The sequence below is a fragment of the Lolium rigidum genome, chromosome 1, assembly GCF_022539505.1.
Source record: "Lolium rigidum isolate FL_2022 chromosome 1, APGP_CSIRO_Lrig_0.1, whole genome shotgun sequence".
Taxonomy (NCBI): Eukaryota; Viridiplantae; Streptophyta; class Magnoliopsida; order Poales; family Poaceae; genus Lolium; species Lolium rigidum.
Genome location: NC_061508.1, coordinates 68,553,369 through 68,609,267, shown reverse-complemented (window position 1 = coordinate 68,609,267; position 55,899 = coordinate 68,553,369). Strand labels below are relative to the sequence as shown.

The 55,899-nt window shown below is 46.1% G+C and overlaps 5 protein-coding genes and 2 pseudogenes across 7 annotated transcripts; 4 read left to right on the top strand and 3 right to left on the bottom strand.

The window, feature by feature from the left end:
• Positions 1–977: 977 nt before the first annotated feature.
• Positions 978–2,387, bottom strand: LOC124646785 (annotated as a pseudogene).
• Positions 2,388–14,279: 11,892 nt separating this feature from the next.
• On the top strand, positions 14,280–17,910 carry LOC124646774 (annotated as a pseudogene).
• Positions 17,911–20,513: 2,603 nt separating this feature from the next.
• Positions 20,514–24,467, top strand: LOC124691873 (carbon catabolite repressor protein 4 homolog 3-like). The gene is made up of 13 exons (XM_047225475.1): positions 20,514–20,751; positions 21,138–21,301; positions 21,379–21,444; positions 21,517–21,569; positions 21,661–21,742; positions 22,360–22,440; positions 22,665–22,757; positions 23,010–23,042; positions 23,143–23,222; positions 23,310–23,406; positions 23,484–23,569; positions 23,640–23,724; positions 23,923–24,467. Exons 1-13 carry the CDS (start codon positions 20,514–20,516, stop codon positions 24,115–24,117), a joined length of 1,353 nt encoding a protein of 450 aa, XP_047081431.1. The 3' UTR covers positions 24,118–24,467.
• Positions 24,468–24,962: 495 nt separating this feature from the next.
• On the top strand, positions 24,963–26,031 carry LOC124690943 (protein CURVATURE THYLAKOID 1A, chloroplastic-like). Its single transcript, XM_047224546.1, has 5 exons — positions 24,963–25,171; positions 25,248–25,339; positions 25,430–25,537; positions 25,624–25,695; positions 25,796–26,031. Exons 1-5 carry the CDS (start codon positions 25,045–25,047, stop codon positions 25,859–25,861), a joined length of 465 nt encoding a protein of 154 aa, XP_047080502.1. The 5' UTR covers positions 24,963–25,044; the 3' UTR covers positions 25,862–26,031.
• A 1,756-nt stretch (positions 26,032–27,787) lies between these two features.
• On the bottom strand, positions 27,788–32,118 carry LOC124675204 (glutamate receptor 3.5-like). Its single transcript, XM_047211276.1, has 5 exons — positions 31,869–32,118; positions 28,504–29,849; positions 28,153–28,430; positions 27,978–28,009; positions 27,788–27,870 (listed from the first exon to the last, which is right to left on the bottom strand). Exons 1-5 carry the CDS (start codon positions 32,116–32,118, stop codon positions 27,788–27,790), a joined length of 1,989 nt encoding a protein of 662 aa, XP_047067232.1.
• A 5,093-nt stretch (positions 32,119–37,211) lies between these two features.
• On the top strand, positions 37,212–43,485 carry LOC124688460 (acylphosphatase-like). Of its 3 annotated transcripts, XM_047222444.1 has the most exons (3): positions 37,212–37,731; positions 39,952–39,955; positions 43,160–43,485. In XM_047222444.1, the coding sequence occupies exon 1, from the start codon at positions 37,303–37,305 to the stop codon at positions 37,708–37,710; it is 408 nt and encodes a 135-aa protein (XP_047078400.1). In that variant the 5' UTR covers positions 37,212–37,302; the 3' UTR covers positions 37,711–37,731; positions 39,952–39,955; positions 43,160–43,485. The 3 variants fall into 3 exon arrangements, with proteins under 3 accessions (XP_047078400.1, XP_047078996.1, XP_047079603.1); XM_047223040.1 differs by lacking the exon at positions 39,952–39,955 and having other exon boundaries at positions 43,172–43,485; XM_047223647.1 differs by lacking the exons at positions 39,952–39,955; positions 43,160–43,485 and adding an exon at positions 43,130–43,147.
• On the bottom strand, positions 41,062–44,996 carry LOC124687419 (protein NRT1/ PTR FAMILY 3.1-like). Its single transcript, XM_047221517.1, has 4 exons — positions 44,805–44,996; positions 44,501–44,718; positions 43,847–44,421; positions 41,062–42,235 (listed from the first exon to the last, which is right to left on the bottom strand). The coding sequence occupies exons 1-4, from the start codon at positions 44,875–44,877 to the stop codon at positions 41,317–41,319; spliced, it is 1,785 nt and encodes a 594-aa protein (XP_047077473.1). The 5' UTR covers positions 44,878–44,996; the 3' UTR covers positions 41,062–41,316.
• Positions 44,997–55,899: the final 10,903 nt, after the last annotated feature.

The window sequence follows — 55,899 nt, the reverse complement described above, 5'->3', positions numbered from 1 at the left end:
CTAAATTATGATGTGTCTGTACACTAAATAGTGTCTACATACATCCTTTTTTTACAAATCTATGACATCTATTTATGGTCAGAGGTAGTACATGAGATTGGAAGGAAAGTGTAACTGACAATGTGTTGTTGATGAATTACATGGCCAGAACTTCGACACATGTTACCAAATAAGAACATCTTTATCATTAAAGGGAAAATTAAAGAAAATAATATAACAGGTTTCTGTATGCCAGACTATAATATGCTGATATAGGCACCGACAAAGCACTGTATAAAGACAAATCAAATAGGTGTTTTACTTTCGATTGCTGCTTCCTACAAACTAGTACTAGTACAACAATACAAACTTAAAAAAATGAGGCCAACCAATCTATATGAGAACAAGAAGATCAACCAATCCCAAGTTTCCTATCCAATACAGAACACAGCTGTGTCATGTCCGTGCAATCCACTGGACCTTTTCTGCAAAATGCTTTGATCACAGTAGCATATACCCTGCTATCTAAAGGAATTCCCTTTGCTAATATATCATCAAACAATCTCAGTCTCTCCGATATGTCCACTCCTAGCCAACCAATATATCAGATGCGCTACGGGCTCTGCAGGGGCCCTCATCAATGTGGCTGGCGAAATTGGTGGCCTGGGACTTCCTCCCAGACCAACAGAGGCAATCAACAAGTATATTGTATGTGATCATATCTGGGACTATTCGCAAAAAAAAAAAAAAATATATCTGAGACAATCTTCACTGCTTTGATATCAAAGAACAAAAAGCCAAGATCATCCTCCTTTACGGCACCGTAGAACTCACGGAGCAGGATGTTACAGGTCACGGTGCCCGCCACAAACCCCATGCAGCTGAAAACGAACTTGACGAGCTGGAACTTGCCTGTTGGGCATAGGCATCAAATCAAAATGTTGTATGTCTGCACGTCGGGTGTTATGGGCTTCAGCTGTGTCACGCGAAGAGAAGGATCATCCAATCCCAAGCATCCTATCCAACACCGAAAACAGCTGTGTCATATCAGCGCATTCCACCGTACCCTTTCGGCAAAACGCCTTGATCACATTAGCGAAAACCCTGCCATCCAAAGCGACTCCTTTCGCTACTATGTCATCAAAAAGGCTCAAGGCCTCTGGAACATGCCCACTCCTGACCAGCCAATACGTCAGATGCGCTACAGGCTCCGCATGGTATCCTTCATCGATGTGCCTGGCCAAATTGGCGGCCTGGGACCTCCTCCCAGACCTACAGAGGCAATTGACCAGTGTATTGGAGTACGTGATTGTATCTGGCACAATCTTCGCTGATATCAGAGAACAAAAAACCAAGCTCGTCCTCCCTTCCAGCACCATAAAACTCATGGATGAGGATGTTACAGGTCACGGTGTCTGCCACAAACCCCTTGCAGCCGAAGACGAACTTGGCGAGGTTGAACTTGCCGGCCCGGCACAGGCCCGAGATCAGAATGTTGTATGTATGCGCGTCAGGTGCTATCGGCTTCTTGAGCAGGTCCGTGAATAGCTTGAGGACGCGCAGCCACTGCATCTCCTTGCCGAAATGGTCCATGGCCGTGTTGTAGGTCACGACATCGACCTCGAAGCCCAGCTCCTCGCACCGCTCCAGCACCTCGTTGCCCACGTCCATGTCTAGCTCCTGCGCGGCGTGATCCAGCAGTATGTTGAGACCGACCACGGTCAGCTGCAGCCCCTTGGCGACCATGATCTCGAGCTGCCGGAACGCGTCCTCGACGCGCCCGCACCGGCAGAGCCCGGTGATGTACGTCACCGCGTCCGGCACCCACCCGTCCCGGCCGCTCTCCTCGATGGCCCGCTCCACGGCGTGGAAGTCACCCGGCCTTGCACAGCCCGTGCACGTAGATGTTGTGGATGACGACGTCCGGTCCGGGTGGCACCCCGAGAGAGAGGCGCATGGAGGCGATGAGCGCGTCGGCGGATTGCATGTCGCCGTTGGCGCAGTGGGCCTGGAGGATGGGCGCGTAGACGTGCGTGGTGAGCGGGTAGCCGAGCGCGCGCATTTCGTCGAGCACCTGGAACGCGTCCGTGAGCCGCTCCGCGCGGCAGAAGGAGAAGACGAGGTCGGCGTAGTCGATGGGGGAGGGCGGGAGGCCGAGGCGGCCGCCGGCCAAGCGGAATAGGAACGGCGGGGACAGGGCGGTGGTGAAGCGCAGAGGAGAAAGCGAATTCGAACGGCGGCGGTTTGTAGCTGTGATGTTGCAGCCGAGCGATGGCGATGTGACGCCGCGGACGGCATAGGCGATGGTGAGACTGAGATCTGATGGTGCTGGTCAGGGTCAGCTCTCCCTTCCTTGTGCCTGCTCACCTCAGACTCAGAGAGTCCTCCCCTTCTTCGGCGTCCTCCATCTCAACCGTGTGGCGCCGGACGATCACGACCCATGCATGGTCGCTAGCTGCATGGCACGCGGTGAGGAGAGCACGGTGTAGGTCCAGCTATGGATGATTGGACAACCGTGGCACTGCCCTACTAACTTCCCTATGCATGGAGGCAGCCTGGGGGCAAAAAATATTTTGAAAAAGATGAAATAGCTAGTTCTCAGTCACAGCGGACTGAGAATGAATCTCGTGCCCAATAGAATCCTGCAATGTTGGATTTGGTTTGCTATAGTTGCAAGTTTTTTTTTGCGAAAATTCCACCGATCTATTAATAATCATCAATAGCAGTACAAACTGATCCAGAAGTAATAAAAATTACAAGTAGGTCTTTCGACCACCTAGCGACGACTACAAACACTGACGCGAGCCGAAGACGCGCCGATGTCCTCGCCCCTCCATCACCGGATCCGGGCAAAGCTTATCGTAGTAAAGCTTGTTGTAGTAGACAAACGGGAAGTCGTCGTGCTAAGGTCCCAAAGAACCGCCGCACCGAGGCAGCAACCGTCGCCCAAGATGACAACTTTAGATCGGAAGAGACTCGACTCGAAACCACACCAACGAACACGAAAACCGATCGGATCCCGCGAGATCCCCGGACACATGACTCCACGCGCCCTCTGCCGATGCTAGACGCACCACCAGAGCGAGGATAGAGCGGGGAGGACCTTATTCTCACATCAAGATGGAGCCGCCGCCTCACCATCTCGAAGAAGACACTGGAAATAACCTAACAAAGAACGAAAACCCTCCCGCTAGCGAGAGGCCGTGGTCCGCCACACCTCCAAGACCCTAAGGCCACTGGAGGTGGAGCGGACCAGCAGCGTCGCCGGCGAGGGGACGGAACCCTAGATGGGTTTTTGAGCCGCCTTGCGATCGCCTCGTGGAAGTCCTGAAACGTACCGTTTCGTAGAAAATGTCTCCCACTTTAGAGCATTACTATAGTTGCAAGTTATGTTGTAACTAATTTTTTTTTCAATTGCAAATTAGTTTGTCCAGTTGCAGTTGAGATCGAATGCAATTAGAAAAAAAAAACCTCTAAACCATTAGATTTTCTTCATCATTAACGCATTTGTTACTTTTCATTTTCTTCCCATGAACATAACCTCTAAGAGCATCTCCAGTCGCGTCCCCCAAACCGTCCCCCAAACCGCGCCGGATCGAGCGTTTGGGGGACGTGTTTCGTTCGTGCCGCGTTTGGGGGACGTCGCTCCCCATCGCGTCCCCAAATAAAATTTCGCAAATTTTAAACTTAACTAGATTCGATTAGATTCGTCCAAACTTTACATAGATTCGAACGAAATTTGACTAACTTTAAAACTAAACCTAATCTAGAACCACTTGCGGCGGCCGGAGGCGTCGTAGTACTGCTGGAAGTTGTACATCTCGTCGGTGACGACCTCCTGCTTGACGCGCTCGTCGACGGGCTCGTCGACGGGCTCGTCCTTCACCAAGCCGCTTGGTCCTGCCTCGCCGTCGTAGGTGAGGTCCACCAGCGGCTTGCCGGAGTCGCGGATGGACATGGCGATCGCCGCGTCCGAGTCGCCCCTCCGTGCGTCCTTGTTGTCCATGGACGCCAAGAACGCCGCCCGCAGCCTCGGGCAGTCCTCGGGGTCGTCGGCTGCCGGCGATGAGCCGCTGCTGCCGCTCGTACTCCGCCAGCCAGCCGCCGCTGCGACGCTTCTCCGGCTCCTCCTTCACCTCCGGCTCGGGATGAGGAGGGCGCCGCCGCGCCTCCATTGCTGCCGCCCGCTGCCGCTACCGCCACGCCTCGTGTTGACGGGCGTCGCCGGCTCCTCCTTGACCTCCCGTTTGGGGACGGTGTAGGGCGCCGACCGGTACGACGAGGACGGCGTCGATCGCGCCGGTCCCGAGGAAGAAGAGTGCGAGGAGGACGAGTACGTCGTCCTCCTCGGCTGCCATTGAGGAGACGGCGGCGGCGACGACGGCATCTCCATCCTTGGAGCGCCGTTGCGGAGGCCGCGGATGACGTTCTCGAGGGTGCGCCCGGAACGCCCTGCAGGCAGGCGCGGCCTTCCTCGTTCCGGCTGTTGGGGCCGCCGACGAGGTTGTCGGTGCTGTGCATCTCGATGTCGTACTTCGCCCGGAAGTACGTCGTCCACCGAGCATCGTTGTCGTTGACCGCCCATGTCGGATCCAACCGCTCCTCGGCGGTGAGTTGAGCCCGACGGGCCTTGATGGCGTCCCTCCATTGGTCCGTCTTCGGCTGCGGCGGCGGAACGCCAATGCCGTTCACGGCCATCTTCCAGCCCGCCGCCGCTAGCGGCCCGCATGTCCGGCGGGACCGGATACCGGGCGTGGTACGCGCGCCCACGCCTCCGCCACGGTGAGGCTGCCGCGTCCGAGCCGTTCGCCGCGGCGATCTTGCGGGAGGACGAGCTCGACATTTTTTGAGCGGCGAGGAGAAGATCGCGGGAGGGGGAGGCGGCGGCGACGAGAAGGATTATGAGCGGCGAGAACCGCAGGGCGTCTTAAAACAGCGGCGGCAGCGGGTGGTTGCACGCAACAACTCCGGCGCGGACGCCCACGCGGCCATGCACGACGAGACGCGTACCTGCGTCGCCTGGGAAAACAGGGACGCCATTAACGTCGCTTGACCAAAGGTAGGCGACGGGGTTTTAGCCTTCCGTGTCGCTGACGGGTCGGGCCCGCGTCGGTTGGCCTTGCTTTTCGTTGTGTCCGGCGTCCCGGAGCGTCCCCTGTGGGATGGGGACGGGCTCGGGGCGCCGGACACCGTATCGGGCCGCGCCGGACAAAAATGGGCTTTGGGGGACGCGGCTGGATCGCTTTTTTTATCCGGCGCGCCCCAAATCCCTTTGGGGACGCTTTGGGGGACGCGACTGGAGATGCTCTACGAAGGTGTACATATGTACATCATCTCGTTGCCCTGACCAGCTTGGCAAGGTCAGCACCACTGTCACTTTAGCACTAATGCAATAACAAATCATCGTCTCATTCAGTCGCCCGCGCGCATCGAGCGGGTCCTGCAACTGAAGCGCACAGATCACAGATCGGCCGCAGTAGAATTAAATCATGGGATCCCTTAAATCATCATCGAGCTAAACATGCGTGCCACGGCAGCGTGAAATGCCTGCATCGATCGAGTGCACGCATGCATGGCATGGCAGCGGCCCTGCAGCGCAGCGCAGCCTGCCGCGCTCTGCATCTCGCGGCAATGGCGTAAAAAACACGAAACAGCACAAGCGGCGCGCCGGGGAGGGAGTACTGCCGGCCAGGCCAGGCGCGCGCGGCGGAGAAGTAGCCTGCGCCAGTACCGCCGGCCGTCCAAGCTCTCTCTCTCTCTCTCTTCTTCCCGAGCTTGAGTCTTGTCGTCACCTCTGCAGTTATTGCCTCTGAGCTCTGAGCTCTGAGCGCGCCATCGCTTCACGTAGAAAAAGGGCACTCCAGCATGCCTGCAACCAGCCGCGACGCAAATGCCGCGCCAGTCTGCGCTCGCTGCCGCACGCAGCAGCGTCTGCCGACTGCCGGAGCGCAGCGCAGGCAGCCCCAGTTTGCTCCACACATTTCCCGTAACTTGCCCTAGGCGCCTAGCTTCTCTGCCCGTTAAAGGGCCTACCTGGATTGCCAAATCTTTTCTCCTTTTCCTCGCAACAGGATAGATCGAGTCCATGGTTTACCACCCGAGCTGGCCGGCGACTGGATGCTCTTCACTTGGTTTTATCCATCCTAGTACTACATCTGATCCATCTGACAGGGTGATTCTTTCTTTCCTATAAAAATGAACCTTTTCAATCAGATATGGTTTTGCGAAAACCACAAATGTAGCAGGGTTTTATTTTTTCTTTTCCAAACTTTAAAACTTTTGATTTCAAAGTTTTAGAAAATTTTGTAAAAAATAGGTAGACGTAGAGAATGTTGTAATCTATAACTGTGTAGATTTTTAGATTGATATACATTATATTTTTTGCTCTGTAAAAATGAGAAAATCTCGCAAAATGACGAAATCTAGATTTTAATCTACTGTTCATTATTGTTCACCACTGATGAAATCAAGATTTGTTATTTTTGCTGAGCCTAAAATACAGCATATTCATTTTGAAAATTTCCACACTTGTAGATTACAATATTATCTATATGACAGTATTTTTCAATTTGTTTAGCATATTTAAAATGAAATTTTCCTAGATTTGAAAAACGGCCTAGATGTAGCCCGGCCTACAAAAGTCTATTCACCATGGTTTTGCCACTATTCTACCGTATGCAAAGGTATACATACTTTTGTGATAAATCCATTAATTACACATAAGCACTCATCTCGCTCATGTGAGCTCATACTTTCCATCCTTGCCTCTCTCCTCGACCTACCTTAGAGCATCTCCAGTCACGTCCTTTAAAGTGTCCCCAAACCACGCCAGATTGAACGTTTGGGGGGCGTGTTTCATTTGTATCGCGTTTGGGGGACGTCGCTCCTCAGCCGCGTCCGCCAAACGCCGCCCCCAAACATTAGAAATACTTTTTTTTTGGTATTTTTATTTCAATTTCCATAAACTAATACATAATTGGGAACGTGGTTTACACGAAGACATAGTTAGGAACATGGTTTCCACAAACTAATACATAGTTTGAACCATGGTAGACACAAATATAAAATATTGCAAAAAAACTAAACCTAACTAGGCCGTGCATCGAAGATTTCGTGTGTTCGCTGCCAAGAAAGAACACTCGAGGGCACACCCAGTCACCGAAACCGGAAAATCCAGCTAGTGACGGTGCCCCTGGGTTCTTGCGAGGGAGAACAGGCAGAAACCTTCGTGCATGTATTCGCTGCGAAGAAACAACACTCTTCATCAGTCGTCCTCCTCGTCGGTGCTGTCGCCGTGGTAGTCCCGGCGGCAACGCGTCTCGTCGAAGACCTTGACGCTCATGTCCCTGTCGCCGAAGTAGGAGAACAAGAGGATGAAGCCGGCTTCGAGGTTGTGGTGGCGCGCAAACTTCTCCCAGCCGATGTTGAGGTACATCTTGCCGCGCGCGTCGTAGATCACGTCGACGATCCACCGGTAGCAGCCGCACGAAGCCTCCCGCAGATGCATCGTGCGCGGGCGGTCGTCGCCGGCGACGTACTCGGCGAAGGAGTCCGGCAGCCTCTGGATGCCGCGTGGGTCGCCCTTGAGGACGAGGACGAACTCGAACAACACGCTCGACTCCACGTCCATCTCCGAACGTGAAGACGATGGCGTGGCAGGCGACGACGAGCGTTCAGCTCTGCCGCGGCCACGACCACGACCGCGAGGTCGGCCTCCGCCTCTACCAGACATGGCATCGACTCTTGTTGAGATGGTGGCGGCTAGGGTTGGGGAGAGAGGCGCTAGGGTTTGTGTGTGAGAGGGATGATGAGAGGCGGCCCTTTTTATAGGCCGGAGGGAGGCGGGGGAGCAGTGGCGCTCATTAACGCCGGCACATAGAGCTAGGCGCGACGAGACGCGTCGCTGCGCCTCTGCGGGAACTGCACCGTCGCTGTGGGAACTGCACCGTCGCTGTGGGAACTGCACCATCGCTGCAAGCCAATAACTTCCGTCGCGAGGTAGGCGACGGTTAGGTTAAAATTTATTGTGCCGCTGACGGGTCGGCCCCGCCACTCCCCGCCTCGCTTTTCGGTGTGTCCTGCGTCCCCGGTGCATCCCCTGTGGGACGGGAACGGGCTCGGGGCGCTGGACACCGTATCGGGCCGAGCCGGACAAAAAAGGGTTTTGGGGGACGCAGCTGGAACCGTTTTTTGGTCTGGCGCGCCCCAAATTGCTTTGGGAGACGCTTTGGGGCACGCGACTGGAGATGCTCTTAAAATTTGCCTCGAACTCTTCGGCCCCTCCTCTCTATTCTCATGTGACTCTACCGGCCAGATTTGAGGCAGTAGAGGGGACCGAATCCCCACTGTATAAGCAATTTTAGGGTTTTCTTTTCCTACGTGGAGAATAATGTCACACCGCCGTTCTGCATGCCTTAGATGCCGACGAGCAGTGTGGTGAAGCTCATTCTTCTTTGTCACTGGTGGTGGAGGAGAAGGGGCAGGGTCATTCTGGAAGGGCGTCCTCAAATAAGCTTAGTGGAGCTAGGTCTCAGGTCTGGATACTCTGTCTCCTTTTCTTTGCTTTCATGGTGACCGGAGGATACAAGTGGACATATTTGCTTCGCTAATGCTTCGCCCAATGATTCCGTGGGAAGTTGGAGTATAGTTCTTCTCTTGTGCTCATGAAGCTGATTTCTGTGGAGGAGTTCATTAACGGAGGCAAGTTTCTGTTAAAGCTATCTATGGTTAGAGGAGCCACCCAGGCTCGTTGCTAGTGTAGCCTAGGTCTTTTCGTTCTCCATCGGAGAATCTTGGATGTTGGCGTGGGGTTCTTTGTTGGCTTCTCTCCAAGTGGCGTTGTCCCCGGCAGAGTTGCTGGTGCCTATGCCTTGCGATGAACATGAATGCCTTGATTTCTTTTCTGCAACTCTCTCTGAGCACTTGTTTGTAAAGTGAAAGAACTAGTTTGTAATCGTTCATACCTTTAGTGTTTTGCCTGTAAAATTATTCCGACGACTAAATTAATACAAGCCTCCAGGCCCTTGGGGACCTACTCCCGTTCAAAAAAACACCTAAGCTACAAAGGAACTCACATCAACCCTAACGTTGTTCAACACGGGAAGGATAAGTGTTCTCCGCAGGAAGATATAGATATAAAAAATTCTTTTTTGCTTCATCATGATGAATACCAAATAGTTTGAATAAGGAACATATATATTCAATAGTGTGTAAATGTCCCATAGCAGTTTTTGTATCCTCTAAAAAACCTAGTTTCATATCCCTTTTGGCAATATCAATAGGGAGCTGAAGATATTGGTTAGCAAGTTTGACAAATAAACAATAAAAATGATGCAATAACTTCGGTGTTTTGAGTGTATAGTTTGCAATAAAATAAATGCTCTTAGTGAGAGAAAGCCCAATCCTCTATGCAGCAAGAGGATAAGTTCAAGTGTGTGAACTTATATGTGGCAAGTGTTCCCAAAGGCGGCATGGATTTACTGGCATTTAGATCTATATACAACATGGTGAATATCTTGTCAAGTTTCATTCCCTTAGGGACGGAGCATAAATTAGGTACAGCCATAGATATGAGCAAATACACTCCTTATGATTGGTACTAGAGCCATTTTCATGAGTAAGTGTAGAAATCATTAAGACATAAATATCCCATCATAGCAATTAGTTCATTGGTCCCCGACATAAACCCCTTTAATGCAACTCAAAGTGTTGGAAAATATTTTTGTCATTTCGTCCATCCCAACCCTCATCATTACATTATAGTGAAACCCTATGAACCCATATAGGTGTAGTAAGTCGACATTCGCATAAAACCATCATAGAACAACATAAAAGATAAAAAAACTTAATTAAATACTCATTGCACATCATATAGAATCATAACCAGATCGTGTTGATGGAGAAGCATCCCCCTACGTCAAGGAGGAGTGGTGATGACGATGGCGTCGATTTCCCCTTCATTCTGGAGGTTCCGAAGGCGGTAGGATCTGCCCTATCCCGGAGTAGGAGAGGACTTCCGCCTCCGCCCCTACCTCTGTAAATCTCGGGAAAAATATGATGTAGGTTTTCTAGTGAGACAGAGTCGTATGTAAAAAGGGGGAGTCGAGGCGACGCTCGAGGCCCAAACGGACTTGGGTGGTGCGCCTCGCAAGGTATGGCGCGCCACCTGGCCTCATTTGGCCATCATGGCTCCGCTCACGTGCTTCTTTGGCCCATGGTTCTTCTCTTTGTGAAAAATTGATTAGGTATTTCTCCTTTGATTTTTAGGTGTCCATAAGATCTCCGAAATAGCAAAATACGAAAAAGGAGGTTTTCTGCCTTCCAGAAATTAAATACCAATGAAAGGGACTTTTAATTAAATATATTTTAATATGTTAATATAATTAATTAACATATCCTTTAATTGCCATTTGTCCGAGACACCCCCCAAACTATTCTGAACACCTTTCGGACATCTCCGGAACCCTATTCCAGATATATCTTTCAATTCCGATGAATCGAAAAATATCTCAAGTTTAGTTGAACCCTTAAGTGTGTTATCCTACGGTTCGGGAATAACACTGACATGATGCGAGACAATTTCTCCGGTCAATCGATCGCTAGGGGGTCTGGATAACCATGGTGATCTCTATGCATTCCATGAAGATATGATCATCATTTGAGCCATTGCATTGAGTCTTATTACTTTTGCTAATTAGATACTGGTACTCATCCGAGATATGATCGTCGTTACTGACAAGGCTATTCAACTCGTCACGTGTGATTCCATCCCCATGACCTAGTCATACGCTGCACAACTTTCATGGATGTAACCTCACCGAGTGGGCCCATTGTATCTCTCCGTCACGTGGAAGAACAAGTCCCGCTATTGGTGCATACGCCTCAACCCATGCCATTAGAATACCCAACTACACCTTTATGATCACTTTGTTACGGTGTGATAGTTGATACAACCAAACAAGCCTCCGGTGACAAATATTAGATATGATCTCACTGTCTAAGTATTAAGTCACTACGCTTTTATAAACATCGTAACATTAAACTTGATGTGACTTTATCGTGTTACAATACTTATGTTGTAGGTATGTCCATCATTATCATTTATCCAAACGATATGATCTCATTGTCAATGACACATGTATGTCCATGATCGGGAAGCCTCGATCAATGATTGACTATAATGAGCTAGATATGCACATGTGTGCTCACTAGGGACCATGTTGTTTGTTTACAATACCGCACATGTATTAATGTTTCCTCCTAATACAATTATATCATGGTACGAAACTTATTATGAACTTTTGACATATGATAATAAATACTCATCACTATTTGCCTACATAGCACTATCTCCAACAAGATGGTGGGCCCATATCTGGCTACTACTAGCATGGTGCAAACCGACGAATAGTTGGAGCTAGGTGGCACATTTGAGCTTGGGTTTGGTGTAGACGTAGTGGGGGCATGTTGGAGTAGCATGGGCAATACTGGCCTGAATGGGTCGCAATGTTTGGGTGCGACGAATCATCTATGGTGGCGCTAGAAGGTCGAGGTACGCTATGTAGCTCCTCTCTCGACCCCGCATGCTCCAATAGGCGAGTAAGCCGAGTCAACGATCACGTCCCGGACATGGAGGTGGTCTAGCATGGCACAAAAATTGTGGTGAGGTGCCCCGGCAGTTGTGAGGTGTGATGGAGCTATGTGGTCAACGACATGATCACCCTACCCAACTTGCACCTCCTTTCTCTTCGTGGTCGGGTTCATGAGAAATCCATGCATGGAATGTTGTCGGTGTCGGCGACGCTGATGACACTGATGTCTTCAACTAACATTCTCCATCTTCTTTGCGTCGTTGTTGATCTTGCTTTGATCATGGCTAACGGGATTGGTCCTAAGATCTTAGGGTGAAAACCTAAACTACATCGAAGAGTGTTGCAGCGATGAATACATTGCTACCTTCTTGGAGGCATTGCCTTGGGTGTTCTTATCCCTCGTGGACATGGGCGGACTTACCGTCCCTGTTGCCCGGGCGGCTGCCCGGGCTTCTCTTCCCCGCGTCTCTGTAACGAAGCTGTCAGCACAGTGCAAAGATTGACTCGATCGTGTGATTTGCCCGGGCTACTCCAGCAACGAGAGAAAATTTGGTTTTTCCATTGGTGTACAAACTTATTGAGTTGGCTTTGATATTACCAGTGTCAACGGCATCCGTTGAGAGGGCTTTCTCGGCAATGAAGATAATCAAGTCAAAATTACGTAACAAGATGAAGAATGATTGGTTCAATGACTTGATGATATGTCACACGGAGCGGGAGATATTTAGGGAACTTGATAGTGATGATATTGCTAAATGGTTCCAAGCGATGAAGACAAGGAAAGGACATCTACTTAAAAGGCTTAATCCTAGTTAGGACATGATTGACAGCATGCATTTGGACACGGTGCATTTGGACATGTGTTTGGACAAGCTTTTGGGGTCAAGCATTCAAGTTTTGATATTGTCTAGTACCGATGAACATTTGAGCTTTATGGTTCATCGTTGTAAATGTTAAAAATCTCGTATTTAGTAATGAATATTTCCATGTGCTATTATGCATTTTTATGTATGATGTCCATCTTTATCCATGAAACCTCTTGTTGAGGGTTTATTTTCCTTGTCGAATGTCTATGTTAGTTGATGTGTATGAGAATTTTTTTTGTCACACTTCAGCCTGCCCAGGCTTTGAAAATTTTCTGGGTCCGCCTATGCTCGTGGACTGACTAGTTCGAAATGGCTACTCATGATGGCTCTATGGTAGCGGGGAAGATGTGCGGCAAACTTAAACCACAATTTGACGTTGAGGTGGCAACCTCGGTCTACTATGCAACGACTGTCCTATGGTGCAAGATCTTATGAAAAGATAGAGATGATAACCTAGAAGAGGATGGATAGGTTTTACAAATTTTCATTTATTTATTTGTCCATTTTTGGTTTTGCTGATAAATAAAATGGCCTAATGTAAAACTAGGTGAATCAACCTATATGATGATAAGAGTATTTCAAGCACGAAAGTTATCACAATGTAAACAATAATAGCTACTAAGATCTTGGGTAGAGATACTTAGCCGTGTTGGAGACGATGATATAACCCGATGTTCACTTCCATAGGGGGTTACATTTTTTTGGAGAGGCGTGCAATACCATTAAAGACTCTCAAACGCCACAAAGGCCAACATTCTTCTCTTTGGGCCTCTTCTGAGAAGAAGGAACCCAATAACCAATGATAGATCTTGAGCTGGCCTCCAAATTCTCACAAACTTTTTATGAAGCAATTTCACATGCCCAATGCTTCAGGGCTACTCTAGCCTACTAGGCTTTTCCACGAAGGCAAGAGTAACACGATATCTTGATTAATTGAAGGGGGTTGAGAGGGGAGGAGGGATACGAGATCTCAAGATTTGGTGTTGCAGTATGATTATATGATACATGTACCTGGTTGACAAAACCTCAAATCACCCCCCCCCCCCCCCCCCCCCCCCCCCCCACACACACACACACAAAGTCACATGAAAATCAGCATTATCTAAGTTTGATCATATTCGTAGATAAAAATATGAATACCTAGATAAAAATATGAATATTTACAATATCGATATCTATCATAATATATATTTTTCCAGTGTATTTGCTGAATTTTAATTAATGATAGTTTTTGTATACGTCTGGTCAAACTTCACAAGTTTGGGTTTTCAATCCCAAGTGTCTCCTCACACTTTTGCCATGCTGACGTACTTAGTCAACGAAGAACTGAAGTTACAATATTAGCAATCCCCAGCCTAGGACCAAACAACAATGGCTACTACTAGCCTAGTACTAGTCTACCACCTCTACTACCATCGCCGTCGCAACTACAGTCACGCGACCCTCAGTTCAAGATGGTCGCAGGCTTTTACCGGTCTTTCCCACTCTCTCTCTCTCTCTACTCACTTCTCTCTCTACTCACTGCCTCCAATCTACGCATGTGCTCGATCGGGGGGCACCCTGCGCACACGCAAACAAGCTCCAATACAAAAGCTTACACCATGGCTCAGCCTGCCAAGCCATCTCGACTGACTGACTGATTGATTGATTGATTGATTCCTGATATTTGATGGATATTTTGATGGAGGGACGGATATCTGAATCCTTCTGACATGCACCAATTTGACACGCTCTCCTCCTGATCATCACCTCGTTTCATTTCTTGTCCTGAATCCGGTCCTATCTTCTTCCTTGAACTCTAGCTCGCACGGCCTCCTCCTGGTCCTGCCATTATAAGCGGCAAATGCAAGTGCAGAACGCCACGCTCCCGGTGCTAGCTTCTGTTTCGGGTTCAAGCTGTGCCGGCGGTGAGTGACGGCACCGTGGTCCTCGTCGCCGGCGGCGGCTCTGTCTCCTAGCTCCAATGCATCGTCACCCTGGGCCTTTCCACGTCTTCAGGTAAACACACACGAGTACACTACAGTAGTAGAGAAAGCGATTGCTGGTGTCTCCTAGCGCAAGCTTATACTATTCCCAGTGGCAAGCTGTGTCTGGCTTGTCCCTTGCTCTCTAGTGCAGCGAGCTCCTGTCTTCTCCTCTGGACCGGCTCGACTAGCTCGCTAACCTTTGTCGCCTTTGCCTCGTGCGTCTGCAGGGCGGAGGAGCGTGGTGGTGCTGGTGGTGGCACGGCTGGATTCCACCACCGCATCGGAGATGGCGCCGCGCAGTTCCCTCCCGAGCTCTACCACCACCACCACCACCCTCGCAGTAACTCCTGCATTCCGAGAACTATTCACTCTGTTCCCTTGGATCTTTGCGCGCGCGCGTCACTCTGATGCGTTTTTTGTTTGGTGTGGGGTGTGAAGGCCCCAACCCCAGCTCCAAGTCCTCCAGCAACGTCACGCTCGCCACCTTCGTCCCGCAGCCGCTCCTTGCCGATGCGGGGCAGCAGCATGGAGTAGCGGCGACGCTGGGCATGGCGGCGCCGGGGCTGGCGGCGACGGAGGCCGGCCGGTTCTTCCTGCCGAGAGGTGCGGCGCAGCAGCAGCAGCAGCTCGAGAACTGGGGCGACTCCGTGTCCGGCGTCGTCGTCACCAGCCCGCTCACCGAGACCTCCACGGACCTCGACGACAGCGGCGACATGCGCCACCGCGCTTCGATGGTTGGTGCCCGGCCAGTCCTTGCTCCGCTTTCTTACTCTTGGTTAACTCGTCGTATAATGCAGTTCCGTGCTGTCCCGTGTTGGCAGGGTGGTGGCGACGGCGACGGCGACGGCGACGGCGCTGGGCAGCCAAGGTTGGGCTGCGTGGATTCCTCGGACAGAAGAGGGGACCAAAAGGTGATTGCAGAAACCGGCGCCATGAAACCTGATCGTGTAGGTGCCAAACTATGGCTGGATTTGGTGCGTATGATCATGCCTGACATGTGCTGAGCACGGTGCGTTCCTCTGTGATTTGCAGATGTCTCGGAGGCTTGCGCAGAACCGCGAGGCGGCCCGGAAGAGCCGGGTCAAGAAGAAGGTGGTTATTTTGCGGTCGATTTGTTTGCTTTCTTTTTCTTGGGAAAAATATGGGGAGTTGGGGATGGATTGAGCTATAGATTTGTTTACCACTAGACATTTTTATCAGACAACAATTACATGGACATCTCTACTTGCCTGTGACATTTTAACCAAACAAGTAGCAACCCTTCTTTGGTAGTCATGGGGGGCATGCCATTGAATCCTGTGAGTTTTTCTTCATTCAGGGCACATTTGATTCATACGATAGGAAAATCATAGGAATAAAAAACATAAGATTAGGATGTCATGCCTAGTTAAATTCTATAGGAAGATGAGTTTTTTCTCATTGTGTGAAAGGAATTTCCACGAGGCATGACCTCATGTTTTTTTTCCTATAAGATTTTTTGCACTACAAGTTTTTTATAGGATTATTTTCTATAGGATATGTTCCTATGAACCAAACAACTAGTGTAGAAAAAAAAATCTCACCAGATCTAAATCCTACACAATTCCTATACAAATCCTATGAATCAAAGGAAACCTCAGTGTTTACTAGTCTGCCTTACTGTCTACTCCATCGGTTACGTATTACTCTGCATGGAAGGTTTGATAAAAGTCAAGATTTGTAATCTTTGAGACTTTGACCAACTGTCCAAGATAATATATCAATATATTCATAATCAAATGTAAATGATATGATAATACATTGCATACCATATAATTATATTATTTTTATTTTCTAAATAACAATATATTTTTACATTTACATGCCGAGTAAAACAGGGGGAGTACTGCACATAAGCATTATATTTCAAGCTGCTGACTACTGTTCAATTAGCAAGGCAGAGGGTGATTCTGCACTTATTTGTATGTATGGTCAACGTGGGGATCTCCAATTGCATTATGATTTTAAATTTGCTGTACCTATCATAATATTCTTTTTATTTGGAGAAAGCTATCATCTCATACTGAATCTTCCTCTCATTAGTACAGTATCTGTGATAAACTGAAAACATCAGGAGTAATGTAGTTTTCCATATGATGTGATTTTATTGCTGATCGTAAACTTCATAAAATGTCCAGTTGGAGGGTTTTTTTAATCTTCATAAACATGGGGACACGGCTTTTCTTATCTGCAGGCTTACCTTCAGCAGTTGGAAAGCAGCCGATCCAAGTTGGAGCAACTGGAGCAAGAGCTTCAGAGGGCAAGGCAGCAGGTAAACTCTTCAGCTTCAGTACGAATTGCAAACCCCGATTTGGGGTGCGTAGTTATTGATTGAATGGCTGATGATCGTGTATGTGGTGCAGGGAATGTTTATCGCGGGTGGAAGCTCCGGTGATCACTCAAGTGGGGGTAATGATATTTCTAGTGCTCACTTTTTAATTACATCATGGCATCTACACAATATCATAACTTTTTCCAACAGTTGCAGGGCAGTTCACTTTTGGTTTGAAACCATTCAACTAGCATGCAGTAATACATTGTCGATTTCAAAGTAGTTTGGTGCAAATTGTTAGTTTTCATTCTGCTGAAAAAGAATTTACTGTTCTTTCAGGTGCCTTGGCATTCGATTTGGAGTACGCACGATGGCTAGACGACCACCAACGCCACATCAACAACCTCAGGGTGGCCGTGGTCACAAACATGAGCGACGAGGAACTGCGTATCCTTGTCGAATCCGTGATACTGCACTACGACGATCTCTTCAAGCTGAAGAGCTTCGCGACCAAGTCCGACGTGTTCCACGTCATGTCGGGCATGTGGATGAGCCCCGCTGAGCGGTTCTTCATGTGGCTCGGGGGGTTTCGCTCGTCGGAACTCCTCAAGGTATTGTTGTTATAGTCAGTAACCTTTGCAGCTGGATTATGAATCACAGAAAACTTCTCTGCACATTATTTTGTCTGAAGTCAGCATTATCCTTACTCCTGATATTCAAATGTTCAGGTTCTTGCGAGCCAGCTTGAGCCCCTGACGGATCAGCAGCTGATGGGCATCTGCAGTCTGCAACAATCGTCGCAGCAGGCCGAAGATGCGCTGTCGCAGGGGATGGAGGCCCTGCAGCAGGGGCTAGCCGAGACCCTGGCCGCCGCTGCAGGGGTCGGGCCCCTTGCCACCGGCGCCGACAACGTGACCAACTACATGGGCCAGATGGCCATCGCCATGGGGAAGCTGAGCACGCTCGAGAACTTCCTCCGTCAGGTGCGTACAACAACACCGTACTGAAAATGAGTCTTTGCATTGTTCGTTCGTTGCCTGATGATCGACCGTCTTGGTGTGCGCCGGCAGGGCGACCTGCTGAGGCAGCAGACGCTGCAGCAGCTACACCGGATCCTGACGACCCGGCAGGCGGCGCGCGCGCTGCTCGTCATCAGCGACTACTTCTCCCGGCTCCGGGCGTTGAGCTCCCTATGGCTGGCGCGGCCGAGGGAATGACTGACTAGCATGGGGTCGCCGGCGTTCAACCAGCTCATGGGCAGAATGGTTGTATCCCAAGGACATTTTGACTAGTACCGATTAACTCCTGGATTCAGCTGAGTGCCATGACGATTCTTTGTTCTCCGGTGATTCAACCAGCTTTGTAGCATAGCATGGGCGCATGGCTGGCTTGGCTGCTGCTAAGTATGAGTGTACAACTAGTAGTGTAACCGTGCGTAACAAGTGAAAATGTCTTAACTTAATCCATCCAAAACGGAGTCTTAGTACTCCCTCCGTCCCCCCAAAAGGAAGAATGTGACTGAAAAAAAATGTCTCATGTTATCTAAATTTGAAGATATTCAACCACAACTAGCCGAATGCCCATGCCTTCTTACTGCCAACCAAAAAGTGCAACATCGGCGAGATCAGGCCATACGTGGATTGACATACGAGCGAGGGACGTGCCTATATGTCACAAGAGAAAGATCTACAAAAGAACATGGACTAAGGAGTTTTAACATGGAAAAATACCTCCAAAGAGAAGGGAAAAAATTACGCTCCCGATGACAAGTCTCGCTCTCTCATCAGTAGGTAGCCTTTGTATGAATTTGGATGACAATATAGTTAATATTTAGCAAGGTGTCATCGAATGTCACTTGCAAGTTGCAACCCATGTTACTTATGATTAGTACAAATCACGAAGCAATCTAACCATGCTTTGTATTTTTCTTAGTTGTAACCAATGTGTAAGTAGTAAATCTTTGTTGTAACTCCACGTGCAACTTACAACATTGCCAAAGAGAGTTTCCAAGTTTTTGTTAAAAATCATTTTCATTTTCTAAATGTTAAAAATGGGTTTTTTGGTGGATCAAACATAAACAATATGGTGCAAAATGACGTCACTCAATTAACACTATTTGTATGCATAACACCCACATATTATGAATTTCTAAGCTTTCTATCCACACTCACACATTTAAAAATTATGTCAATTTTCAACGCCCAAAATTTTGCTCAAAGAATGGGTGTCTCATGTAGGTGCAAATGACAAAAGGTGTTTGAAATAAAAATTATGTGTTGCACCAAGAATGATTTTAAGCATAATGGCTCCACTTTTGCACGGAGGTATATATTTCCCTTTCAAATAGCATTGCAGTGAGTTTCAAATGTGTGTATAAAAAAATAATTTTCCATTTTCTAAGTTCAAAAAATGGGTTTTTAGTGACGTATAAATAATACTCCCTCCGTTTCAATCTATAATGCCTATAGATTTTCTGCACGGTAATTAGCGCAAGTCATTTTTTAACACAAAACCCCCTTATTTTTAGTCTATAATGCCTATAGGAGGTTGTACCGTAAATCAGTTCCCAGATTTTATGCACGGGATCAGATCGGTTTCCTTATTTTCTGCTATTCAGCTGATCGGTTGAAGGGGTTCTTTACAAATAAACGCAGATCTACTCTTATATTATGAAACAAATGCAGAAAATCTATATGCATTATAGATTGAAACAGAGGGAGTATAGTGCAAAATGGTACCATTCCAATCTAAAAAAAAACTAAACCATATTTTATGGATAACACACAAATATTATGAATTTGCAGGCTTTCTATCTATGTTCATCCATTTAAATGATTTTATGCTGATTTCGGTTGCACACAGGTTTACTAAAAAATGTGATGTAGAAGGTAATCACAAATGATTTTGAAATAAAAAAATGTGTGCGATGCCAGAAAATTGTGTTCATTAAAGTACACGGAGGTATATATGCACAAATTTTTACAAGCTTTAAGACTTTCTATAGCTTTTCAAATATTTATTTATTTTGACGAATATTATTTGGAATATTTAACCAAAGGGCACAATTACAAAGGACACATCCATATGTAGTAGAGTTGTCCGCATATTTACATATATAACACCGAAAAACCTAAAAATACATGAAATACCCCCAACAAAATCTTCTTCCGCTAAATTTGTCAGTTCTCGACACTTTGTCAGGTTGCCATCCAATCGTTCAAAAAGAGGGCTAAGGCAGATGTGAACAACATGCATACAAGGAAAAAATGCCACCGACAAAGACCAACATGCCAACAATCAGAGCAACACCACACAAAGCCAGAGCACAAGCCTCAAAACGACACATACCCACTGACTCCTCGACGCTGCCAATCACATCACCAAGTTAGGGTTGAAGTTAGGGTAACATTATTCAGTAGAGCGTTGTCACCTCCATCTGAATAACGCCATCATGACACCCCAAAACACTATTAGGGATGTAGTGCCGAGCGTCCCATCATCTCCTCCCGATGGAGCAGCGAGGATCCATCGCTTGCTGGCCGAGACAGAGGAAGTGAGGTGGCTAGGGTTAGGAGGAGAGGCAGCAGCAGATATATCTCATTATATATATATATATAATATAATTACTATTTTCGTGGACTGAATTTATGAGAAAACAACCTAGTTTGGCAGCGCATTTGAGCCGTCCGATTCAGATCCTGTGGCCATGAATATATATATATACACTAACCCCAAAATGAGTTCCGAACCCGTCTAATCCCGTTCCCCTCTCTCCAACCTGACCCACCCAACGCCGGCCCACCGCCACAGCCTCGCCGCAATGGCCTACAACACCTCGCGCGCGCGCCTCTCGCCGCCGGCTAGCCCCGCTGCCCCGCGCCCCAGGAAGCGCGGGCGCTCTCCCTCTGCAGCAGTGTGGTGCGCGTCCTCCGATTACGTCGCTCCGTTCGAGCCCCGCCGCCGCTGGCAGAACCCCGCCTGGCATGGCCGCGCGCCACAGACCCGGGTGCCCTCCAGGCAGTGGATCGTCGCGGACGAGGCCTCGACCTCGGGCGGAGGTATCCTGTTAGCCACATAGTTTGTTGAGGAGAATAGTTGGTTACCTTGTTCATGTATAGGTTGAGTAAACATTGTCAGATTTGCATTACTTCTTGTTAGTGTTGTTAGCCTGGAAAGCAATAAACTAGGTAACCCAGTTAGTTAGTGGAACTAGTTTGCTAAAATAGAATTTAGTGAAAGTAAAGTAATTCTACCCAGCTATTGCAATTTTTCCACAAAGATGTGATATTTGTTTCCTTCTGTTACCAAGTTCCATCAGTTTAGGTTTCTGATCTGGAATTATATTTCTTGTTACAAAGTTGTACCGGATTGTGTGGAATTGTGTTGCTGAGATGGATGGTATTCTAGCACCGTTAGTTTTCGTACTCATGCTTTATTTTGGTAGATGCATGCACTATCATGTCATACAACATCTTGGCGGATACCCATGCGGGGAATCATCCGGAACTTTACTTGCACGTCCCATGGGACGCAATGAGGTGGGATTCAAGGAGAAGGCTTATTCTCCGTGAAATTGGGCAGTGGGACTCTGATTTAGTGTGCCTCCAGGCAAGAACTCAACCTGCATATTTGTGACGCCATCCTTTCACTGTCTACTCTGTAACACTTTGTGATTTGCCCAACAGGAGGTGGATAAACTCCGGGGAATCTCTGAAGACATGCAGAAAAGAGGGTATAAATGTAGCTTCAAGGTATAGCTCTATAACACTTCTCTTTGAAAGTACCGTGTTTCAATCCTTAGGCAAGTCTCTTGCCATCTTTAGCGGCGCACTTGGGATGCGGAAGATGGATGTGCTACTTTTTGGAAATCAGGACGGTAAGGCTAATGTTCCACCTTCTCCTCCCTTGTTATTTCCACGCATTTGTACGGAGTGTATTTTCATCTTTTTCTTTCTTTTGAAATGTAGGTTACGTCTGCTTGAGGAAGATAGTATTGAATTTAGTGAATTCAATCTGTGGAATAATGTTGCTCAAATACTAGTTTTCGAGGTACTTGGATTTACATCAAAGAACCACTTAGTTCAGTCAATTAACTAAGTAAGGAGTAATTTCACATTCATCCTGGTTAGACTTAGCACATAATTGCCAGGGTTCTTCTTCTAGTAATGCTTGCCCTATTTTTTTTTTTTTAACACAATGCTTGCCCTATTTGTTATGGTCCTGAGACCCAAAGGATGGGTAGAAGTAGCAGGAAATAGAGAAGGAAGGGAGTCTGGACACCTTTTTCATTGTTTGATTCTTTTTTTGTTTAATGCTTTTCTGTCCAACCCTTGATGAAACTTCCTTATATACGATATCGATTTCATCTTTTCGTAATGAGTTAAATAGCTCTGTCCAGCAGCATGTCTTATCTAGCAACATGTACCATGTATTATTACAGATTCAGCATTGCCTCATGAGTTTCTTTACATAGTATAAATATAAGTAGGTGCCGAACTACATGTTATGCTGAATCTTGTATTTCCGAAACTGTTTCCCTGTTACATCATTTGTATAATCTTTTCTTCTCATTCAGTCTATCGATCTACAGTCAAGTGGTCAATGTCTTGGATGTTGGTAGAATGGCTTTATTAATTTTGTTTTTTCCTTACCTGTTTCCTTTTCAGCTTAGCGGAAGCCAAAAGTTTGTGCTCGGGAATATCCATGTTTTGTTTAGTCCAAAGCGTGGAGATATAAAACTGGGTCAGGTATATGTTCAGCTAAAGTCAACATCATTTGTTTCCTGCGTATCTCATATCATTTATAATTCTTTTGTCATGACAAGATGTTCTGCATAATCCTCATTACCTGATATGAACCTAGTGCAAAGTTTGAAATGACTGTCTACTACTTCAAATTTGGCAGATGTTTCTTTTACCCCTTCCAACTTTACCCAGTTATAAGTGTCCACTCATAATTCTCCTTCCTCCAGATTCGCATGCTACTGGAGAAGGCAAATGCTCTTGCTGAAAAATGGGATGGAATTCCTATTGTGCTTGCTGGGGATTTTAACTGCACACCTGATGTATGTTTTAATTTCTCCCATGCATATCTCACCTTAAATTTCTCAGATGAAGATTATTACTTCCAGAAAGTGTTTGCTTCGTGGAAACGACATGTAAACATGACTGCTCATTAGTGATAGTGCTTTAGATTGGCTGCAGATTAACTTGTTAATGAGTTTTAAAATCTTTTTAAGGAATGTGGTATCCCGTGATTTAGTGCTGACATTTTTCTTTCATTGGTTCGACTTTTTCTTATTTTTCCCTCCGACCAGAGTGCCCTCTACAAGTTCTTGTCGACAATGAAGGTGAAAGAATGCATTAGATATTTTTTAGATACCCCCAAAGTGATAGTGAACTATGGTTATTATAGAATTGACTACAATGTGTTACTTTTTGTGTCACCAGCTGGACATTTCTTTGCATGATAGAAGGCAGTTGTCTGGAGGACTTGATAACTCTGAATTTGGTTTCTACGAGCTTTCTAGGTCAAAAGTCGTTCATCTCAAATCTTAGGTTACCTAGCACATCTCTTTGTTTAAGACTTGTTACTACCTTCCTTTACTCAAGTACAGATGGAGTGCCGCAGAAGTGAGAAATGCGACAGGATACTCAAATGGCATGGTCGCTAGACATCCATTGAAGCTCTCTAGTTCTTATGCCATATTAAAGGTAGTATTTTGTAGTGAAAATGGAAGCACTCTTTGACTACTTGACATATATCTGAAGCAAAATGTTGATTATTTTAGGGGAATTCAAGCAATAGAGGTGATCATGGTGAACCTCTAGCAACTTCATTTCACAAGAAGTTTCTTGGCACTGTTGATTATTTGTGGTATGCTTCTCAATACGAGCCTGTATCTTATTGTATGCGTATAAGTTGTGGCTGAGTTTCTTTTTTGAAGGTATACTCGTGGGCTTGAATGCTCCAGAGTTTTGGACACACTACCATTGAGTGCTTTGAGGAGAACGAGGGGACTTCCGACCAGGGTATTTCCTCTTTACATATGCATCATACTAATTAGAAAAAATATTTATGTGAAAAGAGGACTATATGTCTTAAACTTTGGTGATGTCATTGTTTGAGTTTTTGATGCAATTTTCCTGTTTATATATTTTTTGAAATGGATCGGACACACTATTCATATTTAACTGCTAACATTTGATGCCATGCTGAAAATTTGCCAGGAAATGGGCAGTGATCATCTGCCCATTGTTGCTGAATTCGTCTTCACGGAACGGACCCAAGATGATTCTGAGCAAGAAGATGAATCCGAGGAAGAAGATGAATCGGAGCAAGATGATGAATCGGAGCAAGATTATGATTCTGCACAAAAAGCCACCACATCAAAACACATATATTTCTCAGATAGCGACGACTAGGTTGACGCGAGTTAGTTATTGAGTTGGTAGAAAGATTTGAGATGAATGATGACTGAGAACAGGGTGCGCGGGCCGTGAGGAACTGCCGCGCGATGACCATACCAGTCATGATTCAGAATGAGAAATTATCCAGCCAACCACATCCTTGCATGCCGTAGAAGGTGTTCTGCCCAAGCAAGCGGGGTTTTGCTCGAGCAGGCGGTGTTGTGATTCATACAGCAGAGTCTAGCCATGCTGCTGATACGGAGCAATTAGGTGTGGAGTTGGTGATCTGTGTCAGATGTTAGATTGTGAGGTATACAAACATGTCGATCCAGGACAAGAAATGAAAAACAAAGAATAATTATTCTTGTCTTGTGTGTCAACTAAAATATGTCGACACGGTATTCTTATGTTTTAGCGTGCATTCTGTGCATGCTAACTGTCTCGTACACTCTTTACTCTCATTTTATTCGACACTTGATTTCTTGAGGAACTGCTTGTAGACTACCAAACATTGTGCGGAAGAATGGTGCTGACTATATGGCCTTCAAGCAAATACTACATCCTATAATAAACTAGGAACGCTGCAATAGCAAAATTTACAGCAGCATATCCTAGTAGGAATGCTGCAGTAGCAGAATTTACATATGAAGCCGAGTAAGAGAGCACAGATCGACCCTGCATGCTCAGCACCAACCAAACAAATGCATGGTATGGGAGGCAATATGTGGATTTGAAGATAGGGAGGCGGCCAATCAGAGCCTGGCATCCTGCCACGTCGCCGCTCCCAAACACGCACGAGCGACACGACCACGAGAAATCAGAGCGTCCCAGCTCGGCCTACACAACAACCGTTCCAGCGTTCTTTCCGTCACGTAGCTAGCTAGCACAGAAGCAGAGCGAGAGGCCGAGAAGGGATCAGAAGACAGCTCTAGCGATAAGGCAATGGCTGCCACGGCGTACTCCGTGGCGCTCCTCGGCGGAGCACGGCTCCCGGCCACCACCGGCGCCACCCGCTTCACCTCCTCCGCGCTCCTGCCCCGGCGCAACCTCCAGCCGCTCCGCCTCCAAGGTGACTGAACACGATAGAGAGCTGCTTGTTCGTCCAACTTTCTAGTACGTATCTGATTGCTTCGCCGAGCTTGCAGATGCGCCGAGGCCGTCGCTGCTCCGCGTGAAGGCCGCCTCCGACGACACGTCGGCGAGCGGCGACGAGATCATCGAGGACCTCAAGGGCAAGGTTCGTGCCGACTACCTGTATATATGCGTCGCTGTACAATGTGTCAATTGTGCCCGTCCTAACCCGTTCTCTTCTGCTTTGTGACCACAGTGGGAGGCGATTGAGGACAAGCCCACCTTCCTCCTCTACAGCGGCGGCGCCGTCGTCGCGCTCTGGCTCACCACCGTCGTCGTCGGCGCAATCAACTCCGTGCCGCTGGTACGTGCCCACTATCGAAACTGTTCACGTCTTACGATTCTGCGCTTCCTACCCTGAACTGCCTGCTGTGTGTTCCATCTGCGCAGCTCCCCAAGCTCCTGGAGCTCGTTGGGCTCGGCTACACCGGCTGGTTCGTCTACCGCTACCTCCTCTTCAAGGTAACAAACAATGCTAGCAGACTCACCCGTGCCTCTGTGCCTTTGACTTCAGCTGGCCAATTCGACTGATATCTTACATGCACTTTCTTGGTGATTGCAGGAAAGCAGGAAAGAGCTGGCCACCGACATCGAGTCCTTGAAGAAGAAGATCGCTGGAACAGAGTAATAAACCTGTCGAGTTCTCTGGAACGTTTTGGGTGGTTGTTTCGGTGTATCCGGCCATGTAATGGAAGAACACACCTACTTGCTTAGAGTGCTTGCCCACTGCTTTTGTACGTGTGTTACATATATATCTGTATGCAAGAAAAGCTCTGGTATCGTGTGTGCGGAGATTAATTGGTTTTGTTTGCCTTGTATTTGTTGCCATGTAAACGTGCTCATGTGAAAAGCTGTGATCCATCGGATCAACTTTACATTCGTACTACGCAGGTATTCGGGCTTCGCCGCGCCGACTGTATGGCGTTGTTGCAGGTAGGATTCAGAAAAAATAGAAAACAGATACATATTGCGGTGACTGAGAAATGTCAATTATGGCAAAGTTCATAATGCAGTGTTCGCTCTTTTCTTGAATATAAGATGTCCTATCAGTTCAATTTAAACTGCTAGAACTTCTTCTATTTAGGAACATATGTGGAAACTGTTATGTATATCTATGGCATAAGCAAAGTAGCAGAAAAAGGAAGCCATCTATGTACTCACTTCGGAAAAGCAATTACAAGGACATTTTGTGCTGTCAAGGCGTGCATGACAGCTAAGAAAATGATCGTCGGAATATTTAATAATTAGGAAAAATGTTTGCTGCACACATGCAAAAACATAATTCCAATGACCAGGCAAACAAGAAAATGGATTTCCGAATCCTGATACAAGTACACCGCTGCTACAACTCATCTACCTTGGTGGAGGCATTTGTTTTGAGAGCGGGGACTAGTCTGTAATTCAGGTGTTGTCTTGGCGGTGGATGTATTGCTGTTGTTAGTGCCTGAGATATCTGTAGTGGACTTTTATTTCTTAGTTTTCTTTTCTTGTTTTTGGCTGTGTGCATCCGTAGTGCCATTAGGGTGGTGCGTTGTTGCAGAGGCTGGGTGTAATTGGTATCTTCTTGATATTAATATATTCCCTTTATCGAAAAAAACTCATCTACTTCAGATGCTGTCTTGGCTGTGGAAGAAGAACATGTAGCTTTGTCATCTGAAAGACTTCAAATCTGCGAGAACCTTCTTCGCTGAAGAGTCTGAGGATCCAGCCTCCCTGGTATCCATTATGCTCGATCTCCGTGTCATGATTTTCTTGATCTCCTCCTCCTTCTTGTCGACGAACTGCATCAGTTCTTTGACGCTGGCAAGGCGCGTCGGCTTTGGCTTCGTCGGCTGTATTTCACCAACAATAACAGTGGTGACAGCAGCAGCGTCGACTGGCTCAACGGCTCCAGAGTTGGAGTACTTGCTGTACTGCCAGCACACTCTCGCGAAGAAGATCATGACAGCAAAGAAACATATCAGAGCGCACACCATGAAGAGGCCCCAGAAGCTTCTGAGGCTCAGCCGGACTGCTCCCAACCCACTGTCCTCAGAGCTACAACTCGGGTCTGTGAACCACTTGTCGTGAATTCTCAGAAGCTGGCCACTCTCTGAAAGTTCAAGGATGGCGGTCGATAAGTCTGTTGCAAGGGGAGAATCCCTCTGGAATGCCTGTAAAATTAAATAAGAATATTTAGTTGTCTCCATTATAGGACGCCCACAAAAGTGAATTCAAAACGGGTGAGAAACATACAAATCCCCATCCCTCCTTGGTGAACTCCTGGCCGACTATTCTGAAGTTGCAGTGGGTTGAAAGGAAGATCTTAACGTATGGCATCTCATCAACAATTGCAGCAACGCCTCCATTCTTTGGTCCACGATTAAGGGCATCAGCATACTCCTGTACCGTGCTCAATGATACCAACCGAGTTTCAGGAATGTTCAGCTCCTGGATCAGGTAGTTTCTGGTGAATTTTCCAGTCTGGTATCCGATAGGTAAACCGCTTGCAATCAAATTGTCAATCCCAGTTATTCCAGTTACAAGTTGCTGGACTGTGAGGATTGATGTCAGGCTAGCAGTGTAACTTGAATTGATGATCAGCACGACGAACAGCCATATGATTAGCACAAAACGCCCAAGAGCTGTTACGGTGTCCTGTCCTGAGGTGAGTTTTTGCAATAAGATATTTTCATTCAGATAGGAAAACACCACGGACTGGAAGATTTAAATATAATATCATGTGATGCATCTACGGAACTTACTGTGTGCAAAGAACATTGTTGAGAAACTGAACCTGAAAGAGAAGCATAAAGAATCAGTTAGCTTCTAGATAATCATTTAGGGAAATAGCCAACATACAGAGTCGCAAAAAAAAAATTTCAAGCCAGATGTGGTAACTTATGATAAAACACATTTGGAGTAGCAAAAGAAACGTACCAAAATATTGTTCCGACTTGTTGTTGTGGTGAGCCTCGAAACTCTACATTAGTTCGATGTTCGAGAATCCAAACAACTACTCCCACAAAAAGAAAAAGAGCACCTGTTACACACCACATCTCTACTGTGAAAGGTTTAAGGAAAGCCCAGGCACTTGAAGTTTCTCGTCTGATTGGCGCTACTACCACGAGTCCCGCCTCGATATAAGGTTGTGTGAACTCTGCAATCTTCGTCCTGTTTCTCACAATGGAGAAGTCACCTACAGCTGCATCAAGGTGCTGAAGAAAAAGAAAGATTCAGATAGTTGGAAGCAAAATGAGCAAACAAGCAGAGGAAAGAATGAGGACATACATTGGTGGATACCCTACTAATAATGTTGTCATAGTTAGGGTTACTTATGCCATCCCCAATTGATATGAATTCGCAAGAAACTGGGTACGGAAGCAGTTTAATTGCTGCGTTGAATATATCAATGTTGTAACCGCTCACATTATCATGGCCAGTGCCACCTGACACCAACTCCTTAAAACTTGGTTTATTTGGAACACCAACTCGGAGAGGCTGGCCATTGTTTGGAAAAACCCACCCCCTAGGCTTAGTAGTAGTGTCGCCTGGCCACACCACACTGTACAGCCGCTGGGTACTTGTTGACGTATTTGGTGGCTTCCGATACAAAATTTCAGGAGAAGTAACAGAAAGGCCAGAGTAATTACTCCAATATCCAATCAAACGGGACCCGGAACCACCAACGTTAAGGATATCATAAGCTGGTTGTACCAAGTTGCGATCTGAGTCAAACCGAACCTGACCTGTTAGGCCTGTAATGTTTGTGAGCAGAAGTTGCTGTAGCAACTGCTCACCACCATCAAATATCTTAAGAGTTGATAGACGCAAAGTGCTTCCATTTGAATCGTGCAACCTTGGATCTGTAGAGAAATTAATCTGCTGGCCGCTATTTAGAAATCGATCGATAGCGCGGGCAACAATCCATACTGAGTCATATGCATAAAAACCATACGAATTCAAGGCAGAATCAATACTCCTATTACGAGCCACATTATTCCATTTAGATATGAACTTTGTCTTGGCATCAGACTCAGGAGTGTGGTGACGAAGAAATATTATCCCTTGGATATGACTCATATCATTAAGATCGCTAGACCTTGAGGAGTCCAGGACAGCAGCTAGCCAATCGGTTACTATCCACACATAGCCACTAGTCATCATCTGGAGCTTCTTAGCTATAGAAAATAGTCTTATCCCTGTATCAGGATTGACATGCACAACAAACACCCTTGATTCCATCATGTTTGCTCTAAAGAGTATATCAGTGATCACGTCTGCGTCTGAATTTGGAGGAATGGTTGCTTTATATGAAATTCTTGCCCGCTTTGCTGCAAGTGCATCTCCGAGGACCGAGACCCCATTTCGTCCATAATCATCATCAACAAATATAGCAGTTACCTGTTTCCATTGGTAGTAATCAACAATGCTAGCTACAGCGTGCATTTGAAAGTAGTCACTAATGGTACCCCTTAAAAAGTAAGGATATTCCGATGCCGATAGAGTTGAATCTGTTGCTGCGAATGATAGAAGTGGAACATGCAGCTCATTAACAACATGCGAGATGACATGGCTTATTCCAGATGATTGTGGGCCAATGACAGCAATCACTTTTTTCTCCATTAGTTCCAATGCTGCAAAAACGTAATGTTTAAGAATGAGTTCATAGACTATTCAAAGCAATTAGGATGTGTCTTATACTACCTTCATCCCAAAGCTTAAGCCTTATATTATTTTTAGAAAGTTAAACTATGTAAGTTTTGACTAAGATTTTACCAAAAATTATTAACATGCAAAATACAAAATTAATATCATTAAATAGATAATGAAATATATTTTTATATGGTATTTACAAAATATTATATTCGTTGATAGATTGTTCTACAAGTTTGGTCAAACTTTACACTTTTAAAAAAAGTCTTAAAATTTGGGATGGGGGTAGTATGTACTAATTGGAGGCTCCTGCATGTTACTACCAATGTTACCCCTACTATAACTAATATAATGCACCCATGCGTGTAAAAAGGAGATGTGTCACTGCAAGTCATGATTAAAAAGATCATGGTGACATCGTAAATAGGTATTTAATATATCACAGCGAGTAGATCTAGAAAAATTGATATCAAATAGAGCGTGTACATTATTCTGCATTGATATTATACAAATAAATAAATTTGGTGAAACTATGATACTACTACATGATACCATGCATTATAGAGATTGTATCATCTAGTAGTATAATATGCATGATACTACTATATGACATCCATGGGTAATATCAAATAATAGTATCATGGATATTATCTTGTCCTAGTATCATATATTTTTTGATTTGAAAAATTTCAATACAACATCGTGTACAAGATCTACTTGGTATTAGTTTTTCTAGTTCTCATGATATGACACGGTATCTATATGTGATACCACTATGATCTCTCTCATCATTAACTACAGGGGCACATCAACTTTTTGTATGCATAAATTACATGATAGTATCTATGAAGCCCCCACTATGGATTTTCTAACATAACAAACCCCAATGCAAAATGAGTATACTACAATCTAATAAATGTTCGTTGCCGGAATAATCAGGTTAGCACAGTTCATAAGAAAGGACACACGATCCTCAATCCTCATAGAAGTTTACAGGATCGGTTTCTTTAAGCGCAGTTGGTTTCTCCATTTCCAATCAAGGCAGTATTGATGGCATCTCATGGAACACGAGCCAGGAAATCATTGTCATAAACAAAAGGTAAATGAAGAAATGGATCGTCCCTCGGAGAAAATGCAATAAGACATATCCTATCAAGGAATCATACCAAAATCAGATTTCGGACTAAGAAATCAATGCACTAATATTACACTGCAGTTGAATTATTTCTTTGCTGGTCAACTATTAGTTCCCTTAAATTTATGGTACCTGATCTAAGTGAATCTTAACAGAAACACACCAACAACAACAATAGACTAAATAAAGTATGATTAAATGAAGATTGATGTCTAAAAATAAAGAAATGAAGGACCATGTTTCTTCACATATGTGCCAGAAGGCCAAGACCAATGAAAGCCCAGGTACTAATCAACTCCGAGGTGCAAGTTCTGTCATTCTATACCAAGTTGCAATACTCTTGTTTTTTTATATAGGTTTGCAGATGCAATTAATAATTTACACACTGAGACCACTTATGCTGGACAGATTGTGGTGTCCTCGTCGCCACCACTACAAATCAGGCTTATACTGAGATCTCAATAAGGATAAAGATAAATGAGGCTAATGCTAAAGAAGCAGTGGGTGGGTTCAGGTGCAAAAAGGATAAATTATTTCAGAAATGGGAAATTAACAGCATTCAGATTAGTTTTCTTTGATCATGACAAACCAATTTTCCATTTCTACTTTTTAAAAAGAATATAATTTCTTTGTCGTTTGCAACTACTATCTCCGTTACAGATTCACAGCCTCGCTTTGTACAGAGTTATTGGAATAAACTAGCCAGGAACTGAAGTTATCAAAGACGAGCTCCAATAAAAATTCACGTACTCATGCGGAAATCACTATTTTAAGTACTCGCAACATGGAGATGACAATGAACTGAAAGAAAAATCAAGTAATAGTGTAACAAAACTCAGGGAGAAGAAGTAAAGAGCCAGCTGACCTTCGATGGTTCCAAGAAAACTGCTGCAATTGGTGTCGTGGCTGATCAAATTCAGTTTGGTCCCGGCGAGCACGACGTTGTCCGCGTTGACGTCGTCGACGGCAAGCTCGATGGCGAGCCGTGCCGCGCGGCCAATGGTTGACTCATACGTGAAGAGCGCGCCAACGGTCACCACGCTCGGCCGCTGCCCCGCTGCCGCCGCCGCGGCAGCGAGCGTCAGGAATAGAAACAGCAGCATGTCGGCGCCCATTGTCCCCTCCAAGCCCAGGCTTTCGACGCCAATGCGGGGAGCTGAGGCAGAGCTGTCCCCTCTTCCTCCCTGGCGCTGGGAGAAAGAAAGCCCGACGGCGGCGTGAGTAGTAACTAGTCGTGCGTGTTGTATGGTGCCCTGCTCTGCATTGGCGCTGCGTGTATGTAGACTATGTAGTGTAGAAACTGAAAGGGAAACCTGAGTGAGAGGCAGGGGAGAGGCACACACGTACAAAAAAACAACTTCACATTCTTTTAAAAAAAATCATCATAGCTAGCTTTATTGTAGTATTAAATATTGCCCCCGTTCCAAAATATAAGCCTTTTTTGGGTCCAGCTTTCAAGATATCTCCCAACACATAATATTCTACTACTCGATCCTGCACGAGATTGCTCAACGGTCTATGAAATTTGCTGAAGTCAGATTTAGCCATGAGAAGAGATGCTCTAATTCTCATGCGCATAGTTTAGCTTGTTCCTCAATTATTTAGATCATGAACGCCAAGTGTGGCTCCTAAACTCACCTGATACTTCTATTATACATCTGGTTATTGAGTAATAAAAAGTGATGTTTACCCCTAAAAGAAAGGAACTTGGGCACAAAGGGAGCTGGGTTCAGCTATAATTCTCCATACCTGCTTGGCTAGTATTGCAAGATTGAAAGAGTGTAAGTCTATAAATCCCATAAATCTTTGTTTTTTTGGAAAGCATAATTTCACCCAAGAAAACCAATACATCTTCTTTCCTTTATCATCATCCCCCACCAAAACTGAGAAATAACATGTGAATATTTTTTTGGCATACTTTCTTTGGTAAAAGAAACACTGACATTGCATAAATAGGTATAGCATGAGCAACGACTTTCAATAGAATTTAACCACCTATGGATAATGATTTCTCTTTCCATCCTTTAATTCTCTGTATTACTCTTTTCACAAATCTATCCGCACCCACACTTGCTAGGAGCCCCAGATATCTGAAAGAAAGAACTTCAATATTGATGTCTAGAATATTGCAAATATTCACCTTCCGATCAACGTGAGTATTTGGACTAAAATAAAGGCTTGATTTCACCACAATTGCAAGTTGTTCTCAGTTTGCACAATAATCACCAAGAACTTTTCGCAATGAGGCTACTGGTCGAATCTGCTTTCAAGAGGATTAAGGAATCAACAACAAATAAAATATGTGAAACTGATGGTGCATTCCTACATATCTTTACCCTTCAATGCCACCAACCTCCTATGCATACAACAAACAGCTTGAAAGACCTTCTACACATAACAAGATCAGGTAGGGAGAAAGAGGATCTCCCTGTTGAATACCTCTCTTGGGAGTGAAGCTGTGTGTCTGCGTTACTGAAGTAACACAATACATCACAAGTTCAATCTTTCCTTTCTTTTTATTCTCCCTCTTATGGATATACACTCATAGGCTACCAACACATCAATAATTACGAGCCTAACAGAAACATAAGCACTCTGTGTAGGAAAAATAATCTCGGTAAGAATAGCCTTTAGTCTAATTGCAAGCATCTTATAAATAATCTTATAGACAACATTGCAAAGAGATATAGGTCTAAGTTTTGATACCTCCTCAGGCACATCAGCTTATGGGATCGAGACGACAATTTTTTCATTACAGCCTGCATGGATCACCTTATCATTTATTGCCTTCAAAACCACTTCTGTAATGTCATCGCACACTAAGTGTCTTTTTTTATAGAATAAAGAATGGAGCCCATCTGGCCCGGGAGCTTTCAAGTCCCCAATGTTAAAGACAACACTTATAACATGCTCCACATAGAATGGCGCAATTAGCCTTTCGTTCATCTCTTGTGAAACCTTTAGAATGACTTTCTCCAGAAAAAGTGGGTCAGTCATATTAACTATAGAATAAAACATGTTAACAAAATAATCCTATGCAATTGGATTTAAGTTTTCAGTACCTCTACAACGGTACCATCAAGATCATTCATATTTTAATGAAATATGTCTTCCTGGGAGCCGATGCTTGTAAGTAAGCCATATTTTTGTCACCATTTTGGAGCCAATTAGCCGAGTCACCCAGGACCGTTGACTTCATTTAATCTCTTCCAGCTTAAGGAGTTTCTCAATCATCTTAGCTAAATCATGCTTCTCTAGTTTAGCTTTCGGTAGCATTGGGCCTCTCATCAGCAACTCAAGATCCAGCCGGGCCTTCCTGAGTCTCTTCTTGGGCTTCTTAAGAACTTGTTGGTCCCATGCATGGCCTTAGGACGATCAATCACGTTGATCACACCATGATCCAATGTTGAAGTGTTCCAGTTTTACTGAACTACTTATCCGAAGTTCTCCTCTTTGAATCAATTGGCCTCAAAATTCATAGATTTTATACCCACTACCGGAGGTGCTGCATAGCACTTAGAATCCAACAAAAGAGGCTTAGGATCTGAGTGGTTACACACTTATACTCAAGGTTAATAACTGTAACATTTTGATGGTTTCATATCCACTCCGAGTTTCCACGTCCTCTATCTAGCCTCTCCTAAATTAATCCTATGTGCCACAGGAATAGATCTCCAACATAACCTAGATCCTCCAAACCACACCCATCGGTTGCATTGTGGAATATTAGCATAAAACGTTGCGGTCTGACTCTCCCTCTTTCCTTTTCATGTGAGTACAATACCTTGTTCAGATCACCCATGAGAACCCATGGAAGGTTCTATCCCATGTTTTGTGTTTGTCCTTCCATTTGAACTCTCCATACATCCCCCTGAATTGCCACACATTATTCACATCATCCTCCACACGCACATCAATATATTTTGGATGACAAAAAAATTGGGACATTTTTGCCTCATATTTCCACATCATCATGCTACCTCTTGTTTGGACATCACTAGGTTTCACAATTTTGAAATCCATCTCCATTGTTCTTCTCAAAAACTCATCCGTAAGTGCAATCTCCGATAAAAAAAATCACCTCAGGGTTATGATACCTCAAGGCATCCAAAAGCGCTAGGACGGTCACGATATAACCCAACACGGGAAAATTCCATGCTAGTATTTTCATTGTGACCGAACGGACTCCTCTCGGGAGCCCGCCGATACATGCAAAGGGGGTTTAGTTCCATCCTTCTTGGAAAAAATTGTTCTAATAATGCTATCATTATCATTGTGCAAGGAGGCCAACAGTGGCTAAAATGGGTTTCCTTGGTGAGAAGAAAAAAAATGGGTGGATGGATGGGAAATACTATGTCAATTGGTGGGAGAGTGGTAAAAATTGATGCATGTCTGTCTAGTGTTGTTGTATACTAAATGTCCATGAGGCTGCTACATAAAACAAATATTGAACAGGTATACAAACCCATCAGGTCCTTTTTCTAGACTGGGAGTGCTGATAAAAGAAAATACCATTTTATCAAGTGGAAATTGAATTTTAAACCCAAGAAAAAGGAGGTTTGGGTATTAAAAATTTGTACAAGTTTAATATCAGTTTAATGTGCAAATGGTTGTGGAAACTTGAGAATGGGGCAGGTCCTTGGCAGAAGCTGATGAAATAGAAGTATTTGAGGGATGTAGGTGTTTTTATACAAAAAAAGACCTGGGTATTCTCCATTGTGAACAAATATGATGCAAGTCAAACAGATGTATTTGAGTTGAAGAAGAATGCAGGTGGGTAATGGCAGATATACAAGCTTCTGGGGAGATGCCTGGTGTGATCAGTGTCCTTTGAAAGATAGGTTCCCAGATATCTATGATATCTGCATTGAGCAATCAGTGACGGTTGAAGCAACTGCTATGAACTGGAGCTTTTCGTCTAGGAGATGGATGACAGCTGATGTTGTTCTATAGATTCATGGATTGACTCAAATTGTGGCCCAAACTACCCTTAACAATGAACCTGGCAAACCCTTCTGGAAATGGACAAAAGGAGGTAAATTTACTGTTAAGTCTGTATACAATCATCTGTGTGGCTGTGGACTGGATAGAACTTTCAGACATCTCTGAAAAAGTAAGATTCCTTTAAAGATACAAATTTGTTGTAGATGACCTGGCACAATGCAATTGCAACGAAAGATAATTTGCTGAAACGCAATTGGCAGGGGAGTGTTGTGTGTCAGTTCTGTGAGGGAAATGAATCAATTTCACATCTCTTTTTTTACTGTCCAGTTGCTAAGTTCGTCTGGAGTGTTGTTGGCCAGGTTCCTTTATATAATTTTTCTGGTGGTTTCCCCAGTTCCTTCCTGCAAGTAGAAACACGCAGATTGCTGGTTCGGCTGATATATGTTGGACCATATGGAAGCTGATCCTGGTTTGAACACAAACTGGTAAAAACTCCTTTTAAGCTAATAAGCCACTCTACTGTTTTTATGAAATACTGGGCATGTTTGCACAATAAAAAAGATGCAGAGGATATCTAGGCTGGTGCTGATGGTTTATTGAGACTTACTGGCTCTTCTGGTACTGGTAGTGGTGCACAGAATACCATTGGACATCGGCAACATCCTATCCAGATAAGGGATGCAAGGGATGCTGAAGCTGACACTAGCGACCTGGAAATGCAAGATCAGGGGATGCAAATATTTGATGTTGTTTGGTGATTTCCCTACATGTCTGTGATTGTAATGTTACGTTAAGCTTTTGCTGGGCTTCGGCCGTTAAAAAGGCTCTTAAGTTGTATCGTTAGCAGTAGGCGGATGCTGTAGCTTAGTTTACTTTTGCTGTTTGGAACGAATTAGCCCTGGGTGCCTTGTTACTCCTGTTTTTCGTTATACTACCTCCGATTTAAGAAATAAGGCGTCCTCTTTTTACGTGCTTTTCGTTTGACTAAGAATTACTTCAGATATATAAAGATTGTTTGTATGAAATTAACATCATTAGAAAGTGCTTTTCAATACGAATCCAACGATACTAAATTCATATAATATAACCAAGATTTTGTTGTTCAATTTTTATGATCAAAGTTCGTCTTGGAATACGCGTGCACCTTATTCCTTGGGACGGAGGTAGTACATGGGTAATGAAAATCGATCTGTGTGGATTGCTTGGAAAAGAAAAAACAGTCGGTTTAGTTTTTTTATTTATTGTTTGCGTGGTTTTTGGTTGATTGGGTCTCTCGATCTTGTGTACTCTCCCTTTGCTCGAACGCGAATGGCAACCATCGCTGAAATCTGAACGCCGCTCCTCCCTTCTCCAGAATGTTCCCTTCCATCCCCGCCACGGCCTCCCGCGTCCTCCTCCCCGCCACCGCCGCCGCATCTCGCCGCGCCATGGCCGCCGCCACCGCAGCCTCCGCGACCCCGCCGCCATCGCAGCAGCCAGCCCCCAAGGCGGTCCGGGTGGTGGTGAAGGGCCGCGTGCAGGGCGTCTTCTTCCGCGACTGGACGGTAGAGACGGCGCGCGCGCTCGGGCTCGCCGGCTGGGTCCGCAACCGCCGCGACGGCACCGTGGAGGCCCTCCTCTCCGGCGACCCCGCCAGGGTCGACGAGATGATCTCCCGCCGCCTCCCCGTCGGGCCTCCTGCCGCCGCCGTCACCGCCGTGCTCCCTTCCCCTGCGGACCCGCTCGACCCCTCCGAGGGGTTCCAGCGCAAGCCCACAGCCTGATGACGACTGTTTTCTGATGTGGTAAACCCCTAATTGTTTCTCTTTAATAATTTTTATTACCATGTTATTGAGCGAGATGTTAGTGTGTTGAATGGTTTTGAATAGAACTATTGGAATCGGAATTCTAGTGCCAGGAATGCCGGACGGCGAGTTTGGTATTTTATCGATGCATCATGGGTTTTGGGGTATGATAAAGTTAAGTGGTCGTTTCTACAACAAACACTCAGGATGAAAGGTTTTTCTCCAGAGTGGCGCGCTCTGATAAATGATTTTGTGTATGATGGTAGTGTCGCAATCCGGGTCAATGATGACACCGGTCACTATTTCCAAACACGAAAGGGGTTACGTCAAGGGGATCCGTTATCACCGATGTTGTTTAACATTGTAGCGGATATTCTGGCTATACTCATAGAGCGGGCTAAGGCTGATGGCCAGATTGAAGGTGTGATTCCACATCTATTTGATGGTGGCTTATCTATACTTCAATATGCCGATGATACAATTCTATTTATGGATCATGATCTTGAAAAAGCTCAGAACTTGAAATTAATCTTGGCGGCCTTTGAGCAATTGTCGGGATTGAAAATCAATTTCCATAAGAGTGAATTGTTACGCTTCGGTGATGCCCAAAATGATGCGACTCTGTACGCGAGTTGTTTGGTTGTGGGCAAGGCCAATTTCCGATTCGTTATTTGGGTATTCCGATTCATTATCGGAGACTTACAATCGCGGAATGGAAATTAGTGGAAGAAAGACTACAAAAACGCCTTAGTAGCTGGAAAGGCAAGTTGCTGTCCCTAGGTGGAAGATTGATACTCATTAATTCGGTACTCACAAACATGGTACTGTATATGTTATCATTTTTCATCTTACCAAAAGGAATTCGCATAAACTCGATTATTATCGATCCAGATTCTTTTGGCAAGGGGACAGATGAGAAAAAGAAATATCGATCGGTTAAGTGGAGTATAGTTTGTAGTCCCAAAGACCAAGGTGGGCTTGGAGTTCATGATTTGGAAGTCAAGAATTCGGCCCTTTTGGGAAAATGGCTGTTTAAGCTCCTCACTGAGGATGGGATTTGGCAGACTATCCTTAGGCGAAAGTATATCGGTTCGAAGACATTATCCCAAATGGTTTGGAAACCAGGGGATTCTCACTTCTGGGCCGGGCTAATGGCGACTAAAAATGAATTTTTTCGCCATGGCACTTTTTCAATCAGAAATGGAGCACAAATACGTTTACGGGAAGATGCTTGGCTTGACAACGCACCCCTAAGTGAACGAGTATCCTGCTCTTTATAGGATTGTTCGTCGTCAAGGTGATACCATTGCTACCGTAATGGCTACCTCACCCCCGAATGTGACGTTCGGACGGGTTTTACTTGGACAAAGACTTGCGGCATGGAATACCTTAATTCAACGGCTTGGGGATATTCATTTATCGGACGAACCGGACGAATTTAGATGGAACCTTCATGCCAACGGTGCTTTCTACGTGAAATCTTTCTACAACGCGATCCTTCTTTCGATCTACCGATTGATAATAATAAAAAGATTTGGAAGATGAAGATACCATTAAAAATTAAAATTTTTGGATGGTATCTTCGTCGAGGGTAATCCTCACCAAAGATAATCTTGTTAAGCGTAATTGGCATGGGAGTACTCGATGTGTTTTACGTCAACGAGGACGAAACAATCAAGCATTTGTTCTTCCGAGTGTCAATTTGCGAGATCTATATGGTCGATCATCCAAGTAGCGTCTACCCTGTATCCTCCGACTAGTGTTGCCAATATTTTTGGTAATTGGCTCCATGGGGTTGATTCAAGGTTTAAGCTGCTTCTTAGGGTGGGGGCGCTAGCGATTATCCAGGCGCTTTGGCTATGTAGAAATGACAAGATTTTTAATGATAAAAATTGCTCTTTGCTTGCAGGTCATCTACGGATGTACGGGTATTCTCCGTTCGTGGTTACCTCTTCGCCGAGTGGAGAACCGAGACCTGTTTACGGAGGTCTGTACACGGTTGGAGGCTACGGCGAGGGATACTTTTTCCCAACATGGGTGGCAGCATAGTCTACGGATAGATGCCCCACCTATCTCTTAGGCGTTTTATGTTTCATCTTTGATGTGTATCTCGCCTAGTTTTTTCATTTTTATCACTTTCGAACCTGAGACAACATAAACGGCTGTGTGCATCCTGGTTATGCAGAGGCTGGATGTAATTGCTTATAAAAGTAATGAAAGCATCCTTTATCGAAAAAAAATGATTTTACTGACATTTTGCAGAGTTATACCATGAAACCCCATGTAACCAAACCAAAATTAGGTGTTAGTACAGATTTGTCTCTAATCGTTTCTTCACTTTTATTACTGGTTACACTTAATAGTTCATTGAACCTAAAATTGAAGAAAAAGTGTAGAAGCTTAAGTTATAACTGGTAACCACCCAGTTGAGCTTGCGAGCTCGAACTGTTCAGAATTAGCTTAGCCCATCCTCATTCCACGGCCACGCTCCCCAAAACCCAAAAGGACAACCCTATCCAGCCATCTCCCCTGCCCTAGGCAGCCTACTGAAGCTCTAGAGTATATTCCTCAATCCAGCGAGATGTCAGCCTACTGAATCAAACTATTGGAATTGGAATTTATAGTTACAGGATCATGAGTTTGTCATTTATTGAGCCACGCTGCTCCTGTGGTTTGCTGGTCATGGGGTTTTCAGCGTGATGAGATGTCTCATAAGCAAATATACTAGTCGCAGGTTCTTGCTGACATTAGCAGGGTTATATAATGAAGCCTTGTGGGATAAAACTCAAAATAGGCATTATAACAGATTTTGCCCCTAATCATTTTCTACAGTTCTGCCATTTGACACTAAAATTACTAGTTGATCCTAAAACTGGACAAAAAGATGTGCATGATCTTATTTTGAGCTCCACGAGATTGAACAGTTCATAATGATCTTAGCACACCCTCATTCCCCGATCTTCAGGACCCAAAGGAATAGCCCCCACTGCTCGGGCCTTGTCGGCCAACTGAAACTTTAGAAACTCAGATTTGAATATTCGGTGATCCATTAGTTCCATATCATAAGGCTGTGAGTTACCACATTTGCTTTCATTCACCTGGATTACACTTCTACAGTGCAGTGTGTGTCTGTGCTTATCATATCAAAGACAGAGCTAAAAAAATTACTCGAGAGCATCACCAGAAACAAAAGGGTGTTATGATTCTTTTATTTTCAAGAAAATTTATACAATGCTGCTGAGTTGTGATTTAAGAATTATGCTGCCAAGATCAGACGGTTTCTGACATTGACAGGTTTGTCAGAAAAATTTGCCATCAGACACTTCCATATAACCTGAACAACCCTCATCCCGAGCTATTAACTTTAAGCATAGCGAGCAGAACTACAAATTTCTTGAAACCTGATATTAGCTCAACTAGCTAGTGAATCAGCAACATTACTCTCTGTTCCTGATCTCCATACAAATCCTGAATTACATATGCATTTACCTCAATCTCCACAGATCTATCTACCTTCTTCTAGCTAGCTAGACCTGTACCTGCATAGACAACATAGGGAGTACTAGATTGCATGTTGTTACTCACTCAAACATTTTCTTGCAGCTCCACCATGGACTTGTCATCCACCTCCCCCGCCTTGTGGTGCTGCACGGGTTTGAACTTGTATTGCCTAGCGCATATCAGGTAGTACACCAGGTTCATGACCTGCAGCAGCGTCACAACCCAGTAGAAGTAGTCCAGCTTGCCATGGTTGATGTTGTCCGGCAGCCAGTTGGATCCATCAGGGCCGGCGCTCCACCGGTGCACCACTGTGATGAGCAGTGTGCTCACGTAGCTCCCCAGCGAGATGGAGAGCCAGAAGAGCGCCGTCGCTGTGCTCCGCATGCTCTCTGGCGCCTGGTCGTACATGAACTCGAGGTGTCCCACCGAGTTGAACGCCTCCCCTATCCCGTGCAGGGCGTACTGTGGCACCAGCCAGTACGCCGACAGCGGGGCCGTCCCTGCATCTGTGGTCCCCCCAGCTGCCGCGGCCTCCCTACGGTGGCGCTCGACGAAGCCAGCGACGAGGGAAGCCGCCACGGAGATGGTGAACCCTATTCCCATGCGGTGGAGAAAGGAGATGCCGCGGTCGAGCCCCGTGTAGCGGCGGGCCAGTGGGACGAGCGCACGGTCGTAGACGAAGAGGGTGATGAGCATGGGCAGCAAGGAGAAGACGGTCATCGACCCTGCAGGGATCTGGAAGGATGACAGGTGCGGCGCGACTCGGCGGTCCATGGTGCTGGCTTGCTGCAAGGAGAAGGTGCCCTGTTGCGACGATGCAGTGATCACAAGGATGCCTGCTGCCCAGATCGGTCCCATGCGGATTACTGATTTGAGCTCCTCTACTCGGTGCACCGTGCTCAGCCGCCACATGTTGGGGACAGGGGCTGGCGGCTGCTTTCCTGAAGTGGCCTCCGCCATGAACAGGTCGCCATCAGTGATGATGGCAGCGCGGTCGAAGAAGCTGCACGACAGAGTCAAGTAACAAATCAATTTGTTTTGAGAATTCCATGTTCAAGGAGCTTGCATTTCACAAGAGGAAAAGCCAAAAGAGAAACAATGGCAGGAATGCTGCCATGGTTGCCTCCGGTGTACCGGCCCTTGCTGCTCTCCGACCGATGGGGGTGCAAGGTGACACCTACCGCTGTCTGCTAAAGCGGGATGCTAGAGGAGGGGAAATCAAACTGGTGCATGGAAGGCTAGAAGCCCGAAATCCTGGTTGAATTTCACTTGAAACCTTTTAGTTTTTCGTTGTTGTTGAGTGAAACCTTCCAGTTTGGAGGCTCCGGAGATGCTGTGAAAGTTCGTTCTGGGGAATAAACCCAAGTTGCAATTTCAAAGTTGTCCCAATTAGAAGTAGGTAGTTTCAAACCTGATTTAGAAGTATTCACATGTCTGGATTTATCCCAACTGAATTGGAAGTTGCAGACTTGATTTGAACAAAAGAGGGTATCTGAATTTGAATGCGCTCCGCGGTTTGCTATTTGCTCAGCTTGGGAACTGCCAACCAAAAATAAGTTTGTCGATTTGGCCTGGAGTGGCTCCTTCATCTTTTTGGCAGCCTGGCTCCAGTGGAGAATGACTAGATCTTTCGGGACGAATTAAGGCCACGGTTCAGTTTTTGAATAGCTTTCAATTATTCTTTTGTGATGCTGGACATTCTGCTACTAGAAATGGTCTTAAAGCAAATAAAGATTTGCACCCTTCTATTTGATTGGTGACTGCCGTGAGTTGTATGGGTGAGGCGGCTGGTCGATGTAGCATAGATGAGAGCTTATATCAATTTTTTCTTTACTATCGAGCTTTCATGCCTGATAATATTAGACTGACTATCGTGCTTTACATCATTTCTTATCAGCATCAACTTTGGACAGGTCAAAAAAAAAAAAACTTTGGACAGGTCGTTGGCGATGGACTAAAACATTGAAACACCCAGAGCATCGTGTAGTGTTTCCTGGGGTAAAGTTTGCTAGTATTTAGTGTCGATGGACTTCAAGATTTGACACAAAATTATGTGAAGAGTAGAAGTTTATTGACAGTAAGTTGCTGTGGTTAAGATGTAAAGTGTGGCTGTTTTGAAATAAGGAAAGTACGATGGCAGTATGGATTAGGGAAGATAGCGTGGAGTGTAGAGAACTAGTGTCATTAATTACCTGCTCATCTTGGTAACTTGTAAGGGCAGAAAAAATGCCAAACCACGTAAAGGCCACCGAATGGGATGTGTATGTTTAAGCTGCGATGGCCGATGCCGACTCGAAGTCTGAAAGTAATGGAGGTTTTGGGTACAAACGTGGGAAAACAATACTCGAACACGGCTTGTTTTTGAGCTAGAAAGTAGAAAGGATCTCAGATTGCAACTTCTGTGCCGGAATCCAGAGGAGGATATCGTCTTAGCTCAGCACGGGCAGCTGTATTTTTGGCAGCATTTTGCTGACATCGCCTTCTCATCTCCTACGTCCCGTTGTCCATAAATGATCTAAATGGACTATTAGGATATGCTTCGACTAGAGGAAATTCTATGGATTCCTTGTAGAAAAGAAACAGAAAATAGAGAGAAGACACAGCACATACTTACCGGAGCTGGCTGGTGTGCACGAGCTTGCCGTACATGGAGATGGGCGCGTCCATCTCGTCGTTCTCGTACAGCCTCCCCGTCTCCCCGCCCGCCCTGTCCACCCGCCGCTTCCTGACGGCGGCGACGACCACCTGCGCGAGCCGCGTGAACGGTGACCCCACGGGCTGGAGCCGCCTGTACATCGGGTAGCCCGCGACGAACGCGGCGAGGGAGATGCCCATGCACGCCGCCGGCACGCCGAGGCCCCAGCCCCAGCCCACGTTGTCCTGCACGTACACCACCGCCGTCACAGCCACCAGCATGGACGCGCCGTTGCAGAAGTAGTACCAGTTGAAGAAGCCCCAGGTGCGCGCCCGCTCCGCCGACTCGGACTCGTCGAACTGGTCGGCGCCGAACGCCACGATGCAGGGCCGGTACCCGCCGGCGCCCACCGAGTTCAGGAACAGGCAGACGTACAGCACCGCCAGCTGCCACGGCAGAGCCTGCTCGCACGTGCTGCCGCCGGCGATGGCGGTGTTGCACGGCGCAGGACGGAACTGTGGCAGCGCGGCCGACACCGTCAGGAGCGCCATCCCCTGCCACAAGCGCCGCCACAGTTCAGCTCTATCTCTTTCGTATGCTTCGGTTTGTATGTGTGTCAATGTGTGTACTTACGACTTGGTAGACGAGGGAGGCGCCGGCGATGGTCCAGAAGCGGCCGATGACGGCGTCGGCTAGGTAGGCCCCGATGAGCGGGGTCATGGCGGAGGTGCCGCCGAAGTTGGTGAGGGTGGTGGCCGCCTTGGCGAGCGGCATGTGCATCTGCTGGGTGAGGTAGATGAGCATGTTCGTCGAGAAGCCCACCACGGCGAGCTTCTCCGCCACCTCATTGGCTGCCACGCGAGCAAGAACACAAAGTTGAGAGCTTAAGCAAGCAAATAAATATAGGAAGTAGAGTTTGTGCGATTAATTTGCTTACCAAAGATGAAGGGCATTGTTCTCAGGCCACCCTTCTTCCTTACCTTCGTCTCATCCATGGCCGCCACCTCCATTCTCTCCCTCTCTTCTCGTGGTGGCGATGATGTACGATTGCACGTGTTGCCACTGCTTACTGCTCCCTCTATGGCGAGTTCGTGATAGCAGCAGTGGGCTTCACATATTTATAGATAAGCTAGCTGCCACTACCAGCGCGCCATGTCACCCACTCACTCGTCGATTATAACATTCCAAGTTTATTTACAAGGAAGAGGAATACTCCGAGGTTGATTGCATTATTTATGCGATATTTTGCTCCACGGGAATAACATACAGGTACTTCTGTCCCTGGCCAAATGCCGTTGCCAGTCTCCTTTCTGCCTGGTCCCTTTTCACATTTCCGAAAGAGGAACACGATGAGTCCAGTGTCTATGTCACAAACTCACTGTGAGACTTAGAGCATCACAAATGATTTGGGGCACGTTTGGGCCGCGCCAGACAAAAAGAGACCAAAAATCTGTATAAAAAAAAGTCTCTTCCTAGCCGCGTCCCTCAAACAGCGTCCGGATGCTAGAGGGGACCACCCCATGTGGGAAAAGTAGGTGAGAGAAAGTGTGAGAAAAGAGAACGGCATGTGGGGACTAGGGGCTGCATGCATGCATGTGGATGCTGTTTTCGTGTCCGGCGTTTTCGATAGAGTCTCTACCGGGGACATCGGACACAAAATGAGACGCTATTTAGCTTTGGAGGACGCGACTGGAACACGATTTTCCCCATTTCTTATCCGAACGTTGTTTGGGGGACACGAGTGGAGATGCTCTTAGGGCATCACCACGGGACCGGGGAAAACGAATGTTTGAACATGTGCGCGTGGACAGGGGCACGGCCTAGCGGCGAGACCTAAATGGAGCAAGCGGACCGGTTCGTTCGGACCTTAGTCGGACGGACAGTGTCCGCGTCCTGCGCTTCCCTCTCTTGTACCTCCACGGACCCTCCTATTAACGGCACATTCACACTCCCTCTCCCGCTACTCTCATACGAAACTGTCGATGCAGCCGCCAAAAGCCCTAGCGAGCAAGCAAGACGTCGCGTCGCTCCCGTTCCATATCATCGAAGATCTCGTCCATGTGGAACGACCTAGTAATGGGTGTCCTTTACCTCAATCACACTCATGTGGGCGGTGAGTCAACGCTAAATCATGGCAACACCATGTGTCGTTATGTCATCAACGAGTACGCCATAGTGAGTACCTCACGGCGTGGAGAGAGAGAGGTTTGCAAAATGCGGTAAGCTACCAGGACGGTGAGACACGAGTTACCCGGTTTCGGATTTCGCAACGGTGGTGAAATCCTATGTGCTGCTATAATTCACTACAAGGGGAACAAGTGCACGATTACAATGAGATGACTGGTTCTGGCTCAAGAGCTCCCGAGATCCGGCTTATAAAGACGCCAAGATCTCGGGTTTACAAGGAGTAGTTCAGATCGAACTCTACTTGCACTATCCTAACTAAGTACATCTTGCTGCATACGTATCGATCTGGCTAACCTACACCGGTACGGATCCGGCCAACTAGAAACTTTCATGAGCGTAGAAAATTACCGCCCTAAATTTTTGTGAGTGATTGGAAAGACACATCTCTTAAAAGAGAAGGTCATTTATCCAAGCGGAGTGCAATGATTTTTATGCTGCATACGAGCATGTCAAGGACTGGCCCGTGAGTAGTATCAGCGTGTAAGACTTGGTAAAACCTGGTCTAATCTAAATATGTGAATATATCTTGCATATGTGAGTAGCCTAATGGACTTTTATCCATACGTGTATAGGTTCTCCAAGCTTTAGATTTCTTCAAGGAGCTCTATGAGAGACCTTTTGCCCGGAAATTTTGTATCCGGGCCAGAATTTTCGGCCTGGAGAAAACTGGCAGCAACAACAAAACGAGAAAGACCATAATTTGAGCATTCGAATTCCGATTTTGATGATTTTGGGCTCGTTTTGAAGCTAGTAACAAGCTCAACAAGATCATGCATGGAACCATCATAGCCCAGAAATGTAGGATAGAAATAAATGATGAAAGGTTTGACCTATCTAAAAAAGACATATCGGTAAAACCTCCAACCTCGAAAATGCAATAAGTTTTCCGTGCAAAAACCATTCTCGATAAACTAGAGCTTGTTATGAGAATAAACACAAGCTCTAAAACATCATATGGATAAGATCCAAATAACAACCAAGAAAGATGATGCAAAGGTTTGAGCTCTCCGGAGGATATGATCGAGTTACTCACTCGAGAGCCCTCTTGATAATACGACAACTAAACTATAAACCGGTATTCAACCACACCATGACACCGGTAAGAAAGAAACGGTATCAAGAGCAAACAAGATGGAACGGCTTTCTTGATTGTGCTTACTTGACGAAATCTTGTGGATTGCTCCCCCATAATCCACCATGGGAGTGCTTCTTCTTCGGCGCATCTTCAAATATCCATGATCACCATATGGATGGCAAGCTTCAAGCATATGATCTCTTCGAGTTGGCTTATCTTGAACTTGCACTTCATTTCTTCATTCTTCATCATGTTGATATCTTGAAGTTAACTTTGAGGGATCACTTCAACTTCATCTTCACGACATATTTGACACTTGATATTCTTCATCAATTTCTTCTTAATGCAACCTTGAAGCCAACATATGGTTCAAGCATTACCTATGAACAACTCCTACAAATATAACTCAATGCAAACATTAGTTCATAGGGATTGTCATCAATTATCAAAATCACACATGGGGGCTCTGTGCACTTTCACCATCTGCATGGAGAAACTGGGGAAAAGGTTTTCAAAGGTGCATGATACAGGACGTGGCCGGGGTGAAGGGTGTCGTAGGCACTGAAATGGATACCCAACGCACATCACACTACAAGAAAAGTTCTGATAGACAACGTCTCAAAATCGTCCGCTAAGGGGTATTTTTCGTCGCCTATGGGCCTAACCCGACGATATGGGTTCTGTTGTGGAAACTGCGTCAGGCAAAGTCCTACGACGATTTTTTCGGTCCGTCGCGCTTGGGCGCCCTTCCGCCACGGAAAATCGGACCGTTGCCCAAGTGTTTCCGGGAGCCCGTTGACTGCCGACGTCATGCAAGCCGACACGTGGCGGACGCCGTTAGCCGGCGGTTAACGGCGTTAACCGGCTGAAACCCCGTGGTAGATGGTAGGCCCACACGAGGCTCGCCACGTCTTAAGCGGGCCGGCCCATTAAGTTTGCGGGCCGGGCCAGCTGACTTAGTTTGACCGGTCAACTATATAGTCGAGGCTGGTCCATTAGTTACGTGGGCTGGGCCTAACCTCTAAGGTTGGCTGGTCAAAACTTTAATGGGCCGGCCAACTAAGCATATGGGCGGGCCGAATGCACTCGTTTGACCGGTCAACGAGGCAAAAGGGCCGGCCCACAAGACATGTGGGACCCACTTTTCTGTTATCGGGCCGGCCCATTTACAAAGTGGGGTCCACATTAAAGCAAGCTGGGCCGGCCCAAGAAGTTAGTGGGCCGGCCCAATTAGCATGTGGGTCCCACTTTCCTGCTATCGGGCCGGCCCATTTAGTACGTGGGGTCCACATTTGATCAAATGGGCTGGCCCAACAAGCCAGTGGGCCGGGCCAAAAGCACAGGTGGGTCCCACTTTCTGTTTAAGGGCCGACCCATTTAGTACGTGGGGTCCACCATATAGCAAGTGGGCGGCCCAACAAGATAGTGGGCGGGCCAAAAACACGAGTGGGTCCCACTTTCTGTTAAAGGGTGGCCCATTTAGCATGTGGGGTCCACCATAGAGCGAGTGGGCGGCCCAACAAGATAGTGGGCGGGCCAAAAAACTCCAGTGGGTCCCACATCCCTGCTAAAGGGCGGCCCATTTAGTATGTGGGGTCCACCATATAGCAAGTGGGTCGGCCCAACAAGATATTGGGCGGGCCAAAACGGCTGGTGGGGCCCACTTTCGGTTAAAGGGCCGACCCATTTAGTATGTGGGGTCCACCGTATAGCAAGTGGGCGGGCCCAACACGCTAGTGGGCGGGCCAAAAACACGAGTGGGTCCCACTTTCCGTAAAAGGGCGGCCCATTTAGTATGTGGGGTCCACCATAGAGCAAGTGGGCGGCCCAACACGCTAGTGGGCGGGCCAAAAACAGAGGTGGGGCCCACTTTCGTCTTAAAGGGCCGGCCCGTTTAGTATGTGGGGACCACCACAAAAGCAATTGGGCTGGCCCAACTAGTTAGTGGGTCGGCCCAGTAGTGGGTGGGGTCCACCTTAAAGCAAGTGGGCCGGCCCAATAAAAGTGTGGGGTCCACAGTTAATCAAGTGGGCTGGCCCAATAAGTAAGTGGGCCAGCCCGTTTAGTTGCTGTTTATATGCCGGCGTAAAAGGCGCTTTAGGATTTTGCGGGCCGGCACGTATGTGATTTCGCTTAATTGGGCCGTTTAAGGGATGGGAATTCGTGATTTAGATATCGAGAATATTTACGCAGCATTGATTTACGTCGGATAGCCTCACTTACCACAAGCACCAAAGAAAAAATGCGCGAAAGAACTATAAAAACTAACTAAATATTACATCAGTCTGCAAGGCTTTGAAAAAATATTACGGAACCCGGAGAAATTGAATGGTAATTAAACCTAGCAATACAATGAAGCGATCAGGCAATCTTTTAAGTTGTCCATGCGGCACCTATATCCGAAACAAAGACATTACAAGTTAAGACGACAACAATGGAAACGCAAAGACAACTGCAATATTGTTTGCCAAAGAATTTGGAACTCATCATTTCGTCGTTATAACAAGATCATTGTAATGCGCACAATAAGCAAACAAAGAGTGCATGCCGCATACCAACAGACCAATATAACGAGCATGTTAGAATGAAACGACGGACTTACTACTGTCGAGTCCCATGCAAACCAACATGTTCGGGGAGTACAAAATTGGCATGAACAACATAGTAGCGAGCTATAAATTTTGTAACAACGGCTGAGCAAGATGAAGTTATGATGGCTACATCTACGGAGCGAGGAATGTAAACCAAAAATAGAAGTTACGATGGCAAAAGCTAAAGAGGAGGGAATGTGAACCAACATGTGCCAAGTGCAATTACTTCATTTTGGCCGTGAACTAAATAATACTCCGAACTTATAGTGAAGGGGATGCAAATCAAGATGTTTCGGGATATAAACTTGTAATGAGCAACACATAGAGGATAGTTAATACTTGGAGCTTAGGATGGACCGGATACAGAATATAGTGGGATCACTGTGAACTTGTATAAGAGGGAATGCAAACCAATATGTTCAGCTTTCCTTATGTGAGCGTCATGCCAAGTCAGAGAAACAAGTCAATAATGCAGCTTTTGAAGAACAAGATGGCACGCAAAATTATTATCTAGTAGTATGACAAGTTTATTTGTACTACAGGCTAGATAGCAGAGTGATAGCATGCCAAACTAAGTCCTTACTTTGTTAGCTTACAATGAACTAGATACAAAACAATGGCATCACATGTAGTACAGGGAATGCAAGCCAACATGTTCATGAAGTAAAAAATTAGCACAAACAACATAGTAGCAGGCCATAATTTTTGTAACAACGACCGAGCAAGATAAAGTTATGATGGCTAGATCTACAGAGCAGGGAATGTAAACCAAAAATAGAAGTTACGATGCCAAAAGCTAAAGAGGAGGGAATGCGAACCAACATGTGCAATTACTTAAAATTGGCCATGAACTAAATAATAGCAGGATGTTACTATAATACCTATAATTTTTGGAACAACGAGTGAGCAAGATAGAAGTTATGATGGCTACATCTACGAGAGCAGGGAATGCAAACCAAAATGTTCAATCGCTTAAAGTTAGCAATGAAGTAGAAAATAGCAACGTGTTACGGTCATAGCTAGGAATGAACTAAAAGAGCTTCGGACAAACAAGCATCCGAACCCGGAACATGGCGCTTAAACAAGGGACTTACATTAGGAGAAGCACTCGTGGGAGTCACGAGCAGATCTTCATGGGGTTGATAGATCCGGTGATGAAGTACGCTACATGTGCTACTTGGGGTTGGAGAGACGGCCATTACACTTCATGATTACTCATCTCATCTGCAAAAACGTAACGGCGCGTCGTTAGCACAAACAGGTTCCCCCAAGATTAAACAAGAACTTGCGAGGCAAGCAATAGAAAAGCGACGAGTAGAAGAGTTTAGATCATGCAAGGCGCCGGTGAAGCGGATCCGGTTCATGCACGGCGGTGTCGGTGAGCTAGATCCGATGCGGTGGACGACGGATCCGGCGAAGCGGCTCCGGTGGGGTGGACGATACCGCAGCTGAAGCGACTGCGGTAGACTGCTGGATGAGTATATGGTTTCGAGGTTCGGCGGGGATGATCCGGTCCGGTTGATGACGGCGTCGATGAACCGGCTCCGGCGGACGGCCGGATGACGAGGATCGCGAGGCCTCGGGTAGGCCAGGGAGGTCCGGCGGGGATGTCCGGTGCGGTGGTCGTGGAGGTGGGAGAGAGAGGGACTTGGGAAGTTCCGGTGGGTGGTCTTAGAGGAGAGAGTGAGGGAAATGAATTTTTTTTCGGGGAGTTTCGGAGCTAGGGAGGTGGTGATCGAAAAAAATGACGGGTAGACCCCCCACCAACCGACTTATGCATGGACATTGTTGTCATCTTTACGAGGGTAGAATGGGAAGTTAGAGGCGTGTGAAATATTTGTATTTTTCGGGCGGGAAGTTTTGCCGCTGGAATGAGATTTCGAATTTGGCTACAGTCCAAGTAATACAAAAATATGAGACCGTACTAGTACGGCCATGAAGGAGATATGCCCTAGAGGCAATAATAAAGTGGTTATTATTTATATCTTTATGTTTATGATAATTGTTTATATGTCATGCTATAATTGTATTAACCGAAACATTAGTACATGTGTGATATGTAGACAAACAAGAAAGTCCCTAGTATGCCTCTTAAACTAGCTTGTTGATTAATGGATGATTAGTTTCATAATCATGAACATTGGATGTTATTAATAACAAGGTTATGTCATTGTATGAATGATATAATGGACACACCCAATTAAGCGTAGCATAAGATCTCGTCATTAAGTTATTTGCTATAAGCTTTCGATACATAGTTACCTAGTCCTTATGACCATGAGATCATGTAAATCACTTATACCGGAAAGGTACTTTGATTACACCAAACACCACTTGCGTAAATGGGTGGCTATAAAGGTGGGATTAAGTATCCGGAAAGTATGAGTTGAGGCATATGGATCAACAGTGGGATTTGTCCATCCCGATGACGGATAGATATACTCGGGCCCTCTCGGTGGAATGTCGTCTAATGTCTTGCAAGCATATGAATAAGTTCATAAGAGACCACATACCACGGTACGAGTAAAGAGTATTTGTCAGGAGACGAGGTTGAACAAGGTATAGAGTGATACCGAAGATCAAACCTCGGACAAGTAAAATATCGCGAGACAAAGGGAATTGGTATTGTATGTGAATGGTTCATTCGATCACTAAAGTCATCGTTGAATATGTGGGAGCCATTATGGATCTCCGGATCCCGCTATTGGTTATTGGTCGGAGTGAGTACTCAACCATGTCCGCATAGTTCTCGAACCGTAGGGTGACACACTTAAAGTTGGATGTTGAAATGGTAGCACTTGAATATGGAATGGAGTTCGAATATTTGTTCGGAGTCCCGGATGAGATCCCGGACATCACGAGGAGTTCCGGAATGGTCCGGAGAATAAGATTCATATATAGGATGTCATTTTATGTGAAATAAAATGTCGCGGAAGGTTCTATGTAAGGTTCTAGAAGGTTCTAGAAAAGTCCGGAAGAAACCACCAAGGAAGGTGGAGTCCACAAGGGACTCCACCTCCATGGCCGGCCAGCCCTAGATGGGGTGGAGTCCCAAGTGGACTCCACCATAGGGGCCGGCCACCCCCACATGGGAGGTGGAAATCCCACCTTTGGGTGGGAGTCCTAGTTGGGCTAGGTTTCCCCTCTTATGGAAGGTTTTGGTTTCGGGTCTTATTCGAAGACTTGGACACCAACACTTGGGATCCACCTATATAATGAGGGGCCAAGGGAGGGGGCCGGCCACCCCAAGACCACAAGCTGGCCGCCCCCATAGAGTGGCCGGCCACCCCTCCCAAACCCTAGCCAAAGCTCCTCTCCTCCATATTGCCCGCATAGCTTAGCGAAGCTCCGCCGGACTTCTACACCGCCACCGACACCACGCCGTCGTGCCGTCGGATTCAAGAGGAGCTACTACTTCCGCTGCCCGCTGGAACGGGGAGGTGGACGTCGTCTTCATCAACAACCGAACGTGTGACCGAGTACGGAGGTGCTGCCCGTTCGTGGCGCCGGAACCGATCGTGATCAAGATCTTCTACGCGCTTTTGCAAGCGGCAAGTGATCGTCTACCGCAGCAACAAGAGCCTCCTCTTGTAGGCTTTGGAATCTCTTCAAGGGTGAGACTCGATACCCCCTCGTTGCTACCGTCTTCTAGATTGCATCTTGGCTTGGATTGCGTGTTCGCGGTAGGAAATTTTTGTTTTCTATGCAACGTTATCCTACAGTGGTATCAGAGCCGTGTCTATGCATAGATGGTTGCACGAGTAGAACACAATGGTTTTGTGGACGTTGATGCTCTTGTTATCTTTAGTTGAGTACTTTGCATCTTTATGGCATAGTGGGATGAAGCGGCTCGGACTAACTTTACATGACCGCGTTCATGAGACTTGTTCCTCGTTCGACATGCAACTTGTATTGCATAAGAGGCTTTGCGGGTGTCTGTCTCTCCTACTATAGTAAAGATTCAATTTACTCTTCTATTGACAACATTAGTATCAACGTTGTGGTTCATGTTCGTAGGTAGATTAGATCTATATCGAAAACCCTAAACCACGTAAAATATGCAAACCAAATTAGAGAGCGTCTAACTTGTTTTTGCAGGGTTTGGTGATGTGATATGGCCATAATGTGATGATGAATATGTATGAGATGATCATTATTGTATTGTGGCAACCGGCAGGAGCCTTATGGTTGTCTTTAAATTTCATGTTGAGTAGTTTTTCAAAGTAGTTGTAATAGTTGCTACATGGAGGACAATCATGAAGACGGCGCCATTGACCTTGGTGCTTCGCCGACGATGATGGAGATCATGCCCGAAGATGATGGAGATCATGTCCGTGCTTTGGAGATGAAGATCAAAGGCGCAAAGACAAAAGGGCCATATCATATCACATATGAACTGCATGTGATGTTAATCCTTTTATGCATCTTATTTTGCTTAGATCGCGACGGTAGCATTATAAGATGATCCTGATACGTCTCCAACGTATCGATAATTTCTTGTGTTCCATGCCACATTATTGATGTTATCTACATGTTATATGCACACTTTATGTCATATTCGTGCATTTTCTGGAACTAACCTATTAACAAGATGCCGAAGTGCCGGTTCTCGTTTTCTGCTGTTTTTGGTTTCGAAATCCTAGTAACGAAATATTCTCGGAATCGGACGAAATCAACGCCAAAGTTCCTATTTTCATCGGAAGCATCCGGAACACCCGGGAAGGATCGGAGGGAGCCACAGGGGCCCCACACCCTACCCCGGCGCGGCCAAGGGGGGGGCGCCCCCCTAGGGTGTGGACCCCCCTTCGACCCTCTGGCGCCGCCTCTCCGCCTATATAAAGCCCCTGGATCAGAAAACCCTTAGGCGTTCGACGAAAACCACAGAAACCTTCCAGAGCCGCCGCCATCGCGAAGCCAAGATCTGGGGGACAGGAGTCTCTGTTCCGGCACCTGCCGGAGCGGGGAAGTGCCCCGGAAGGCTTCTCCATCGACACCGCTGCCATCTCCACCGCCATCTTCATCACCGCTGCTACTCCCATGAGGAGGGAGTAGTTCTCCATCGAGGCTCGGGGCTGTACCGGTAGCTATGTGGTTCATCTCTCTCCTATGTGCTTCAATACAATAATCTCATGAGCTGCCTTACATGATTGAGATTCATATGATGATGCTTGTAATCTAGATGTCATTATGCTAGTCAAGTGAGTTTTACTTATGTGATCTCCGGAGACTCCTCGTCCCACGTGTGTAAAGGTGACAGTGTGTGCACCGTGTGGGTCTCTTAGGCTAGATTTCACAGAATACTTATTCACTGTTGAATGGCATAGTGAGGTGCTTATTTATATCTCTTTATGATTGCAATATGTCTTGTATCACAATTTATCTATGTGCTACTCTAGTGATGTGTTATTAAAGTAGTTCTATTCCTCCTGCACGTGTGCAAAGGTGACAGTGTGTGCACCGTGTTAGTACTTGGTTTATGCTATGATTATGATCTCTTGTAGATTATGAAGTTAACTATTGCTATGATAATATTGATGTGATCTATTCCTCCTACATATGCATGAAGGTGACGAGTGTGCATGCTATGCTAGTACTTGGTTTAGTCTCGTTGATCTATCTTACACTAAAGGTTACTAAAATATGAGCATTATTGTGGAGCTTGTTAACTCCGGCATTGAGGGTTCGTGTAATCCTACGCAATGTGTTCATCATCCAACAAAGTGTAGAGTATGCATTTATACTGTTACGTTATGTGATCAATGTTGAGAGTGTCCACTAGCGAAAGTCTAATCCCTAGGCCTTGTTCCTAAATACTGCTGCGTTACTACTGCTTGTTTCTTGTTTCACCTGCGTTACTACTGTCGCATTACTACTGCTTGTTTACTGTCCTGGGCAAAGCACTTTTCTGGTGTCGTTGCCGTTGCTACTACTTAATCATACCACCTGTATTTCACTATCTCTTCGCCGAACTAGTGCACCTATTAGGTGTGTTGGGGACACGAGAGACTTCTTGCTTTGTGGTTGCAGGGTTGCATGAGAGGGATATCTTTGACCTCTTCCTCCCTGAGATCGATAAACCTTGGGTAATCCACTTAAGGGAAACTTGTCTGCTGTTCTACAAACCTCTCGCTCTTGGAGGCCCAACACTTGTCTACAAGAATAGAAGCTCCCGTAGACAT

Coding starts and splice junctions, on each gene's coding strand:
- LOC124675204 (XM_047211276.1), bottom strand. CDS start 32,118: ATGGGCGCCGACATGCTGCTGTTTCTATTCCTGACGCTCGCTGCCGCG. Junction 29,850..31,868: donor TTTTCTTGGAACCATCGAAG/GTCAGCTGGCTC, acceptor ACGTTTTTGCAG/CATTGGAACTAATGGAGAAA. Junction 28,431..28,503: donor TTAGTAGGGTATCCACCAAT/GTATGTCCTCAT, acceptor CTTTTTCTTCAG/CACCTTGATGCAGCTGTAGG.
- LOC124690943 (XM_047224546.1), top strand. CDS start 25,045: ATGGCTGCCACGGCGTACTCCGTGGCGCTCCTCGGCGGAGCACGGCTC. Junction 25,172..25,247: donor CCAGCCGCTCCGCCTCCAAG/GTGACTGAACAC, acceptor CCGAGCTTGCAG/ATGCGCCGAGGCCGTCGCTG. Junction 25,538..25,623: donor CAATCAACTCCGTGCCGCTG/GTACGTGCCCAC, acceptor CCATCTGCGCAG/CTCCCCAAGCTCCTGGAGCT.
- LOC124687419 (XM_047221517.1), bottom strand. CDS start 44,877: ATGGAGGTGGCGGCCATGGATGAGACGAAGGTAAGGAAGAAGGGTGGC. Junction 44,719..44,804: donor AACAATGCCCTTCATCTTTG/GTAAGCAAATTA, acceptor CTCGCGTGGCAG/CCAATGAGGTGGCGGAGAAG. Junction 42,236..43,846: donor GTGCACACCAGCCAGCTCCG/GTAAGTATGTGC, acceptor TCTGTCGTGCAG/CTTCTTCGACCGCGCTGCCA.
- LOC124691873 (XM_047225475.1), top strand. CDS start 20,514: ATGGCCTACAACACCTCGCGCGCGCGCCTCTCGCCGCCGGCTAGCCCC. Junction 21,743..22,359: donor CTCAAATACTAGTTTTCGAG/GTACTTGGATTT, acceptor TTTCCTTTTCAG/CTTAGCGGAAGCCAAAAGTT. Junction 23,223..23,309: donor GGTTTCTACGAGCTTTCTAG/GTCAAAAGTCGT, acceptor ACTCAAGTACAG/ATGGAGTGCCGCAGAAGTGA.
- LOC124688460 (XM_047223040.1), top strand. CDS start 37,303: ATGTTCCCTTCCATCCCCGCCACGGCCTCCCGCGTCCTCCTCCCCGCC.